The 72,089-nt window shown below is 44.2% G+C and overlaps 2 protein-coding genes across 2 annotated transcripts; one reads left to right on the top strand and one right to left on the bottom strand.

Annotated features, from left to right (window-relative positions):
- The first annotated feature begins 32,763 nt into the window (after positions 1-32,763).
- LOC129838378 (uncharacterized) lies at positions 32,764-33,324 on the top strand. Its single transcript, XM_055905306.1, has one exon. The coding sequence runs from the start codon at positions 32,764-32,766 to the stop codon at positions 33,322-33,324; it is 561 nt and encodes a 186-aa protein (XP_055761281.1).
- A 985-nt stretch (positions 33,325-34,309) lies between these two features.
- LOC129838253 (guanine nucleotide-binding protein G(i) subunit alpha-1-like) lies at positions 34,310-71,069 on the bottom strand. The gene is made up of 9 exons (XM_055905073.1): positions 70,450-71,069; positions 61,165-61,207; positions 48,251-48,392; positions 47,864-48,021; positions 45,216-45,344; positions 40,684-40,813; positions 38,651-38,804; positions 35,747-35,967; positions 34,310-35,226 (listed from the first exon to the last, which is right to left on the bottom strand). Exons 1-8 carry the CDS (start codon positions 70,565-70,567, stop codon positions 35,777-35,779), a joined length of 1,065 nt encoding a protein of 354 aa, XP_055761048.1. The 5' UTR covers positions 70,568-71,069; the 3' UTR covers positions 34,310-35,226; positions 35,747-35,776.
- Positions 71,070-72,089: the final 1,020 nt, after the last annotated feature.

The following is a 72,089-nucleotide window of genomic DNA, read 5'->3' as shown; positions in this document are numbered from 1 at the left end:
TTCACTGTAAGGTTGTATTCGGTGCATGTGACAAATAACATTTGATTTTATTTTGATGTGATTTGATTCATCTGGTCAGTCTATATCATGGAAGAGCATGTTTTGTACACTCAGTGTATATATACATTGCTCGTTCTGATATTTCTTAATATTTTTGAGATTATGTTTGTATTGCTAGGTATTACTGCATTACTGCTATAAATACAAACATTTCGCTGCACCTGTGATAACATCTGCAAATCTGTACACGCGACCAATATTTTGATTTGATTTGTAATATTTCATCATGTGGTCTAGTAGGCAAACAGATCTACAGACAATTCCACCCCATCATCCAGTTTGCAGGCATCTTAAATAATAAACTAACAATTCAACGTGTCTCCGGCAGTTTAAAAACACTGGATAATTGAAATAGCTTCCGACAAACCCTACGATCTTTAATTACTACCACACTGTGATAACGTTAACAAAGAGGGAAACACTAATCAACACACACAGAGTAATGAGGAGATGGACATGTAATTGGAGGCAAACAGCAGAAAACCTGGGTTCAAGTACTGTTTGAAATGCTCCAAATGCTCTTGGAACAGTTGCTTTAGCCTATGTGGAGCACCAGATGGGTGTGGTTTACACTTATGAGACAATTTTTTCGTGGTTCCATTTCGCCAGGCAAGCTCAATCAACAAGAGCTTATGTTGTTGAAATGATTTAAAGTACTATTTGAACCCAGCTCTGAACAGCAGAGGCTTCCAAGAGACCGCCCTCATTTGAGCTATGAAGTGAATTTAAGTATATATAACATAGCAGTGGCTTGAGGTAATAGGGAGAGCCCCCCACTGTTTGCTTGCAAGAATACAGGAGAGGCAGGCACTCAGTGGTGAAGTGGTTTTCTCTTCAGTCAACAACAACAACTGCAGAGCAGGAATACCAATGAGTATTTCATAACTAGGAAGGCTGCCAAAAAAAGAGCTCTCAAAGTGTTGTTGTATAAATGGGTTCTGAAGTCCTCTCTCTCTGTGTTGTCTAAATGGGTTGTGAAGTCCTCTCTCTCTGTGTTGTCTAAATGGGTTGTGAAGTCCTCTCTCTCTGTGTTGTCTAAATGGGTTCTGAATCCCTCTCTGTCTCTGTGTTGTCTAAATGGGTTCTGAATCTCTCTCTCTCTATGTGTTGTCTAAATGGGTTGTGAAGTCCTCTCTCTCTCTGTGTTGTCTAAATGGGTTCTGAAGTCCTCTCTCTCTGTGTTGTCTAAATGGGTTCTGAATCCCTCTCTCTCTATGTGTTGTCTAAATGGGTTGTGAAGTCCTCTCTCTCTCTGTGTTGTCTAAATGGGTTCTGAAGTCCTCTCTCTCTCTCTGTGTTGTCTAAATGGGTTCTGAATCCCTCTCTCTCTGTGTTGTCTAAATGGGTTCTGAATCCCTCTCTCTCTATGTGTTGTCTAAATGGGTTCTGAAGTCCTCTCTCTCTCTGTGTTGTATAAATGGGTTCTGAAGTCCTCTCTCTCTGTGTTGTATAAATGGGTTCTGAAGTCCTCTCTCTCTATGTGTTGTCTCAATGGGTTCTGAAGTCCTCTCTCTATGTGTTGTATAAATGGGTTCTGAAGTCCTCTCTCTCTCTGTGTTGAATAAATGGGTTCTGAAGTCCTCTCTCTCTCTGTGTTGTATAAATGGGTTCTGAAGTCCTCTCTCTCTGTGTTGTATAAATGGGTTCTGAAGTCCTCTCTCTCTCTGTGTTGTCTAAATGGGTTCTGAAGTCCTCTCTCTCTGTGTTGTATAAATGGGTTCTGAAGTCCTCTCTCTCTGTGTTGTCTAAATGGGTTCTGAAGTCCTCTCTCTCTCTGTGTTGTCTAAATGGGTTCTGAAGTCCTCTCTCTCTGTGTTGTCTAAATGGGTTCTGAAGTCCTCTCTCTCTGTGTTGTCTAAATGGGTTCTGAAGTCCTCTCTCTCTGTGTTGTATAAATGGGTCCTAAATCCTCTCTCTCTGTGTTGTATAAATGGGTTCTGAAGTCCTCTCTCTCTGTGTTGTATAAATGGGTTCTGAAGTCCTCTCTCTCTGTGTTGTATAAATGGGTTCTGAAGTCCTCTCTCTCTGTGTTGTCTAAATGGGTTCTGAAGTCCTCTCTCTCTGTGTTGTCTAAATGGGTTCTGAAGTCCTCTCTCTCTGTGTTGTATAAAAGCAGCCAGGATTAAGTGTCGAGCTATGTGGTATTCATTTTCATAGAAGAATCCTGTTTTTTTTAACTATATACGTATGGATGTGAGGGTTAAGTACACATTAGTCTGGGATCAAAGGGAAGATGAGGCTGTGAAGTTACTCTAAATGCTAGCAAGCTGTAAATGTGTACGTCACTTGTAAATCCAGATGATAGAGTCTGGCTGCTGCAGCAGGGTAGTACAAAACACAGGACATCTAATATCAAGATCAGTGTTCCAATGCATTAAACTAACCGTGTAAGTTCCCTGTCATCTTGTAATCCACACGAGTCATACTGCCAAGGGGCCTTGTTGAAAAGATGGTGTGTATGATGCACCCCAGCTGCAGTGAGTCTTCCCACCCTGCGGAGGGCAGTGTCTCAGCGACGGGCTGTTTTCACCACCATCAGTATAACCTCACAATCATGAATCTGTCACAGCCCCTGAATTCTCTGTTATTTTCTCTTCTTTGACACATAAGCATTATGTTGTGGTGTGATGTCTGTCACAAAGCCAGACATGATAGGAGAGTGTTTTAACGTGGAGAACAGCAGCACTTTGCAGGTGTGTCCAGTCGAGCCAGTGAGTATGTGTTAGCTCCAGCTCCAGAGGAACAGCACTCAGACAGGGCGTAACTGGCATTTCAGAAGGATAAAGAGAGAGCGTGATGGAGACAGAGAGAGGGAGAGCGAGAGGAGGAGAGGGAAAGCAGGGTATGGGGTACTGAGCAGTGAGCACTCAACTGGCTGCTTCTTACTTGAGTGGAGTTTCATGGCCCCCTCTCTAAGTACCACCTCTCTCCCACCTGAGTTCCCGCCTCACATGTTCTTTCTCTCCCCCTCTCACCTCTCTCTAGCTTGCTGTGTTTGTCTCCACCATTTCTCACATCTCTCTTCTTCTGTTTCTTCCTCCTATTCATTGTGTAGGGGTGTTTATCAGAGTGAGGCTAAGATAAGAACTGACCGGCATGAATGTTTTGGGTTGTTGTCGGTCCTGAGGTATGCTCTCAAAATACAGTTGATGTTTCTGTCCCTGATGAACTCACTCACCATCATCTGAGTTTATCCCCCTGAACTATTGACAGGAAGAGAGAGGGAGAGAGAGAGAGACGGGGAGATTAAGAGCACGTCAAGGGGTTCTGAGCAGTGCACTCACCGCACCTGCCTCTCACTTGAGTGGCCTTTCATAGGCTCCTCTCCGAGTGCAACTTCTCGCCCACCTCCTTCCATGCCGCAATCTCTCTCTATTTCTCCCTCTTCAGAGCTTGTTGATTTATCCCCACCATTGACCACGTCTCTCCGCCTCCTCTGTTTCTCCATGAAGAGGGGTAAGAGCAGAGCAGAATGAGTGTTGTGGGTTGCTGTCCGCGAATTCAGAATAGTATTGATGTTTCTATCTGTGATTAACTCTCGGTCTCTCTCACCTCAGCTGCTATGGATGTGCTTTATATCAATATCCCTAACCTCAGTGAAAGTGATAGCTCTTTTTTGAGCAATTTGGAGCTAAGTCTATCAGTCTCTTTCTATCGGAAGTGGTTCATTCAAACGGGCCCTCTCGCGAGGCTGATGATGATCTAGCCCCGGCAGAAGGTCAGACTAACAATTTCAGCTCGATGGGTGGAAATGTCATGATATTATCCACACAGCCTGCAAAGGTCACATGGATCTGTGACTCTAAAAGACAGCTGGGAAACACAGAGAAAGGAGAGGAGAGGTTGGTCTGTAGGCCGTCTGCCTGAGTGCCTGTCGCCACTTCAGTCCACTTCTAAAGAGCTCTCTTAGAGCAAAGTGTGCCATCGCCATAACTTCTCCCTCCTCTGCCCTCCTTCAGAGCCATTTCACTCTCATAAACAACAAGGGGCGAGAGTGATGGTCGAGACTAGCCTAGCACCATGCATAAAAGATGAGCTATGAAAGAATGTGTGTGGCTGTAACATAGATAATGATAGAGGCCTCTAGTGGCCAGAAGGCTGTATCAATATGAGCAGTGCCATTGAGGGCGTCCACCATTTCAATGTAGTCAACTGGGTGGGACTTTCAACTTCATTGATTGATCCCTCCTGCTGACCCTGTTGGAGTCATGTCCAACCGGGTCATCAGGAGGGATCAGCCAATCGTGAAGAAGAACATTTACTACTTCAAAATAGAGATTGCCTCAACTCTGTGTCTGAGAGAGAAGAGAGGACAGCATGGACTGCTGAGTGTTGTCTTTCAGGAGTTTCTGAAACGGAAGGTAAAGTACAGACAAGGTGAGGAGAGACAAGGTAAAGTAAACCCTGCAGAATGTGGGACCAAAGGCACTCACACACACAAGGATGACTATGTTTGTGTGTGTATATGCGCGCATGAAAGATTATGCATTCCCCGCCCGGCCACAATCCCCATCTCTCAGGCCCACACAGGAGGAGGGCGGGAGAGAGAGAGGGAGGGAGGGATGACAGATGTCTCTCCCCTTGAGTGTCAGGGCCCTGGTCCCTGTGTGTGCAGATAACACACGCCGGGCTAATTAATTACCCACCGCTGCATACATCGTCCAGCACAAACATTCATAACAGTCACAGAGGCCTTCAGTACTGGGAGAGCCCCACACACACTGCAGTTGCCTCTCAAGAAAAAGTCACCCCACTCCTCCCCTCTGCAACTGGCAGCCTATGTCCCTAAAATGGAGAGGTGCTGAGGTGACATTTCTCTGTTAAATCCTGTTATTTATCAATAGAACAAGCCGATATGAGCCATATAAATTTACTATCTATTTTTCACAAAGATAGCGCTTCACAGGGGTGGAATTCTCTCTCCATCCATCCAGAAAGCACAGTAATGTATAGCTTCAAAGTGTGAATAAATGTTTGCGGCTACACTTGTTATTTACCAAGGCTGCTTGGTTGCTATGCTGTGTCAGTTTGATCTTTCTGTGTGATTGTGTTGGCTCAGCCTCTCCTCCTCCTCTTCCCACTCGTCTAGCAGTGAATCTTCACCATTATATACACTACCATTCAAAAGTTTGGGGTCACTTAGAAATGTCCTTGTTTTTGAAAGAAAAGCACATTACTTTTTGTCCATTAAAATAACATTAAAATGATCAGAAATACAGTGTAGACGTTGTTAAGGTTTTTTATGTAATATCTACATAGGCCCTCAACTAGCAGCTACAAATATCTACAAGTCCTCAACTGGCAACTTCATTAAATAGTACCCGCAAAACCATAGGCGGAAATCCCAGGGGGGACGGGGGGGACACGACCCCCCCATCTTGGGAAAAATATGATTTGTCCCCCCCAATATATCACTGTAAACATAACTATGTAATTTCAATAATATTAATAATACGCAATGAAAGCACTTGTGCTGATTATAGACACTTAATAGCGCATTTAAATTTCAAAAGATTGCGACCCCCCCCGCCCTTTGCCTCACAATGGTTTGATCCACTGCCAGTTCTTTAGCTGGCAAGGTAATAGAGAGTTCGTATCTACTGTCCGAAAGGGACATGTACGTAACTGACGTGAGGTCAATTCAGTCAATCCATAGCAGGTCCATGGCAATGTTATTTATTTATTTTTATGTTGGCAGGGTTCACACACTAGGGGAATTTGCAGAGCTAGCGCGCAAACTAAAGCAAACATTAACTATCAAGCTAGCTAGTACCTATTCCATTTATGTGGCGTCGTCAAAGATGGAATCTTTGCTATCGTCAGTTTATTCCAAGATCAGCATGCAGCTGTAGTGCTTCGACGTCCCTGTGATAAGGTTAGCAATAAACTGAAGTCCAAACTGAACAGAACAGAACTACACTCTCTTCTACCATTGTCTTAAATATATATAATGGTCTCGTTGCAAAAGATTAATTGTCGCTAGTGAACTTTTTTTATTTTATTTTATTTCACCTTTATTTAACCAGGTAGCAAAGATTATAGCAAACACACAGAAACGGAATTGGTGCTCGCTAGCTTTACAAATTCAGCTATTGTTGGAAGCCAGCCAATATGAAACAAACTATTTAAATTACAAAAGGTTGCAGTATGTGTTGTGTAAATGTGTGTGTGTGCAGCTAGGCCAGCCAGCCAGCCAGGTAGAAAAATGGCAGAAAAAAGTAAGAAGACGGACATCAGAGTATTTGTCAGTACACCAAAACGCATAGTAAGAACTCTAGTATCCTAATATCTCAAAGACTAGTTGATAAAATGTTCATAAGAAAGAAGTGAAATGCTAATGGAAATGTTTCACAATGATGTCATTAGGCAGAGCAGGCAACAGATGGCACACAGACAGCAGAGTTGGGGACAGATATGCAGGGACAGATTGGCAGACAGGGAGTCTCAGGTAAGTTTGTTGAGTGTTTGTTTGGCAACATTATGAAAGGTTCTCAATTTTTTTGACTTGTAAAATAGGGACATAATTGGAAAATGCCATGGATACCCCCACTCTCAACTTAAACTGGTGACTAAACTAAGATTTGTTTACGGCAATGGTATTGCTGTTGTGATTAATTGTGTAGTTTTGGGTACCGGTAGTTAGGAGTACGGCAAACACCTTATTTATTTTCTAGGAGACAGACTGAGTCAGTTAGGGTGGTGAAAGGGAAAGAGCCAGGGAGAGAGACTTCAGAGGACAGTGTCACAGCCACGGCAGGACCAAGTGTCACCCTTGTTGCCAGCAGCACCAGTATAGGGGACAGTGGCACAGCATTGTCCAGTTACCACAGTGATGGCACAAAACCATATCAGCCACACCCACAATTTATAGAACCGCAAACTCTTGCCAACAGAGTGTTGACGTTTCAAGAGAGATGGTTTTGCGATTTCCCCTGGCTACATTATAATCCATCAATAAAAGGAGTGTTGTGTTTTCACTGTAGCCAAGGGTTTTCAAGCCAGCCATCTTTTGGCCAAAGAGCTGATGCTGCCTTCATTAGTGCAGGATTTAGGAACTGGAGAAAAGGCATTGAAAAATTCACAGCACATCAAAATTGCCAAACCCACCGCCACTTTGTAATTGTAACAGCACACCAGCTAAATCCAATCAGTGTCCAGTTATGTCCAGCGTGTGGAGTAAACTGCAGGATGACGCAAGGCATTGCTTGATGAAAATTGTTAGTTCGGTGCGGCATGTAGTAAGACAGGGACAAGCCTTTAGAGGCCACACGGATGACAGTGGGAATTTATACCAGATTTTGAAACTTAGGGCAGAAGAGGATGATCCCATTTCACTGAAGTGGTTAACAGAGCGTACCACAATGTACACAGGCCCAAAAGCACAGAATGAAATTCTGAACATCATGGCCAATAGTCATTCGAGGCATTGCAGCTGAGATTAGGTCTCTTCCGATTGTACAATTTTCATTAATTGTTGATGGTACTCAAGATGTCTCTAGTGCTGAACAGGAGAATGTCTGTCTGCGTTATGTTGACCATGACCATGTCCCTCACAAGGAGTTTATTGGGCTATACAGGGTGTCGGAGACAACAGGCGAGGGCATTGCGAAAGTGCCAACTGATGTGTTGTTGAGGAAACCCGCAAACATATGCTCGGTTCTTTTGTTCAGTAGTGTGTATAGCAGTGGTTCTCAACCTTTTTGGGGTACTGGAACCCCTGCATATTTTGAGGCAAGGCAGGCAAGGTTTTGAGCGGTCCTCAGGGACCTCCACCCCCTCTATATTATATGTAAACTTACTGGAAACCTTGTGGTACTGACTACATTCATTACACTTTTTTATTTCACGGACCCCTTGCAATTAGTCCATGGACCCCTGTTTGAGAACCCATGGTGTAATTGATGGTTGTTCTTTTGTTTAGTAGTTTTCAGTACACTTACAAATGATTTATTTCATGTTATTTTATTTAAAATGGCATACTTTGTGCGACATACTTGTCCATAGCTGCTGTTTGAAGAGTTGAGAAACTGAAGGATATTTTGTTTGATTTATTTGGGTTTTTCATTGAAGTAGTTATTTTGCTTTTAGAACTGTACTTATTTTAAGCTTTTTGTTCTTGCAAAGATATTGTAGACTCAGGCCAGGTGCACATATTTAATGACTATATAAATGTATCAGAAAAAGTCAAATTAAAAGGTCAATTCAATACGGAGACCAACTTTGTGATGGTTCTCAATGGAGATTCTTTTAGATGTGATCACACCATGTTCATTGTATTTATGAAAACTACACCCATACAGTGTACAGTACCGTTGTCACCTACTGACCTTTCTTGATATTGCTGGTTGTAAGTACGAATACCTGCATACATACTGGACTGGTAAGGAGCACTGCTATAACTATTATTAGTAGTAGAATTATAATGATTTAAACATTTGAACAAGTTGGGAAAACCCTTCAGTTAACTACTGTACCTATCAATTATCCAGTTGTAGGAATTATGGTTCCTCAATATACATTTAACAACGTATGCTATGTGTTACAGCACTACTTTTGGTGTCCCCCTCAGGAATTGCTCTTGAGAAAATTTAATGTAATTGTCCCCTCCAAGGTTGATCTCAGATTTTCGCCCCTGCGCAAAACACCAGTCTCAACATCAACAGTGAAGAGGCGACTCCGGGATGCTGGCCTTCTAGGTAGAGTTGCAAAGAAAAAGCCATATCTCAGACTGGCCATTAAACAGAAAAGATTAAGATGGGCAAAAGAACACAGACACTGGACAGAGGAACTCCGCCTAGAAGGCCAGCATCCCAGAGTCGCCTCTTCACTGTTGACGTTGAGACTGGTGTTTTGCGGGTACTATTTAATGAAGCTGCCAGTTGAGGACTTGTGAGGCATCTGTTCCTCAAACTAGACACTTGAATGTACTTGTCATCTTACTCAGTTGTGCACCGGGGCCTCCCACTCCTTTTTATATTCTGCTTAGAGCCAGTTTGCGCTGTTCTGTGGAGGGAGTAGTACACAGCGCTGTACGAGATCTTCAGTTTGTGGGCTATACTCGGCCTTGTCTCAGGATTGTAAGTTGGTGGTTGAGGATATCCCTCTAGTGGTGTGGGGGCTGTGCTTTGGCAGAGTGGGTGGGGTTATATCCTTCCTGTTTGGCCCTGTCCGGGGGTTTCTTCGGATGGGGCCACAGTGTCTCCTGACCGCTCCTGTCTCAGCCTCCAGTATTTATGCTGCAGTAGTTTATGTGTCGGGGGGCTAGGGTCAGTTGGTTATACCTGGAGTACTTCTCCTGTCTTATCCAGTGTCCTGTGTGAATTTAAGTATGCTCTCTCTAATTCTCTCGTTCTCTCTGAGAACCTGAGCCCTAGGACCATACGTCAGAACTACCGGGCATGCTGACACCTTGCTGTCCCCAGTCCGCCCGGCCTTGCTGCTATTCCAGTTTCAACTGTTTCTGCCTGCGGTTATGAAACCCCTACCTGTCCCAGACCTGCTGTTTTCAACTCTTAATGATCGGCTATGAAAAGCCAACTGAGATTTATTCCTGATTATTATTTGACCATGCTTGTCATTTATGAACATTTTGAAAATCTTGGCTCTCTCTAATTTTCTCCTTCTCTCTTTCTCTCGGAGGACCTGAGCCCTAGGACCATACGTCGGGACTACCGGCCGTGGTGACTCCTTGCTGCCCCCAGTCCGCCTGGCCTTGCTGCTATTCCAGTTTCAACTCTTCTGCCTGCGGTTATGGAACCCCTACCTGTCCCAGACCTGCTGTTTTCAACTCTTAAGGATCAGCTATGAAAAGCCAACTGAGATTTATTCCTGATTATTATTTGACCATGCTTGTCATTTATGAACATTTTGAAAATCTTGGCTCTCTCTAATTTTCTCCTTCTCTCTTTCTTTCTCTCGGAGGACCTGGGCCCTAGGACCATGCGTCGGGACTGCCGCCCGTGGTGACTCCTTGCTGTCCCCAGTCCGCCTGGCCTTGCTGCTATTCCAGTTTCAGCTGTTCTGCCTGCGGTTATGGAACCGCCACCTGTCCCAGACCTGTTGTTTTTCAACTCTTAATGATCAGCTATGAAAAGCCAACTGAAAATTATTCATGATTATTATTTGACCATGCTTGTCACTTATGAACATTTTTGAACATCTTGGCATAGTTCTGTTATAATCTCCACCCGGCACAGCCAGAAGAGGACTGGCCACCCCTCATAGCCTGGTTCCTCTCTAGGTTTCTTCCTAGGTTTTGGCCTTTCTAGGGAGTTTTTCCTAGCCACCGTGCTTCTACACCTGCATTCTAGCTGTTTGGGGTTTTAGGCTGGGTTTCTGTACAGCACTTCGAGATATTATCTGATGTACGAAGGGCTATATAAAATAAAATTGATTGATTGATTGAGTTTCTTGGCAATTTCTCCCATGGAATAGCCTTCATTTCTCAGAACAAGAATAGACTGACGCGTTTCAGAAGAAAGTTCTTTGTTTCTGGCCCTTTTGAGCCTGTAATCGAACCCACAAATGCTGATGCTCCAGATACTCAACTAGTCTAAAGAAGGACAGTTTTATTGCTTCTTCAATCAGGACCACAGTTTTCAGCTGTGCTAACATAATTGCAAAAGTGTTCTCTAATGATCAACTTGGATTAGCTAACAAAACGTGCCAATTGAACACAGGAGTGATGGTTGCTGATAATGGGCCTCTGTACACCTACGTCGATATTCCATTAATAAAAAATCTGCCATTTCCAGCTACAATAGTCATTTAAAACATTAACATTGTCTACACTGTATTTCTGATCAATTTGATGTTATTTTAATGGACAAAAAATGTGATTCTCTTTCAAAAACAAGGACATTTCTAAGTGACCCCAAATTTTGGAACGGTAGTCCGAGGCTCCAGGCTCAATTTTCCCTTTTCATTATCCAGAAAAATAAATAGATCCCATTTGTTATGTTTGGAATACTTCATCCTGTAGATCTTCACATAATGAGTGAGGCAGATAAGAGGGTGTGTGTGTGTGTGTGTGTGCTATCTTGATGCAAAAACAGACATAATGACCTGAAATTGATGGTTTATCAAGTTCTACAGTATAGGGAGATCAAACAATGTGGAAAACACACATGTAAATGGTAAATGGTTACAGAATGAAAAACACATTACATTGCTGCTCTGTCCTTGGATATTCAACCTGTCCTCATCAGCTCCACTATATCCTAAAGAACACAGGGTCTCTTGCTAAGCATGGACTGACAGCCAGGGCCATGTTTGGACTGTTCCAGGCCCTTAGCTGTGAAATGGCTTTATTCAAGTGCAGGAGTGGGGATCTCTGGGCCACAAAGTCCTGAGGCTCAGTAGTGGGGATCTCTGGGCCACAAAGCCCCGAGGCTCAGTAGTGGGGATCTCTGGGCCACAAAGCCCCGAGGCTCAGTAGTGGGGATCTCTGGGCCACAAAGCCCCGAGGCTCAGTAGTGGGGAAAAGACAGTGCCTTCAGTCAATGTCAGAATTCAGAGAGAGCCCTGTCAAGGTTGCTCCCTCTCAGGGATGTCTGTCTGCCTCTCTCCCCTGTGTAGCCTCACTCACAGAGGTAGATAGACAGGGTCCATGACATGCATCCATAACAACATGAGGTGCAGAGAGGCAGAGCTGTCTCAAAGGTGTGTGTGTATGTGTGTGTGTGTGTGTGCCCACTTTCTACTGGCTTTGCATAGTGATGTGTTATTCAAGTATTTATTCCCCTCCTGATGCCTGTCTACCTCGATCCTTGACTTTCCTCCAGTGAGAGAGAGAGACAGAGAGAGAGAGAGAGAGAGACAGAGGCCGGCAGTCTGAGTCTCAGTGCACTAATCCATTGAGATTAGGAGTGACATAGGGGATCATTAACAGTACAGCCGTACACTGATCCCACAACACTGACCCCAGAACAGTTCCATTATAACCCACACCAACAGGACAAAACAGTGCCAGAGTTTTTCACTGGCATCCATTTTATTTTTATTTTCACCTTCCTCCCTCTTAAATCTCTGCCTCTCCTCCAGAACTCTCATTACAGATCTGCATCTGCCTTGTCTGTGCCGCTGCCAACAAATGGATTCTCACTCCACTGAAATCTGCACTGGCAGGCTCTAAGGACTCTCTCTCCCAGACCCACACACTGCTGTCTCTGTCAAGGAGCTGTGAGGGGTACAGCTGAGGTGTATGTGGGGGTATGCTGGACAGGTAAACCTAGACCTGATTGGTTGAGAGATGGATGGTGCACTGGGATAATTCTAGTCTGCACATCTAAAGTGACCAATCGATCTAGGGAGAGACGGAGGAGAAAAGAGGGAGGGTGGGACAGAGAAGAATTGAGTGTGTGGAAGAGAGTGAGCGAAAGAGGCAAAAAGAGAAGGGCAGTGAGAGGAAGAGAGCAGAGAGAGGAAGAGAGCAGAAAAAGAGAGAGAGAGGAAGAGAGCAGAGAGAGGGAGAGGGAGAGAAAGAGAGCAGAGAGAGAAAGAGAGCAGAGAGACAAAGAGAGCAGAGAGAAGAAGAGAGCAGAGAGAGAGAGGAAGGAAGAGAGCAGAGAGTGAGAGGGAGGAAGAGAGCAGAGAGGCAGAGAGAGAGAGAGAGAGAGAGAATTAGATATTATTGTATACTTGGAGGTACATAGGCCGTTTCACTGCTGCATACTATGCAAATTGCTTTCAGGGAGTAATCCATACTGTTAACACAAGCTGCTCATATTTAACACCATGTCATTACAGCCCGAGGGAGATGATTAGAAAATGAAGCATTACACAGAAGTAACAGTCAGACACATAAAGTGCATACACACAAGCGCATCGATGTCACAAGCCTGCCCTTGTCCCTGTAAGTGTGTCAGGCATGGTGTGGGCTCTACTTCTCTTATCCTCTCTCTGTGTGTGTGCTCACTACTGAACACAACGCATGTTCCCCTCGTGCTCCACTGATCCATGAAACACGTTGGCCACTAGCAGCCAGACTCCTGGCTAAATCAACAGATGCAGCTCTCTCTCGCTCTCTCTCTGCAGGCAGAGCGTTTAACCTTTTCCTTCTCAGAGACAACCTATGAGAACAGAAAACTCAAATGAAAATCCATTCTCTCCTCCTCTGAAGGACCTTGGTCTGTGGTGAAATCTCTCTGAATGGGTGGGTGGAGCACCGATTCATAAAGGAAGGCTGTACTTGAACATTCAAAATATAAAGCAAAGTTAGGCTATCAGTTGGGACATCTGGATCATATTCAACCAAAACCTGCTCTTTGTCTGTTAAATGTTTATGGCTCATAATCTGTATTTATCTACTGTTCAACAGGTACAGTAATCTCATCATGTATATTTGATGATGTGACGGAAGGTATCTATTACAAGCCCTCTCAGTAAGAGGCCAACAGCACACTAGGTGTTGCCTGATGCCCAGCATCACCTTACACATTCAGTCTCTCTCAGGCTGTCACACAGGAAATGTTAGTAGCAAAGCAAATCAGAGCAATTTTCAAGGGATTAGGTTTTCAACTTCTAAAATGTCAATGGCAATTCAAATAGACTTGGCTGAGGGAGTGAAGAGCCCATGCCGCCACCTGGTGGCTAAAATAAGCAGGTAGGCTCTGAAATACTGTGTGCTATACTGTGTGTAATCCTGAAGAACACATCTATGTAACATTGTGACACACCCACGTGCACACGCAAACAAAAAAACACACACTTGTAAACACAGTATGACCCTGAGCGTTCCCCGTACTCCCTGAGGCAGTGGATGAGTGTATCATCGATTCAGCAGCATTTCCACACCGACATTACCAAAACAGACTAGGACGTCTCCTATTGATTTGTGTCCCCTGTACAGCCCCAGCCATGTGACTGGCCTATCACCATGTGATTAAAGATACATTTCATAACCATAATAAGATGTTATCACTGCCTAGAGCCAGCCGCTGCTTAATCCATTTAATATGCTTTCCTAATTACTAAAATGCGGGCAGAGAACATTACATCAGAATGCTATTAATTTTTTAAATGTGACCAGCGCATTGAAACAGCTCACAGGCTGTCCCAAATAGCACCCTACAGTATATCCCTATGGGTCTTGGTCCAAAGTAGTGCAGTATACAGGGAATAGAGTACAATTTGGAACGCACACATATTCCTTTTTGAGATGTGCCCTGCACACTAAAACAACACGTCGTCCATTTCATTCTCAGCCCTGTGTTGCACCTGTGACAGGGTTTTCAATGAGCGTCTGACAGACCAAGGAGGATTTCTCAGAAATGGGATGGTGTTGTGGACTGATTGATAAACTGTAAGACATGATCCCCTTTGTGGGAAACAAGTGGGTATTGTGGAGCTGTAATCAGATCGATAAGGAGGGCTGCGTGAGACAATATACAACATCCCACGTACGGATCAATGGCTGTTTACACCGACTGCACACACACACCGCACCCACACCGACCGCACACACACACACGTGCGCGCACCCACACAAAGACACATGCACACATACTTGATAGGATCAACAGTCACTAGTCACTAGTTGAAACTACAGGTAAGATGAGAACCAGTGATAAATGATTGATTTGAAAACTTTGAGCATTTTATTTTATTTGCTTAACTGGTGCTGCTGATGCACACTGGGTCAAAGCTTCTGTTTGTTGGGATTGTAGGCTACTACACCAATCAGAGTCTATAGTTGGCATAACATTTTTGCTTTGCAGAGATAAACAGATTTTTCTAAGGGTCTGACATCATAACCTGTCAAGTGTTCTTGTGAGCATGAAGTGTAAACTGGTTTACATGACAATCACTGAAATGTTGTTCCTTATTTAATGGACATCTGTTAATTAAGTTTCTCAACTACTTTCCACCAGAATAAACAACCTTGTGAAGAATTCCACTTCAGACCTGTAGCTGGAACACATCTACGGTGATGGAATGAAATGATACTGCAGCAAATGGGTACATTTATTGGTGAACACTGTAGCGAACCATAGCAAACTGTTTCAAAAGTAAAATGAGTTTCTATTGCCAATTCAGGTAGGTCCCTCCCCGTTTGTTTCCATTTGGTTCCAAGTGAATACACTCCTGTTCCCACAGAGGCTGTGGTGTCCAGTTTCCCTCTCCCCTGGGTGCACGTTTTGGTTTTTGCCCTATCACTACACAGCTGATTAAAATAATCAAAGATTGATAGTTGGTCATTTGAATCAGCTGTGTAGTGGCAAAAACAAAAACATGCTTCCAAAGGGGGGGGGGGGGGGGGGGGGGACCAAATTTGGTAAACCCTAGAGTGGAGGACAGTCTGTTTGTTGGCTATTGGTGAGTCTCCCATGAACGTCCTTGGTTGATGTGCCGTTTCCACGGGCAACCAGGGTCCTTACCACATGGAGAGAGGGTTGCTATGCCAGAAAGCCAGAGTGGGCTCAGATAGTTACATTCAAAATATAAAGCAGAGGTAGGCTATCATTTGGGTAATCTGGATCATATTCAACCAATTCTTCCTGTTTGTTTACATGTATTTATGAGCCATGAACATTTATCTCCTTCTCAAGAAGTACAGTAATCTCATCATGTATATTTGATGATGTGAAGGAGGGCATCTATTACAAGCCCAAGCATCACCTTCCACATTCAGTCTCTCTCAGACTGGCACACAGGAAATATTAGAAGCAAGGCAAAACAGAGCACTTTAAGGGATATGTCTTCGATTTCTAAAATGGAAATTCAAAAATACTTGAGGGAGTGAAGAGCCCATACTGCCATCTAGTGGCTAAGATTTAAGCATGAAATACAGTTTACAAACATTAAGAACACCTTCCTAATATTGAGTTGCACTCCCCTTATGCCCTCAAAACAACAACTTGTCAGGGCATGGACTCTACAAGGTGTCAAAAGCGTTCCACAGGGATACTGGCCCATGTTGACTCCAATGCTTCCCACATTTGTGTCAAGTTGGGTGGAGGACAATTTTATTTTTTTATGTAACCCCTTTTTCACCCCAATTTCGTGATCACGATCTTGTCTCATCGCTGCAACTCCACAATGGGCTCGGGAGAGGCGAAGGTCGAGTCATGCGTTCTCCGAAACATGACTCACCAAACCGCGCTTCTTAACACCTGCCCGCTGCACCAATGTGTTGGAGAAAACACAGTTCACCGGATGACCGGGGTCAGCCTGCAAGCGCCCGCCCCACTAGAGCACAACGAGCCAAGTAGAGTGGATTTAACAGGTGACATCAATAAGGAATCATAGCTTTCCCCTGGTCATGGAAAGAGCGGGTCTTCCTAATGTTTTGTACACTATGTAGATCCTATATACTGTGCATGTAATCCTGTGAACAGAATATAATAGGGGAATATATAGTGATTGATAAACAGTAAGACATGATCCCCTTTGTGGGGGTATTGTGGAGCTGTAGTCGATGAGGGCTGTGTGAGAAAAAAAACAACACTCCACATACGGCTGGCTCTCACACACACACACACACACACACACACACACACACACACACACACACACACACACACACACACACACACACTGGGATCAACAGTACACAAACAATAGTCACTTATTGAAACTACAGGTAAGATGAGAACCACTGATGAATAATTGATTTGAAAACATTGAGCGTTTTTCCCCCCAATTTGCGTAACTGGTGCTGCTGATGCACACTGGGTCAAAGCGTCTGTTGGTTGGGATTGTAGGATAATACACAAATCCAAATCTATAGTTGGCATAACATTTTGCCTTGCAGAGATAAACAGATCTTTCAAGTTTTTTCTAAGGGTCTGATATGAAGTGTGAAGTGTAACCATGAAGTGTGAACTGGTGTACATGACAACCACTGAAACTGTGCTCCTTACCAAGTGAAAAGACATCTGTTCATTTTCTCAACCACTTTCCACCACAATAAACAACCTTGTGAAGAATTCCACTTCAGTCCTTCAGCTGGAACACATATGGTGAGGAATTGAAATTGTACTGTGGCAAATGGGTGTATGCATTAATGCTCACTGTAGCAAACCGTAGTAAAGCGTTTAGAAACAGAAACAAGTTTCTATTGGTGAATGAAGGTAGGTCCCACCCTGTTTCGTCCTGTTTACATAGGTTTGGTTCGTAGTAAATAGACACCTGTTCTCACAGAGAGGCTGTGGTGTCCAGTGGAGGACAGTCTGTTTGTTGGCTCCCATGAACGTCCTTGGTTGATGTGCAGTTTCCACTGGCAACAGGGTCCTTATGACATGGAGAGGGCTGCTATGCCATAGAGCCAGAGCGGGCTCAGATAGGAGGCTTTAAATAGCCGTCTGTAGATTACTACTCCGCTCTGGCTGACCAAGACAAGTGTTAACTGCTTAGGGCAATGTGAGCGCCCTGCAAGCAAATAACTCCCTGAAATAACCCTGACTTGCACACCTCTAGCCCTCTCATTGATGCCCAGTTAGGGCCAGAATGGTACGCACATTTCAGTAGCCTGATGGTCTGTTTAGCAGAACGGGCTGAATGTGTTTTTATTGCTTTATTGCCTGTTGACAGATTCTGATGAGATAATACCATATTATGAGTCCTATATCAGAATTATTATTATTTTTACACTTGCTATACTGCTGTGAAGGCCTAGATCACAGTTCCGACTAACTGCAGTTCTATTTGCAACAGGCCACCATAGCTTCGGGGGGGGGGGGGGGGGGGGGGGGGGGGGGGGGGGGGGGCTTGTCTGTCTCTGACATTGGCTTGGTTTCGATTTACATCCTGAAGCTATTTTTAAAACAAGCGTTTTAGTCGTTTCCATTAATTGCATGGAGTCCTTTCCACTCACCACACTGCAGCCCTAGAGACTAATTAATGGTTAGAAGACCCACAGGGTGGACCATTAGTAGATGCTTACCAAGCATTAGCATCTCCTTCTCAATTCCCCCTAAAAGGCTGTTATGTTGTTTGAAGGTTATTTTTGTGTTCAGGATGACAAAAGTTTATAATGAAATCCTATTTGGACGGTGAATTTAAACTTGGATCTGAACCATCATCTTCCTTTGATGTCGTTATCAATCTAATCTCACACACGCCCTTTTCTTCAACCCTCACACTGAAAAACAGCCGACTCGTCAAAAAATGATGAAGACAGAAAGATGGCTTACTGTTAACACATGAATGGGTGCTCTGAATAGCAGGAAGCGTCTCTGCAAACAGAAAACAATTATTCCAAGGTGGTTACAGAAGGTTGAGAGGGATTTAATAAGAGTTTACAGTTCTGATGCGAGTTGCGATAGGAGGAGACGGCCGTGCAGTCTCAATCAACACGCTCATTAGTCAGAGCACATTATAGAACTATTGAAAAGACACAGGAGATATTAATAACCATTCAACACTACTTCACAGACCAGTTGGGTCTGAGATCTCATTGTTTACAAAATATATTCTGTTTTTCTTGAAATATACATATTGTCCACTGAATTAATAGATAATAAAAATGCACTATAAAAATAACTTGAAAAAAAATGAAAAAATACATATTTTGAGGGGGATGACTCAATTATTGGCACTTCATTCTTGGGATTGGTTGAACGCTCCAGTGATAATGCTGCTGATTTGTTATGTTTACAGCAGCATTTATAGGTCAATCCTTTTCTGAGAGAAATCAATGCTGTCATGCTGATGACGATAGCATAGCCGTGCCCTTAATTACATACAGTGAGAAGTTCCATCTCTCGACTCCAGGTGGTGCTATAGTAGTCTGACTCCAGGGGGTGCTATAGCCTATAACCAGATGGTTTGCTGTCGAGTCCACAGCCACTGTTCAAGCCTGTCTAAAACCGTAAAACTGTACTGTTTCACAACAAGTGTGAAAGTGCCTATCTATTTCAATCCATCTCAAACCCTGATTTCAGGCTAAACATTTAGCAATCATTGCACCTCGTTATCAGACTCAGAACATTATGATTACTGTAGTTTTATCTTGGAAAGGACCCAAACCCACCATTAGCAGCAGCCTAAGTGCTAGACACCCTGAGCACTCAGTGAATGGTTTACAATAACACCCCAAACCTCTCTCTTTCACTCCCTCCGACCTCTGCTCAGTTCTACAGACACAGCCTGGTCTCATAGCCTAGACGTACCATAGTAAATGTAAAACTGGTCACTCAAATTAGTATGATCGGTTACGTTTGGCATGGTTACATAAGACAGAAGGTTGAAACCCCCCTAGAGTCGACCAATGCACTGGTGCATCAATCTAAGTTACATAACAAAATAATCCCCATCAAATCAGTCAGTTGAAGCTTGAGGTAGTTGTTTTGCATTGCATGTGTCTCAATCCACCTCATCTTCCAGCGTCGCACTTCTGTATCTGCGGGGAAAGGTGGCAGAGCTAGAGCTGTGTTTTTCAGACAATGAGACATCCTGAAAATTGGTCTTCAAATCAAATGCTATTTGTCACATGCGCCAAATACAACAGGTGTAGAACGTATAGTGAAATGCTTACTTACAAGCCCTTAACCAACAATGCAGTTCAAGAAAGAGTTAATAAAATATTTATTAAATAAACAAAACGTTTTAAAAAAAATCTAATCAATGATTACATAACAATTACAAGGCTATATACAATGGGTACCGGTACCGAGTCAATGTGCGGGGGTACAGGTTAATCGAGGTCATTTGTAAAGTGACTATGGGGGGTAAATAGTCCGGGTGGCCATTTGATTAGTTTAGTTGTTCAGCAGTCTTATGGCTTGGGGGTAGAAGCTGTTAAGGAGCCTTTTGGTCCTAGACTTGGCGCTCCGGTACCTCTTGCCGTGACGAAGCAGGGAGAACAGTCTATGACTTGGGTGACTGGAGTCTGACAATTTTTTAGGCCTTTCTCTGACACCGCCCAGTATATAGGTCCTGGAGGTCAGGAATCTTGGCCCCAGTGATGTACTGGGCCGTGCTCACTATCCTCTGTAGCGCCTTCCAGTCAGATGCCGAGCAGTTGCCATACCAGGCGGTAATTCAACCGGTCAGTCTTCTCAAGTAAATGTATGTAGCGTCTGAACGGTTTGACCTAAAAACTATTATCACCACTCTATGGAAAGAGGAGGTTCTCGTGAGGTGCTCTACGACCTTCACAAGTGTCACGGGACTCGTCTGAAGGTAACCGGTACCGGTTTAAAAAACCGAATGGAAGTATTAAGGTAGTTTTGTGCCTACCACCAAAAAATATACACTGTATACATTTCCTGACATTTAGGACAGACACTTGTTTCTTATGATACATTTTTTTACTCTACTTTTTGGCATTTTTGAATGTTATTCAATGCGTTTCTATGGCCTTTAGTAGTAAAGGCCAAAATTAATATTTTATTAAATAATAGGTTACGATTTTTTGCTTCGTAAATGCTTCGTAAAGCAGGTCCTAAAATTCAAAATCAAATAGCTAAATTATCCATAGTATGGTCATCTTAAAACAACTCCATATTTAAGCGTAGCACCCCCCCCCCCCCCCCCAACATAGACAAACAATTAAGGAAAAAACTAAAAGATAGGATGGTTGGTCGGGTGTATAATGTGAATGTCTGGCAACCCAAATTTTGCGTGTTCAAATCTCAACAACTTTAGCAAGTTTTCAACTTAATACTTTTTAACTACTTATCATGATCGGTACCCCTTCCCCTAACCCTTTAACCTAACTTATATACTTAACCCTAACCCTTAGACTAGCTAACGTTAGCCAGCTAGCTAATGTTAGCGTTAACCACCTAGCTAAAGTTAGTGTTAACCACCTAGCTAAAGTTAGCGTTAACCACCTAGCTAACGTTAGCCACAACCAATTGAAATTTGTAACATATCATACGTTTTTAAATCCGTAATACATTGTACCTTTTGCAAATTTCACAAAGTATCATATGAATTGTAATTCGTATATCATACGAAATGGATGATGGACATCCACAAATTAATACAGACCATAAGAAATGTAACATATCTTAATAAAAGCAGTGTCTTGGATTTACACACAGAATAATACGAAATGCTCTGACACCAGGTTGACAGACAACACTTTCCGGAATAACTACCAAAGAGGCCCGTAAACAATCATGCAATGCCATGAATAATGAAAGCAAATTGCTATAGACATTAAAATAGACGTGGGAGCTGGACAGAGAGGTTGATCATTACTGGCTCTGTGTTATGTAACGGTAGCCTACTGATTTCTGCTTTGCCTTGGGATGATTTTTCCTTTTTTGTAATTAGGCATCAGGTTCCAGTGGCTCTAAATGGCCAATTATCTTCTGCAATATAGATGGGCTTCTCTCTGGCTCCATGCAGCCATTAGGCCCTTTATCTATTCATGATGCATAGAGGATGAATATTAATTAAGGATCTACGTGTTGGAACACATCTGGCTGCATGAGCAATTCCATTATCCTCCTTTACAGTATTGGATGTTTTGAATAATTTACTACATTTGTAAAGCTCTTTTCATTATACAGCATAGTCTCAAAGTGCATAAAATGTCAACGAAACAGAAACAAATGGAAACAACTAGACAGGGTAACCAACGCAAAGACAGCAGATGCTACACGGGACAAGGACACCAAGGAGCACAGCTATCAACAGAAGGCCGTCCTAAAGAGAAAGGTCTCTAGGCCCGTTTTAAAGGAGCCTTCAGGTAGGAGTATTTATTAGGACCCCCAACTAGCAGCTGCCGAGGCAGTGGCTAATCTTCCTGGGGTCCAAACAGGAATCAAACAAATAAAATACATAGCACTACATTTACATTACAATTGAGTCATTTAGCAGATGCTCCCATCCAGAGTGACCCACAGCTAGTGCATTCATCTCAAGACAACCAGGCGAGACAACCACATATCACAGTCGTATCACTACATAATAAAATACACAGTACCCGTCATGTTTTTGAATCTGGTTTTATTGCTAGCTTGAGTTGCCTGGGGTGGCAGAGTTCCATGTAGTCATGACTCTCTTCAATACTGTGCATTTCCCAGCCTCTGTTCTTGACCTGGGGACTGTAAAGAGACCTCTGGTTGCATGTCTTGTGTGGTACCAATGAGTGTCTGAACGGTGTGCCAACTGCTTGAACAGACAGTTCTGTACAATCAACACCTCGCACAAGGCCAATAGTGATGCAGTCAATTTCTCCTCAACTTTGAGCCAACTTTGACATGCATGTTGACATTCGCCCTGCGTGTGCATACGTGCTGCTCTGTTGTGGACCAACTGCAATTTGCATATGTCCTTCTTTGCCACACAACTGGGCAGTAGTCTAGGTGCGACAAAACTAGGGCCTGTGGGACCTGTCTGGTTGATTGAGATGTCAAGAAAGCAGAGCAACGCCTTATGGACAGACCTCTTCCTATTTTAGCAACCCTTGAGTCCATACGTATTGACCATGACAGCTTGCTATCTAGGGTTACACCCAGCAGTTTAGTCTCCTCAACTTGCTCAATGGACACATTATTCAATAATAGATCTAGATGAGGTTTAGGTTTGATTTGTCCCAAATATTATGTTTTTAGTTTGAGCTATTTAGCACCAGCCTATTGTCATGACTGTCCTGTGAGGATCTGAATGGATCAGATCAGCTCGGCAATGGATGGCAATAACCAGTCCCTCTCTCACCCACAGAAGAGGGGAGGAGGGAACTGCTGCATGTTCCACAGCTCACACCCTGTCGTAAATTAAAGGAGAGGGGATCTAGGGTTTTCCCTACCAGTATTAACCAAAGGAATGTCTTTGTTAACAGAGTCGTTCTAACACGTTCTAAAGCGAATACTAGAACAATATTTCTAACATAAGAACATGGGGAATGGTCAGAAATGATCTATAGAAAACTAATATCATATTGGTTTTTATTTTGTGATGTCATTAAAAAAGGTTATAAAGGAAATACTGTAACTTGGAAAGTATATCCCCTTAATCTAACAAGTTTCCATCCTTAACATTGTCTATAAAATAGGACACATTATGAAAGTGTTTTTGTTAAGATAGTATTGTTATTTTAGGAGGTATAAGATAATCAATCTCCTATAAACTGTGCATAGTAAGTAGCCACGCCCCGAATGAGGTCAGAGAGCGAGTCAGACTGATGGAACCATCCCCTTCGGCCAGGATGCATAAAAGTATTGGTAACAGAAATGAACATGAATTTTTTGTTGTGGAGTGTATAGGAAATAAACTCGCCTCCCAGACTAGACCAGAACATCACCGGGCTGCAGCTACGAGTGTAAAGTGGTGCAAACACTATCAACACGAGGTGGAGAGAGGAGAAAACTCCCCTCTCGGACAATCGCTGGTACGGCTGATTAGCTGTCATGAGTCAAATATCTAGAAAAGGGAATCTAAGTGGGACCATCCTACTACTTTACTACTCTTCTCAAATCACCTTAGTACGCTACTCTCATCACCCAGGGGGAACCATTGACATGGCTGGCTAGCTATCTTCCCAGGAGCATCGTCCAGAGTGAACAACAGTAGAAGAGACGGGTCCGGACCCTTTCGGACAATCCGAGCCTTACAAGTGTGACGCTGAAAGGCCAACCCACCCCCCTTCCTAAGGAGGGCTGGTTCCAACAGAGATAAGGCATTCACACGTAAATACATTCATGATTTTTTACTCCAAACGGGCGGCGTAGCGTGTGCAAAGTATATGATTACTGTGAGAATAGTTCTAAAATGAATCAATGATGTGTCTCTTTTCCACCTCTTCATTCTCTTTTTTTATTTATTTTTATTTTTTTATTTTATCCCCTTTTCTCCCCAATTTTCGTGGTATCCAATCGCTAGTAATTACTATCTTGTCTCATCGCTACAACTCCCGTACGGGCTCGGGAGAGACGAAGGTCGAAAGCCATGCGTCCTCCGAAGCACATCCCAACCTAGCCGCACTGCTTCTTTAACACAGCGCGCCTCCAACCCGGAAGCCAGCCGCACCAATGTGTCGGAGGAAACACCGTGTACCTGTCCCCCTTGGTTAGCGCGCACTGCGCCCGGCCCGCCACAGGAGTCGCTGGAGCGCGATGAGACAAGGATATCCCTACCGGCCAAACCCACCCTAACCCGGACGACGCTAGCCCAATTGTGCGTCGCCCCACGGACCTCCCGGTCGCGGCCGGCTGCGACAGAGCCTGGGCGCGAACCCAGAGACTCTGTTGGCGCAGTTAGCACTGCGATGCAGTGCCCTAGACCACTGCGCCACCCGGGAGGCCCCTACCTCTTCATTCTCTGTGTAACAAGCCGCCTTGTGTTGTCGGTCAGTTAGGGACCTATTTCTCATGTATTAAGTTAGTAAATAAATAATTAAACCAATTTGTGTAGTACTGAATCATGAGTGAGGCTGGGTTTTTTGCAGATGCATGAGGTTGACTGTTCAGAATGATATGATAAGAGATAATGATTAATACATTGACTGTTTTATGGATGTGATAGAAAAAGACCTTTAGAGTTTAATTCAGGAGATGGTAACGCTTTAAACAAATGCTCTCGTGGTGCCCCAAATCCTAAGAAGTTAAATGTTACATGATTAATTTAAAATCGGGTAACAATTAAACATAGTTAGTTGATTAAATAAATAACAGTCATCAGATTAATAAAAGTAAAGTCACAACACTATTGCTAGTTACACATTTTAAAACTGACTGTAGCTATATGTTAAAGGTGTTGGTAATTTATTTTACTGTTGTAGCTGACGTGTATACTGTTGAGTTGTCAGCGTACATAGACACACAGGCTTTATTCAAGGTCAGTGGAAGGTTATTAGTAAAAACAGAAAACAATGACCCCTCCCGCCACCCCTTTGTTTTTACACTGCTGCTACTCGCTGTTTATTATCTATGCATATTCACTTTACAAATTAATTCAACTAACCTGTACCGCCGCACATTGACTCGGTACCAGTACCCCCTGTATATAGCCTCGTTATTGTTATGTACATTTATTGTGTTACTTTTTGATTGATTTGATTTCTTTCGTTTATTTAGAAACTATATTAAACTATTTCTTAAACTGCATTGTTGGTTAAGTGCTTGTAAGTAAGCATTTCACTATAAGTTCTACACCTGTTGTATTCGGCACGTGACAAATACAATTTGATTTGAGGCTTCCATAAATTAAAACACTGCTCTATTAGATTGGCAACTCATCCATGATGAGACAGAGGATGGAAATCCATAACCCCTACGTTTTTTCAGCAGTAGGTTATGATCAATGATATCAAAAGCAGTACCGAAGTCTAACAAAACAGCTCCCACTTATACATTTCTTTCAGACAATCATAAGTCATTTGTTTCAGTGCCAAGCATGTTGAGTGCCCTTCCCTATAAGCATGCTGAAAGTCTGTTAATTTTTTTTCTGTAGAATATCATTGTATTTGGTCAAACATGATTTTTTCACAAGCTTGCTAAGCACCGGTAACAGGCTGATTGGTCAAATGTTTGAACCATTAAAAGTATACTTTGCTATTCTTGGGCAGCGGAATGACCTTTGCCTCCCTCCAGGCTTGAGGGTGCACTCTGTCTACTAGGCTTAAATTGAAGATGTGGCAAATAGGAGTCGCAATGTATAACGGACCAAATAATGAAAGACAAGCACTGTAGTTTTAAATTCCGCAAAGTTAGTGTGGAAGAGGTGATAACATTATTGCTATCAATAAGGACAAACCACCTAGTGCCTACAACCTGGATGGTAAATTACTGAGGTTGGTAGTGGAATACATGAATATGAAGGCTCAGCATTTCTTTGCTTGTCAACAAGAAAATAAGTGGTTGCAATATTAAAGGGTTTTGTTATGATCAAGCCATCTGCTCAATGAAGGATGGAGCTAGCTTTAGTTAGCTTTTTTGCCTAGAATTTTATTTAAGGTACTCTAGAGCTTTTTACTATCATTCACCTTTGTTCCATAGTCTAGTTTCTTATTTTTGTAAAGTTATGCGATTTCTCAATTTATAGTATGTTTGCCAATCTGCTGTTTTGCCAGACTTATTTGCTATTCCCTTTGCCTCATCCCTCACAGCCATGGAGTTTTTCAATTCATCATCTATTCATTGGGATTTGGCAGTTCTAACAGTGCATTTCTTGATGGGTGCATGACTATTGTCATGACGTGTCCCAGGTTCTGTTATCTCAGGTCATACATTCCTGGTGGAGACTCTCTCCCCCTGGTCATGCAGAGAGACCACAGAGGTAACAAAGGGTAACCTCATGGAGGGCAGGAAACACACAACTATATCTCTGAATGTGTACATTTCTCAATTATGGGGGTTGCATCTAATTCTTGTATAAAATTAATGAGTAAAGATGAAACTATTTGTGAAATGATGTGATGTTAACCTTTAATTTGAGAGAATTGTATTCCATGTAAAGGTTAACTACTCAACGGCCACGCCCCGTGAGCGCAGACATGATCTGCCGTCATGGAACCGCCCTTTTCCATTGTTACGAATAAAACCCACTCCTGAGGAAATTCACATCAGACCACGCAAACTCCGGTGTAAGCTAAGGTTGCAAGGATGGAATACCAACAACAGCCAAAACATCTATTCTAAGAACAACGCCTGACGTTATTATTACAACAGACAATATCAGGAGCCGCCAATAGATCTACAACCATGAAAGACATTGTGACTTCTGGGGAAGTAACCAGAGACTCTGATGAACTGACTCTACAGCAGACGGACCGAAAATTCCAACAGAGAAGACAACGACATATGGGCATAAATATATTGATTGTAGTTATTCCTGAATGAGCGAGCGTTCATGTGCAAAGGATTAACATTTCAATTAATATAATTATTAGAGGTCGACCGATTAATCGGAATGGCCGATTAAATTAGGGCCGATTTCAAGTTTTCATAACAATCGGTAATCGGTATTTTTGGACACCGATTGTGGCAGATTTAAAAACATTTTTTTTACACCTTTATTTAACTAGGCAAGTCAGTTAAGAACACATTCATATTTTCAATGACGGCCTAGGAACGGTGCCTTGTTCAGGGGCAGAACGTCAGATTTTTACCTTGTCAGCTCGGGGATTCGTTTTTGCAACCTTCCGGTTACTAGTCCAACGCTCTAACCACCTGCCTTACATTGCACTCCACGAGGAGCCTGATTGGCAGGCTGACTACCTGTTACGTGAGGGCAGCAAGAAGCCAAGGTAAGTTGCTAGCTAGCATTAAACATCTTTTAAAACAACAATCAATCTTAACATAATCACTAGTTAACTACACATGGTTGATGATATTACTAGTTTATCTAGCGTGTCCTGCGTTGCATATAATCGATGCGGTGCCTGTTAATTTATCATCGAATCACAGCCTACTTCTCCAAACGGGTGATGATTTAACAAGCGCATTCGCGAAAAAAGCACTGTCGTTGCACCAATGTGTACTAACCATAAACATCAATGCCTTTCTTTAAAATCAATACACAAGTATATATTTTTAAACCTGCATATTAAGTTAATATTGCCTGCTAACATGAATTTCTTTTGACTAGGGAAATTGTGTCACTTCTCTTGCGTTCCGTGCAAGCAGTCAGGGTATATGCAGCAGTTTGGGGCGCCTGGCTCTTTGCGAACTGTGTGAAGTCCATTTATTCCTAACAAAGACCGTAATTAATTTGCCAGAGTTGTACATAATTATGACATAACATTGAAGGTTGTACAATGTAACTGCAATATTTAGACCTAGGGATGCCACCCGTTAGATAAAATACGGAACCGTTCTGTATTTCACTTAAAGAATAAACGTTTTGTTTTCGAAATGATCGTTTTCGGATTTGACCATATTAATGACCAAAGGCTCGTATTTCTGTGTGTTATTATGTTATAATTAAGTCTATGATTTGATAGAGCAGTCTGACTGAGCGATGGTAGGCAGCAGCAGGCTTGTAAGCATTAATTCAAACAGCACTTTCGTGCGTTTGCCAGTAGCTCTTTGCTGTGCTTCAAGCATTGAGCTGTTTATGACTTCAAGCCTATCAACTCCCGAGATTAGGCTGGTGTAACCGATGTGAAATGGCTAGCTAGTTAGCAGGGTGCGCGCTAATAGCATTTCAATCGTTGACGTCACTCGCTCTGAGACCTTGAAGTAGTTCTTCCCTTTGCTCTGCAAGGGCCGCGGCTTTTGTGGAGCGATGGGTAACGATGCTTCGAGGGTGGCTGTTGTCGGTGTGTTCCTGGTTCGAGCCCAGGTAGTGGCGAGGAGAGGAACGGAAGCTATACTGTTACACTGGCAATACCAAAAGTGCCTATAAGAACATCCAACAGTCAAAGGTATATTAAATACAAATGATATAGAGAGAAATAGTCCTATAATTCCTATAATAACAACTACAACCTAAAACTTCTTACCTGGGAATATTGAAGACTCCTGTTAAAAGGAACCACCAGCTTTCATATGTTCTCATATTCTGAGCAAGGAACTTAAACGTTAGCTTTCTTACATGGCACATATTGCACGTTCACTTTCTTCTCCAACACTTTGTTTTTGCATTATTTAAACCAAATTGAACATGTTTCATTATTTATTTCAGGCTAAATTGATTTTATTGATGTATTATATTAAGTTAAAATAAGTGTTCATTCAGTATTATTGTCATTATTACAAATAAAATAAAAATCGGTATCGGCGTTGAACAATCATAAATCAGTCGACCTATAATAATTATCCACTGTGTGTAGTGATCCATTTAGTCTTTCCCACTATCGGTCCACACCCCCTTTTCTTTGTATACCAAGCATTAATATCGGTTAAGCCCACTAGGGGATCTTCCCTATCATTGTTAGTAACCAATATCTACTGTCTGTTTGTTATGCATTTCTGTTATTATTTAGTTAGTTAGTAAATAAATGACTAAGCCAATTGGTGTATGAATGATTCATGGTTTAGGCTGAGTTCGGTCAGATAACCAAGAATTCTACTACGTTTGAAATGAGACTGACGTAAGGTAAAGAATAATTCATTAATAGAAGACTAATTGATCAGATATTAAAATATCTGAAGAGTTATATTCTGAAATGTAATCTTTGTAATCTGAAGATTTTCCATGGTGCCCCGACTTCCTAGTTAATACATATACATGATTAGTTTAATCATGTAATAATAATTACAGAGAATTGATTTGATAAAAAAACAGTCTTCACCTTTAATGATATGTAAGACATGACATTATTAGTAACTGGAAGAAGCAATTTCAGAATCAATGTTCCGAGAAGGAATTCCACATTATATGTACATTGGGCTATTAGGCTACTTAGCTTGGCTGAAGTAGGTGCTCTGGTCGGAGTACAACCCATCCCTCTGTCTGAAAGGAGAAACCTGAGTCCAAAGGGCTTCCAGTAGCCTACAGCCTGAGAGTTACAAAATGGCCAGTTTGGTTTCTATGAGGATAGTACACAAACAAATACATGACATCACCATTGCCCCCATTTTCCCAAAGTAGGACAAAACAAGTATATGAGCCATAATCTTTTGCATAATGAATGATTCATTCACAGGAAAGCAGCAGAGGCCCGCCCACAGAAAGAAAGACAGCGGGAGCTTGAGAACTCTTCAGCAGTGGCCCAGTGAGCAGCAATAGTGGTAAGCCTATCTACACCGCCTGGCTCCGGACTTCATCTCCCATAAGGCTTTGCAGCAGCCTCGTGGGCACAAACTCCTGTCCGGAAGTGGGTAACCCTTCAACCCTCCATGACCACCACCCTACCCCAGCCAGCTCATGTGACTGGACCCAGGCAGTGGGCACACAGGAATGTTAAGAGTCTGCAAAGGCTGTTTAATCCCAGGCATTTCACATCAAGGCACAGAGAGAGCTAACTCTCTGTGCCTTGTTCAGGCTGCAGAAAGGAGTGGATGGGATGTTTGAGCTGTAAGAGCTGTAACTGTTCCTAACACATCTGGATCCCTGGGTTCTCCCTGCACCCAGGACTGTGAAGAAGATGGGTTCTTCACCCCACCCCCCCCCCCCCCCCCCCCACACGTTGTGCTATGGATTTGATGTGGGTGGTGGTGGCGGCATAGTGTAGTACACACTTGTTACTATATTTAGGCACACTGCAGTGGAGAAGTGATCAGTGAATCTGTTGGTGTGTCTGTGTCAAACTAAATTAAGCATTATGACAGAGCAGTCAAGGACAGGAAAGAATGAATGACAGAACTATAAAAAGAACTGGAAAAGAAAAGCAGAATTAAAAAGCTGGAAATGATAACATTGCTCAATGCAGTTGTGACGATTACGTGAAGCACTTTTCTTGGCTCAATGCATGCACTCTACTTGAGGAGACGTGTTGGCATTGATAATATTATTATATATATATTTTTTGAACTAAATCTTGGGTCGGCGTCATTCTTCAATTGGCCCCGTAGAGTCACATGGACGCCTCGTCACAAAGACCCAATGTTCCATTGGCAGAAAACAGCTTGGTGATGAAAGATGGCGTTTTACATCCCATCATTGTCTAACACATAGAAACATCAGGAGCTATTTATAACACGTCTGTTCTCCACTGAGCTGAAGGTAATGCCTGTCTAAAGGAATATCTCTGCCTGTTGCCATGGAGCCCAGCGCCGATGACATCACGGGGAGAGGACGAAGATGAAAGCGAGTCACGGGGACTGAACAAGAGCAACAAAGATCAGGTAACGTGTTGTGGGGGGGGGGGGGGGGGGGGGGGGGCTGGGGAGAAAAAGATAGAAGCAAGGAGCGTAACCACAGGCGTATAGTTACACACAAATACAGTAGTAGATTGAGATCACACAAACATTTGTTTAACTATCCTTGTGGGGACCAAACTATTGATTCATTCAAAATCATTTTTGTGGGGTGGAGAAATGCTTTCAGTTTTAAAGCTAATTCACTGCAATTCTACACATTATGCCATGACTAATGCCATGTTGTTGATATCCGAATGAGAGTGACTAACAAAATCTGGAGGTCAGGGCCCCTGGGCACGTGCCCTGCATGCCTGGATGGTAATCGGCCATGATTACTACAAAATTAGATAGCTGGCTAGACTAACTTCCCAATCAACATTTATTTTGCTGACATGGCTAATTTATTGACTTTCACGCTAACTATGCCACATCTGTTGAAAAACAAAACTCCTTCAGGGAAACATTGTCTCACACACGCACACAGAAAAAGAGAACATCCATACACAATATCAACAGGTCCTCTGATTGGTAATAACAGGAGAACTGGTAAGACCAGGGTTGGTCAGCTGTGGACAGTTTCCAGGCGTTGGAAAGTGACATTGATCAATTTCTCCTTCTCATGTCACAGCTTCAGTGGTGTATCGTATAGAATTGCTAATACCGACACTGATGCTGTGCACTGACTATAGTCTCCAATCAGCTGTGCCCCTTATTGCATACAGAAGTTTGTGTTGGTGCTCCCTGGGGTTATAATACAAACAAAGTGTGTGTGTGTGTGTGTGTGGGGGGGGGGGGGGGGGTTGAGTCCTTCCATGAAGGAAAGAGTCTACACCGGTGGACTGAAAGGAAACATTGCAGATTGTGTGTATGTGCGTACGTGCGAGTGAATACAGCACCCCATGATGACTTGGAGGTGGCAGCCAGACAGACAAAGTGTGGCTAGTTTAACTATGTGGCCGGTCCAACACAGCCACCACCAGGCCCAGATCCCACCGATAAGCCTGTCTTCTCCCTCCAACGGCCGGCTGCTTCATACAGAGATACCAGACACAGTAAACAAAGAGTCAACGCTGTACAGTTCCAGGCAGCACAGGAATAATGTGTCCATTGTTCTCACACACCACAACCTCCCTCTGTTCTTCAGCGTTAACCATTCATTAACAGTGTCACTATTGTTTGTCAGTATTTCACACTGCCGCAGCCCGCCACCCATGCTCTCAGAGTTTTTTTTGTTCTCATATTTTCGGGGTGCTAAAAATATACCTCCCCCAACCGTGGCGCCCATGGGAGCCAAATCCCTGAGCCCCGCTTCACATAAATACATCTTCCTCCCTCCCTCCATCCGTCCGTCACACATCTGTCTCTCCCTCCTTCTCTGTCATATTGTAATGACAGCTAAACTATGCAAATGTAGCTTCCCTGCACAGACACGCTGCCACAGGGATGTGCACACATCTATAGATGCAAATCAGCGTGTCAATCATGTGCACACATTATGCAAAATATGGTGCCCAACCCAGTCCTTAGAAAGTTCTTAGAGAATGGAGATCCCCAGGTGGAAGACAATCTGGCCAGGGATGGAAGGACAGAAGAAGTAGTGAACGCTCCACAGTGTTGAAGGGTTGTGTGGCTGCTAAGGGTCATCTGTGCCAGTTCAATACCTGGCCAGATCTGAGGTGAGGTGGCCCAGATCTGACTTGGGTATGGGAACTCACAAGAGTGTGCCACAGAAGTGGACAGTAGTGGTCTATGCCTATGGAAAGTGCCAACTCATTTACATTGCAAACAGTATATCTGGGATAACATCTATGACCAATACAAATATGTATCAGATAATCTGAACAAGCTCACACGATATGGGAACTGAATAGGGGTCTCACACACGTCAATTCAATGTCTATTCCATGTTGGTTCAACGTAACTTCATTGAAATGACGTTGGAAACATTGATTCCACCAGTGTGTCCCCAGTGGGAGTTTACTGAGGAGATTCACCATAGAAAACCTTGTCTCTCATGACAGGCTGTTCTGAGTTGTAAGGTTATAAAGAACCTGTCAACTGCATGAAAGGTTATAAAGAACCTGTCAACTGCATGAAAGGTTATAAAGAACCTGTCAACTGCATGAAAGGTTATAAAGAACCTGTCAACTGCATGAAAGGTTATAAAGAACCTGTCAACTGCATGAAAGGTTATAAAGAACCTGTCAACTGCATGAAAGGTTATAAAGAACCTGTCAACTGCATGAAAGGTTATAAAGAACCTGTCAACTGCATGAAAGGTTATAAAGAACCTGTCAACTGCATGAAAGGTTATAAAGAACCTGTCAACTGCATGAAAGGTTATAAAGAACCTGTCAACTGCATGAAAGGTTATAAAGAACCTGTCAACTGCATGAAAGGTTATAAAGAACCTGTCAACTACATGAAAGGTTATAAAGAACCTGTCAACTACATGAAAGGTTATAAAGAACCTGTCAACTACATGAAAGGTTATAAAGAACCTGTCAACTACATGAAAGGTTATAAAGAACCTGTCAACTGCATGAAAGCGTTTCACTTCCCCCAAAAACCCAAACCAACAATAGTTCTGCAGGGTAATCTGGCTAATGAGATGAGAGATTAGAGATAATGGAATAGTGATTTTTTTTATGTCATTATGACCAAACATGTCACCATGGCCACTGACCAGACTCTGCCTCTCCTCAAGTCACCCACAACCCAATGACAATCATTCAACACCCAACAGCAGTGCCACACTCCAGACAGCTGTATATTCAAACAAACAGGGAAATGCCACCGGAGGAGAATAATCTAGAGACAAGGAGAATTGTCTCCAGTTTGCCAGTTTCATTGATCACACACACTATGATCTGATGTGTTTTGTATGCGTTTGTGCCAAACACTCAAGAAACACTTGAATTTCAAAAATGTAACGCTACGTTAAAGTAAAACAAATTAAGGAACAAAGACACTGGGAATTAGCATGGTGGGAAAATCACTCCCATTATACAACTATTTCACAGTGAAGTGTGTCACACCGTGTGAAGTAAAACAAAAGTTAAACAGAAGGATACATTTTGGGGTTTCCCCCAGCAAGCTGGGCATGGCAGCCAGTAAGCATGTGACATCAGTGTGACATCAACATGGCATAAAGAAACAGGATGGTAAAACATAAAAATGATGACTATATAAGGATGAATAGATGAGGGTGACTACATGACATAAGGATGAATAGATGAGGGTGACTACATGACATAAGGATGAATAGATGAGGGTGACTACATGACATAAGGATGAATAGATGAGGGTGACTACATGACATAAGGATGAATAGATGAGGGTGACTACATGACATAAGGATGAATAGATGAGGGTGACTACATGACATAAGGATGAATAGATGAGGGTGACTACATGACATAAGGATGAATAGATAAGGGTGACTACATGACATAAGGATGAATAGATGAGGGTGACTACATGACATAAGGATGAATAGATGAGGGTGACGAGAGGAAATTCTCAAACTCACCTGCAGTAAAAGTTGACTCCCTCCCCCTTTTCACCAACTAACTCAGGAGAGCACTGAAGACGCCAGGTTTACTGAATGGTTTGTAAAGGGTTTTATTAGCAAAATAAGGGAATGAGTGTACAAAGGCTCCCCGTCTGTTGGAGAACCCACAAACAGCTGTGGCTGGTTACAGACCATAACCATGTGTTTGTTCCCCATCCATTTTTACTTTGCTTTACAATTGTGATTCTGCAGTGATCGCAGAGACCAAGTCCCCGAAATCTCCTTAAATAAATCTTAAAATATACAGTAAAATATGACTCCGGTTTAGCTGTTCTTTAATTCCACAGCATAACGTAAGCTTCTTGACCTAGCTAGGGTTCATATTGGATACACATTGGATTTGGTGTACTGTTAAAAACCACATCCCTTTGTCAGTATGGGACAGCCTGTGGGCGGGGCTGTGTTGGTCACCATCGAGAGACACACACACACACACACACCTTTGGACCACGGGAAATTCCGCCACTAAATTGGTTGGGAATGTGCACAAAAGATTGTTAATATCCCTCAGGAAACGTTTCACCTTTTATGTTGCAACAATTTTAGCAGGCAAAAAAACTAGCATTTTGGTCAGTGACCGCAGAGAAAAGGACATGCAAAGGCACAGTATCAACAAACTGAGCTCAAATCAAATCCTTTTCCCCTAACAATTGGGGAGGGAGAAAAGGAGTATTTCCACCAAAAGCCAAGCTTCCTTTTCCAGAGGGCATAAAAAAGGAACAAACTAAATAAAACAAGCTTCTTCTTCCATAAAATAAGTGTGAAAATGATTTTACAATGATAAACATCAAACACAAATGTTTAAATGCAAATTCAAAATGTTAAGACAAAAACATAAATAAATCCATTAAAAGTGGAATATAGTACAGCAATGGTCCATAATTGATTCTCCCCACTCAGATTCTCCTGATCTTCTCCCCGAAAATGCACATTATGCTGTCTTTTCACCGCCTAGAGAGAGAAATAGAGAAAGAGACACCATTAGATCGTATTATATGCTTGGCAGTACAAAAGGCCGTTCCATTCAAATATCCTGAAAATATTGTTTGACCATGCCATGATCACCCCCCAAACATATTAATAGAGCAGAACATTTAATTAGACTCCCGAATAAAGAACCAGCTTGAACCAGTGATCCTCTTCGCAACACACGTGACCTCCCACATTGACAACGTACCAACCATTTGAGCTACCGAACTGGTGGCTGCGACATTTCAAGCTTGCTGTGGAGTGAGCATATGGTATGTTTGTAAGTCCTCAACACTGGCACTGTGAGCACTCATGGCAGCCACCAGTCAGACATGTGCCCTCAACCATGTAGCACCAACATTGATCCCCCAGCACTCTACACATAGACACAAGTTCACAAGTCCGCATTGCGTGGGCAGGGCTATGTTGCACAAGGAGAAGCGATGAGAATGGAGAGACAGAGTGAAAGACTGATGAAAAAAATGAAAAAAAGTGGGCTCACCAGAAAACTTCCATCGATCAAATCCAGGTCTTAGAAGAGTCCACAGTCCTTCAGGTTGTTCTTGATGATGACGTCAGTGACGGCGTCGAAGACAAACTGCACGTTCTTGGTGTCGGTGGCGCAGGTGAAGTGGGTGTAGATCTCCTTGGTGTCCTTCCTCTTGTTCAGGTCCTCAAACTGACACTGGATGTAGGCCGCAGCTTCCTCGTATGTGTTGGAGCCTGGCCAAAAGACAAGAAGAAAACCCCCACATTTGTAATGGTGTTCCTCATAAGGGGGGAATCCCAACCTCTACTTCAGTCATTCTCACTATGTCATGAATTGATGTCAATAGGAGACTAAGTGAGAATTGAAGAGCAAGTTAGAATTCATCCCATAGTAAGGACAGTACATACAGTTGAAGTCGGAAGTTTACATAAACTAGTTTTAATGACTCCAACCGAAGTGTTTCAACCACTCCACAAATTTCTTGTTAACAAACTATAGTTTTGGCAAGTCGGATAGGACATCTACTTTGTGCATGACACAAGGATTCTTTCCAACAATTGCTTACAGACGGATTATTTCACTGTATGAGAATTCCAGTGGGTCAGACATTTACATAATGTGTCTTTACACAGCTTGGAAAATTCCAGAAAATTATTTCATGGCTTTAGAAGCTTCTGAAAGGCTAATTGACATCATTTGAGTCAATTGGCGGTGTATCTGTGGATGTATTTCAAGGCATACATTCAAACTCAGTGCCTCTTTGCTTGACATCATGGGAGAATCAAAAGAAATCAGCCAAGACTTCAGAAAAAAAATTGTAGACATCCACAAGTCTGGTTCATCCTTGGGAGAAATTTCCAAATGCCTAAAGGTACCACGTTCATCTGTACAAACAATAGTATGCAAGTATAAACACCATGGGACCATGCCGCCGTCATGCCGCTCAGGAAGGAGACGCATTATGTCTTCTAGAGATAAATGTACTTTAGTGCGAAAAGTTATGTTTGGAGGAAAAAGGGGGAGGCTTGCAAGCCGAAGAACACCATCCCATCCGTGAAGCACGGGGGTGGAAGCATCATGTTGTGGGGGTGCTTTGCTGCAGGAGGGACTGGTGCACTTCACAAAATAGATGGCATCATGAGGATGGAAATGATGTGGATATATTGAAGCAACATCTCAAGACATCAATCAGGAAGTTAAAGCTTGGACGCAAATGGGTCTTTCAGCCAAGACTTCAGAAACCTCCACAAGTCTGGTTCGTCCTTGGGAGCAATTTCCAAACGCCTGAAGGTAACACATTCATCTGTACAAACAATAGTACGCAAGTATAAATACCATGGGACCACGCAGCCGTCATACGTTCTGTCTCCTAGAGATAAACGTACTTGGGTGCGAAAAGTGCAAATCACTCCCAGAACAACAGCAAAGGACCTTGTGAAGATGCTGGAGGATACAGGTACAAATAGTATCTATATCCACAGTAAAACGAGCCCTATATTGACATAACCTGAAAGGCTGCTCAGCAAGGAAGAAGCAACTGCTCCAAAACCGCCATAAAAAAGCCAGACGACGGTTTGCAACTGCACATGGGGACAAAGATCGTACTTTTTGGAGAAATGTCCTCTGGTCTGATGAAACAAAAATATTACTTTTTGGCCATAATGACCATCATTATGTTTGGAGTAAAAAGGGGGAGGCTTGCAAGCCGAAGAACACCATCCCAACCGTGAAACATGGGTGTGGTAGCATCATGTTGTGGGGGTGCTTTGCTGCAGGAGGGACTGGTGCACTTCACAAAATGGCATCATGAGGTCGGAAAATGATGTGGATATATTGAAGCAACATCTCAAGACATCAGTCAGGAAGTTAAAGCTTGGTCGCAAATGGGTCTTCCAAATGGACAATGACCCCAAGCATACTTCCCAAAGTTGTGGCAAAATGGCTTAAGGACAACAAAGTCAAGGTATTGGAGTGGCCATTACCAAGCCCTGACCTCAATCCTATAGAAAATGTGTTGGCAGAACTGAAAAAGCATGTGTGAGCAAGGAGGCCTAAAACCAGACTCAGTTGCACCAGCTCTGTCAGGAGGAATGGGCCAAAATTCACCCAACTTATTGTGGGAAGCTTATTGAAGGATACCGAAACATTTGACCCAAGTTAAACAATTTAAAGGCAATGCTACCAAATACTAATTGAGTGTATGTAAACTTCTGACCCACTGGGAATGTGATGAAATAAATAAAAGCTAAAATAAAATCACTCTACCATGTATTCTGACATTTCACATTCTTAAAATAAAGTGGTGATCCTAACTGACCTAAAACAGGGATTTTTTACTAGGATTAAATGTCAGGAATTTGGCTAAGGTGTTTGTGAAGTTCCGACTTCAACTGTTTACAACAAGCATATGTCATCCATACAAAATAAAATAATAAACCAACCATGAAACAAAAGATCAACATGTGTTATACTCCCCAGTATAGACAACACAATTACACAGGAAGTGACCACATGGGAATTTTGTTGAAATGGGATATCCTCCCTGTGGTGTTATGGAGGAACAGGTGATAGAGAAACACTATGTCCTGCCTCCTGGCTTTCCGCTATTTGTTTTGTTCTCGTTGGTCTCTTTAAAAGGTAGAAGTGACTAATGTCTGTTGAACGTCTCCTGTCACACCACTGATGCTGTGGAACATACCATCTGCATAGGTTCAGTAACTACACTATATTACCAGCGCTATATGTTTATATGAGATCCTCTTTCCACTCATGGAGACATTCAATTATATTTGTTCAGTTGTGCAAATGACAAAGAAATCATAGAAAATGTACAGACAACTCCAGTGATAAGTCACACATTTATCACCTATCATTCAATAGACAGTCTATCATGGCTGGTTGGCTTTGTTACTGTACCTGCGTATTCTGGGTAACAGATAGTTAGAGGACTCTTTTTGATCTTCTCCTCGAACAGGTCTTTCTTGTTAAGGAAGAGGATGATGGAGGTGTCTGTGAACCACTTGTTGTTGCAGATGGAGTCAAACAGCTTCATGCTCTCATGCATCCGGTTCTGGGGAGAGAAAACAGAAACATTGGACAAGGCTTTTTGTGGGGATTCGAGCTACAGGCCTTCATCTGCACTGATGTGGAAAAACGGGACAGGTGAAAGCAAACGCCTGCTAGGACGTCCACCATATAGCTTTATCCTATGTTTTCAGATCAGTGCAGATGAAGGAAAGGAGTTGAGGAGAGAAAGCCTCAGACTATCGAGATATACTCAGAAACATGTTTGGACTCGTAGAGACAGTTTCACAGACCCAGAATGAAACTTAGTCCAGCACTAAAATGCATGTTCAACGTAAATATTATATTGGTAACGATTGTTTGTTCAGGACGTGGCTGGTTTCATACAGATATACAGTACCAGTCAAATGTTTGGACACACCTACACATTCCAGAGTTTTCTTTATAAAATAATAGCGAAGACATCAAAACTATGAAATAACACATATGGAATCACGTAGTAACCAAAACAGTGTTAAACAAATCAAAACATATTTTATATTTGATATTCTTCAAAGTAGGCACCCTTTGCTTTGATAGCTTTGCACATTCTTTTTTTTTTTTTGTTGCTTTGCACATTCTTGGCATTCTCTCAACCAGCTTCATGGGGTATTCACCTGGAATGCATTTCAATTAACAGGTGTGGCTTGTTAAAAGTTAATTTGTGGATTTTCTTTCCTTCTTAATGTGTTTGAGCCAATCAGTTGTGTTGTGACAAGGTAGGGGTGGTGGCAAGAACAGCTAAAATAAGCAAAGAGAAACGATAGACCATCTTTATTTTAAGACATAAAGGTCAGTCAATCCGTAAAAGTTCAAGAACTTCGAAAGTTTCTTTAAGTGCAGTCGCAAAAACCATCAAAACGCTATGATGAAACTGCCACAGGAAAGGAAGACCCAGAGTTAGCTCTGCTGCAGAGGATAAGTTCATTAGAGTTATCAGCCTCAGAAATTGCAGTCCAAATAAATGCTTCACAGAGTTCAAGTAACAGACATCTCAACATCAACTGTTCAAAGGAGACTGTGTGAAATCAGGCCTTCATGGTCAAATTGCTGCAAAGAAACCACTACTAAAGGACACCAATAAGAAGACACTTGCTTGGGCCAAGAGACACGAGCAATGGACATTAGACCGGTAGAAATCTGTCCTTTGGTCTGATGAGTCCAAATTTGAAATGTTTGGTTCCAACCGCCGTGTCTTTGTGAGACGTAGAGTAGGTGAACGGATGATCTCCGCATGTGTGGTTTCCACCGTGAAGCATTGAGGAAGAGATGTGATGTGTGCTGGTGCTTTTCTGGTGACACTGTCAGTGATTTATTTAGAATTCAAGGCACACTTAACCAGCATGGCTTCCAGAGCATTCTGCAGCGATACGCCATCCCATCTGGTTTGGGCTTAGTGGGACTATCATTTGTTTTTCAACAGGACAATGACCCAACACCTCCAAGCTGGGCTATTTGACTAAGAAGGAGAGTGATGGAATGCTGCATCAGATCACCCGACCTCAACCCAATTGAGATGGTTTGGGATGAGTTGGACCGCAGAGTGAAGGAAAAGCAGCCAACACATATGCTCAGCATATGTGGGAACTCCTTAAAGACTGTTGGAAAATCATTCCAAGTGAAGCTGGTTGAGAGAATGCCAAGAGCGTACAAAGCTGTCATCAAGGCAAAGGGTGGCTACATTGAAGTATCTAAAATATATTTAGATTTGTTTAACACTTTTTTGGTTACTACATGATTCCATAGTTTTGATGTCTTCACTGGTATTCTACAATGTAGAAAATAGTAAAAATAAAGAAACCCTTGAATGAGTAGGTGTTTCCAAACTTTTGACTGGTACTGTACATGTACACTTATTTAATGTCCATGGTTGGACAGGAACTCACCATCTCCTCATCCTCAGCCAGCACCAGGTCATAGTCGCTGAGCGCCACACAGAAGATGATGGCAGTGACACCCTCGAAGCAGTGGATCCACTTCTTCCTCTCTGACCTCTGACCTCCAACATCAAACATCCTGAGGAGGAAGTGGTGGATAATGCACCAAACAATGTAAACGGAGTATGTTTCCAGGCATGTCGCACACAAGACAAACAACTTTATTGGCCATTGGCCACTAGGGAAAACATGGGTTTAAGTGTTAGTTGGTTAAACAGGCCACCAGGTGGAAATGACAGAGAATACATACATTTTCTTTTTGGGGCTTTTCTGTGTTGTGGAGAGATGGTATACAGTAGAAATGCTCAACACAGAATACAATATTTAGAAGGGGAGGGTATCATTTTTTTATATTTTTTTGTGGGGTATAAATGTATAAACTTTGTTAAATGTAATGTTTTTGTATTTTAAATAACATTCTTGTTTATACCCTTACAAATTTTCACTTTGAGCTGTATAACACATTAACGCAACCCAAGGGAACAAGCCATAATAATGTCACCAGCTTTGTGAGCCAGTTTCCACCCATTGGCACACAGACGGCTGTGGGGCTCTAATGTACTTAGATATGGTTTGCATTGGAATGGCTCCACATAGTTCTCTCTGCTGAGTTGCACTGAATGGCTTGGCTGAACAAACTGCTGAGAAAGAGCATTTTTAAAGGGCTTGATATACGATTGGACGTGGAGTGGGGGACAGACAACTAAATATGCAGTGTTGGGGAAGCTACTCTGAAAATATAGTTTACCAAGCTCCCAATTACTTCACACTATAATTTTCTTAACTAAAGTTACTTTTAATATGTAATTTAGCCTATTTAACACAAAAAACTGTTTCAAGTGACAATTAGGCAGGTATTATCTTTATTTTTTGCAAAAGAAGTAGTGTGTAGTTCCAGTAGTTAGCTACACCACTACATGGTAAAGAAGTAGTGTGTAGTTCCAGTAGTTATCTACACCGCTACATGGTAAAGAAGTAGTGTGTAGTTCCAGTAGTTATCTACACCGCTACATGGTAAAGAAGTAGTGTGTAGTTCCAGTAGTTATCTACACCGCTACATGGTAAAGAAGTAGTGTGTAGTTCCAGTAGTTATCTACACCGCTACATGGTAAAGAAGTAGTGTGTAGTTCCAGTAGTTAGCTACACCACTACATGGTAAAGAAGTGGTGTGTAGTTCCAGTAGTCAGCTACACCACTACATGGTAAAGAAGTAGTGTGTAGTTCCAGTAGTTAGGTACACCACTACATGGTAAAGAAGTAGTGTGTAGTTCCAGTCGTTAGCTACACCACTACATGGTAAAGAAGTAGTGTGTAGTTACAGTAGTTAGCTACACCACTACATGGTAAAGAAGTGGTGTGTAGTTCCAGTAGTCAGCTACACCACTACATGGTAAAGAAGTGGTGTGTAGTTCCAGTAGTCAGCTACACCAATACATGGTAAAGAAGTAGTGTGTAGTTCCAGTAGTTAGCTACACCACTACATGGTAAAGAAGTAGTGTGTAGTTCCAGTAGTCAGCTACACCACTACATGGTAAAGAAGTAGTGTGTAGTTCCAGTAGTTAGCTACACCACTACATGGTAAATAAGTAGTGTGTAGTTCCTGTAGTTAGCTACACCACTACATGGTAAAGAAGTAGTGTGTAGTTCCAGTAGTTAGCTACACCACTACATGGTAAAGAAGTAGTGTGTAGTTCCAGTCGTTAGCTACACCACTACATGGTAAAGTAGTGTGTAGTTCCAGTAGTTAGCTACACCAATACATGGTAAAGAAGTAGTGTGTGGTTCCAGTAGTTAGCTACAAAGCTACATGGTAAAGAAGTAGTGTGTAGATCCAGTAGTTAGCTACACCACTACATGGTAAAGAAGTAGTGTGTAGTTCCAGTAGTTAGCTACACCAATACATGGTAAAGAAGTAGTGTGTAGTTCCAGTAGTTAGCTACACCACTATATGGTAAAGAAGTAGTGTGTAGTTTCAGTAGTTAGCTACACCACTATATGGTAAAGAAGTAGTGTGTAGTTCCAGTAGTTAGCTACACCACTATATGGTAAAGAAGTAGTGTGTAGTTTCAGTAGTTAGCTACACCACTATATGGTAAAGAAGTAGTGTGTAGTTCCAGTAGTTAGCTACACCACTATATGGTAAATAAGTAGTGTGTAGTTCTAGTAGTTAGCTACACCAATACATGGTAAAGAAGTAGTGTGTAGATCCAGTAGTTAGCTACATCACTACATGGTAAAGAAGTAGTGTGTAGTTCCAGTAGTTAGCTACACCACTACATGGTAAAGAAGTAGTGTGTAGTTCCAGTAGTTAGCTACACCAATACATGGTAAAGAACTAGTGTGTAGATCCAGTAGTTAGCTACACCAATACATGGTAAAGAAGTAGTGTGTAGTTCCAGTAGTTAGCTACACCACTACATGGTAAAGAAGTAGTGTGTAGTTCCAGTAGTTAGCTACAACACTACATGGTAAAGAAGTAGTGTATAGTTCCAGTAGTTAGCTACACCACTACATGGTAAAGAAGTAGTGTGTAGTTCCAGTAGTTAGCTACACCAATAAATGGTAAAGAAGTAGTGTGTAGTTCCAGTAGTTAGCTACACCACTACATGGTAAAGAAGTAGTGTGTAGTTCCAGTAGATAGCTACACCACTACATGGTAAAGAACTAGTGTTAGTTCCAGTAGTTAGCTACACCACTACATGGTAAAGAACTAGTGTTAGTTCCAGTAGTTAGCTACACCACTACATGGTAAAGAAGTAGTGTGTAGTTCCAGTAGTCAGCTACACCACTACATGGTAAAGAAGTAGTGTGTAGTTCCAGTCGTTAGCTACACCAATACATGGAAAAGAAGTAGTGTGTAGTTCCAGTAGTTAGCTACACCACTACATGGTAAAGAAGTAGTGTGTAGTTCCAGTCGTTAGCTACACCAATACATGGTAAAGAAGTAGTGTATAGTTCCAGTAGTTAGCTACACCACTACATGGTAAAGAAGTAGTGTGTAGTTCCAGTAGTTAGCTACACCAATAAATGGTAAAGAAGTAGTGTGTAGTTCCAGTAGTTAGCTACACCACTACATGGTAAAGAAGTAGTGTGTAGTTCCAGTAGATAGCTACACCGTTACATGGTAAATAAGTAATGTGTAGTTCCAGTAGTTAGCTACACCACTACATGGTAAAGAAGTAGTGTGTAGTTCCAGTCGTTAGCTACACCAATACATGGAAAAGAAGTAGTGTGTAGTTTCAGTCGTTAGCTACACCACTACATGGTAAAGAACTAGTGTTAGTTCCAGTCGTTAGCTACACCACTACATGGTAAAGAACTAGTGTTAGTTCCAGTAGTTAGCTACACCACTACATGGTAAAGAAGTAGTGTGTAGTTCCAGTAGTCAGCTACACCACTACATGGTAAAGAAGTAGTGTGTAGTTCCAGTAGTTAGCTACACCACTACATGGTAAAGAAGTAGTGTGTAGTTCCAGTAGTTAGCTACACCACTACATGGTAAAGAAGTAGTGTGTAGTTCCAGTAGTTAGCTACACCACTACATGGTAAAGAAGTAGTGTGTAGTTCCAGTAGTTAGCTACACCAATACATGGTAAAGAAGTAGTGTGTAGTTCCAGTAGTTAGCTACACCAATACATGGTAAAGACGTAGTGTGTAGTTTCAGTAGTTAGCTACACCAATACATGGAAAAGAAGTAGTGTGTAGTTTCAGTAGTTAGCTACACCAATACATGGTAAAGAAGTAGTGTGTAGTTTCAGTAGTTAGCTACACCAATACATGGTAAAGAAGTAGTGTGTAGTTTCAGTAGTTAGCTACACCAATACATGGTAAAGTAGTGTGTAGTTCCAGTCGTTAGCTACACCACTACATGGTAAAGAACTAGTGTTAGTTCCAGTAGTTAGCTACACCACTACATGGTAAAGAAGTAGTGTGTAGTTCCAGTAGTTAGCTACACCACTACATGGTAAAGAAGTAGTGTGTAGTTCCAGTCGTTAGCTACACCACTACATGGTAAAGAACTAGTGTTAGTTCCAGTCGTTAGCTACACCACTACATGGTAAAGAAGTAGTGTGTAGTTACAGTCGTTAGCTACACCACTACATAGTAAAAAAGTTAACTACAAAAAACACGACCTAGATTTGAATTTCGTTGAACTACCACCAAGCTACTGTAAAATGCAGTTCAATTACTAGTTGAACTACATGTACTGGAAATATGGGTATTGACCAGTGAGCCAACCATTGAGCCAACCGTTCCCCTTTCCTCTCTGGCATCAGGAAATGGAACACTAGAACAGATATGATTCACTGCTGATGTGGTATGGTCAGCTCTGTCATCCAGTCACAATGAAACCACTGGACTAAGGACACGTCTATGGGTTTGAGAGATTCAATATGCACAGTAGGGAAGTAGATTGACTTATCCTATTTAAAGTAGGGAATATGACTACACTTAAAAAGGGATTTGGAGGAAGTGCTCACTTAAAGTGGAGGTCCTTGAAGGTGAAATGTGTCTCCACAATGCCTGTGGTTTTGACTCTGGTCCTCAGGACATCCTGCTGGGTCGGGATATAGGTGGCTTTGGATATCCTGTCCAAATCGTTTAAGTAACTGAAGAAGGGAGGGGGAGAGAGAGAATGTTTAGATGGGAGTCAATGCATCCAATACACATAGTTCAATGGAACAATAAGCTATTCAAATAATAAACAGATCTTGTTTGGCCATGAACCATGTCGGCTTCTATATCTTGAACTGGGAAAAACAAGTGACATTTTGAATGGTCTCTATAAGCCAATATTTTCAAAAATAGTCCACATAGGGCTCAGTTCTGGACTTGTCGCACACACCTGCCCCCTCAACAGTAAATCTACAGTAGAACCCCCCCCCCCCAGCTCAAACAATCTACACCAGGGGTGTCAAACTCATTTCGCATCGTGGGCCACATACGGCCTAGGGAGATGTCAAGTGGGCCGGACCATTAAAATTATTATTATTATTATTATTATTACTATTAATTGCAATACAATGCCTCCTGGTGCAAAATACAGTGAAATGTCCAGAAACGATCTCCTCCATTAAGGGCTTGTACTTTGTCTTTGAACTTTGTCGCGACACCTGCTTTCTTTCCGACCATGGATGGCGCGCCGTCTGTAGCCAGGCTGACAGCGCGGGACCAGTCCACTCCAACTCTGTCCAATGCAGCAACGACAGAGCCGAAAATGTCCTCGGCTGTTGTGGTGTCCATCATTGGCACCAACTCAAGAAACTCTTCAGTAACAGTCAATGTCTCATCAACTCCTCGAATAAATATGGCCAGTTGGGCCACGTCTGTGATGTCAGTGCTCTCGTCAATTGCCACGGAAAATGCAATAAATGACTTGACTCTCTGTTTCAATTGACTGTCTAAATCTGCCGATAGTTCCGAAATCCTCTCTGCTATAGTATTCCTCGTCAGGCTAATATTGGCAAAAGCTTGTCGCTTCTCGGGACATACAAGTTCAGCCGCCTTCATCATGCATCGTTTAACAAAGTCACCGTCGGAATACGGCTTCGATGCTAATGCTATTTCGCTAGCAATTAGGTAGCTGGCTTTTACCGCTGCTTCACTGACTTCTCGGCTCTGGATGAAAGTTGACTGCTGTTTCCTCAGACCCGCCAGCAATTCGTTAATCTTATCTCTTCTCAGTTGTCCTTGCAAGCCGTCATATTTTTCGCTGTGATGAGTCTCGTAGTGGCGTCGAATATTATATTCCTTCAATACCGAAACTTGTTGCAAACACACCAAGCACGAAGGTTTTCCGTGCATCTCTGTAAATAAATAGGACGTGGTCCATTTTTCTTTGAAAATTCTACACTCCTTATCTACTTTTCTCCGTTTGGATAACGACATTTTGGCTAATGAGGGTGTAGCGGAGAGGTAGAGACCAAGGTATTAACAACGTCGTAACAAGCAGCAGATGGCGCATTGATACCGTCTGCTGTTTTCAGTCTGTCTCAGTGATGCGGCTTGTCTTCTACTCTGATGGAAAGAGTGCGCCCCTTAGCGGATAATCCATGAATTGCAGCGAATTAAAAATATTAATTCCATGTCTTTTATGCATTTTTTCCACTTTCAAATTATCCTGCGGGCCTGATCGAACCTCCTTGGGGGCCGGTTCCGGCCCGCGGGCCGTATGTTTGACACCCCTGATCTACACTGTATTACTCTTCCAAAAGATAAGGGCAGCAGTAATTACACACGACTCAGTAGCACAGGTGTTTCAACCCAAACAAACAGCAGGGATTGGGGTCAGCAGCCTCGCTGTAGAGGCCAGTCAGCAGGCTACGTGACGCTGGTCTGTGGGTGTGTGTGTGTGGTAGCCCTGGCCAAAAGGATTCTGGGTATTGATTTGGAAATGGCCAGCAGCTGCGGCACCAGAGAGCCAATCGATGACGTCTGTTCCGTTCCAAAACAAGGTGGTGGGGTTTCTCATGACACACCGCAGGGGCCGCCCCTCTGGTGACTTCATTGGCTAATGGAAAGGCTGTGGCACAATGCGGACGAAAAAAGAACAACCACTTCAGGAAAAAAAACAACTGAACCGAGGGAGTTGAGCTCAAAAGCTGCCCACTGACAGAGGGATTTGGACATGTTTTCTAGCTCTGCTGTCTGTGGTGTTTTGCTACCAGGGTTTGGTAAACACAACAGCCCTGGGCAATCTGCCGTTTGACAGCTACATGAGATAAATGCTAAGATTAAGGAATCAGCAGACACGCTGCAGCCTGCGTGTTACAGTCCTGCTACAGGGGTGACACCCCCACACAAAACAAATATTGACAGTCTCACTCAAGGTTGAAACACCAAGCGGTCTGGACTGTAGGCAGTAGAGATGTCTGCCAGAGAGTGGGCGGGCATCTGTAATAAATGGACTGCTCAAGGCCTTTGGTTATTGCAGAAGAGAATTAGAGAGAAGGAGGAACTGCAGGAGCTGTGTGTGTGTGTGTGTGTCAGACCAAGCTGAGCAGACTGTGTGAGCAGGACAAGGTGGTGTGTGTGTGTGTGTGTGTGTGTGTGTGTGTGTGTGTGTGTGTGTGTGTGTGTGTGTGTGTGTGTGTGTGTGTGTGTGTGTGTGTGTGTGTGTGTGACCCACTATGCTGCAGAGTCGTTGAGCTGGTACTCTCGTGAGCGGCTGAAGCAGGCCTGTACTCCTCCGTCCTTCCACAGGCGCTTGATGACCCCGGCCAGCTCCGCCGTCATGAAGCCTTCCTCTGCCGACCCCGCCAGCACAAACAGCTGTCTCGCATCATCCTGGGAGAGAGCAGTCCGTCAGCACAACCATCACTATTACCATCAAACCGTCACCATCAGTTCCACTGTGAAAATCATCCCTACCATCATAACCATCAATAGCATTAATAATACTGCCAAGGCATCAGTGTTGGGCATGGGATTGGGTGTGTTAGGTGATAATAGTTTTAGTCAGAAGGCTTTGATAAATGCAATCCATCATCATAATCATCATGTCTAGCCCACTCACGGCTCTGGCGGCGTCTCCAAAGTTGATCTTGAGTCGTCCCATGGCTCTGATGACAGCGATGATGGACTGGATGGTGTTGCTGTAGACCACAGCCCTGTACTGTTTACACTCCTCCTCCGAGTAGCCTGCCTCGTGGATGATCCTGACACACGGGACGGAGGACACAACTACAGTCAGTCACCATGAGGAACATGGAGCAACACAACTACAGTCAGTCACCATGAGGAACACGGAGCAACACAACTACAGTCAGTCACCATGAGGAACACGGAGCAACACAACTACAGTCAGTCACCATGAGGAACACGGAGCAACACAACTACAGTCAGTCACCATGAGGAACACGGAGCAACACAACTACAGTCAGTCAGCCACCATGAGGAACACGGAGCAACACAACTACAGTCAGTCAGCCACCATGAGGAACACGGAGCAACACAACTACAGTCAGTCAGCCACCATGAGGAACACGGAGCAACACAACTACAGTCAGCCACCATGAGGAACACGGAGCAACACAACTACAGTCAGCCACCATGAGGAACACGGAGCAACACAACTACAGTCAGTCAGCCACTATGAGGAACACGGAGCAACACAACTACAGTCAGTCAGTCACCATGAGGAACACGGAGCAACACAACTACAGTCAGTCACCATGAGGAACATGGAGCAACACAACTACAGTCAGTCAGCCACCATGAGGAACACGGAGCAACACAACTACAGTCAGTCAGCCACCATGAGGAACACGGAGCAACACAACTACAGTCAGTCAGCCACCATGAGGAACACGGAGCAACACAACTACAGTCAGTCAGTCACCATGAGGAACACGGAGCAACACAACTACAGTCAGTCACCATGAGGAACATGGAGCAACACAACTACAGTCAGCCACCATGAGGAACACGGAGCAACACAACTACAGTCAGTCAGCCACTATGAGGAACATGGAGCAACACAACTACAGTCAGTCAGCCACCATGAGGAACACGGAGCAACACAACTACAGTCAGTCACCATGAGGAACACGGAGCAACACAACTACAGTCAGTCACCATGAGGAACACGGAGCAACACAACTACAGTCAGTCACCATGAGGAACACGGAGCAACTACAGTCAGCCACCATGAGGAACACGGAGCAACACAACTACAGTCAGCCACCATGAGGAACACGGAGCAACACAACTACAGTCAGTCACCATGAGGAACACGGAGCAACACAACTACAGTCAGTCACCATGAGGAACATGGAGCAACACAACTACAGTCAGTCAGCCACCATGAGGAACACGGAGCAACACAACTACAGTCAGCCACCATGAGGAACACGGAGCAACACAACTACAGTCAGTCAGCCACCATGAGGAACACGGAGCAACACAACTACAGTCAGTCAGCCACCATGAGGAGCACGGAGCAACACAACTACAGTCAGTCACCATGAGGAACACGGAGCAACACAACTACAGTCAGTCACCATGATGAACACGGAGCAACACAACCACAGTCAGTCACCATGATGAACACGGAGCAACACAACTACAGTCAGTCAGCCGCCATGAGGAACACGGAGCAACACAACTACAGTCAGCCACCATGAGGAACACGGAGCAACACAACTACAGTCAGTCAGCCACCATGAGGAACACGGAGCAACACAACTACAGTCAGTCAGCCACCATGAGGAACACGGAGCAACACAACTACAGTCAGTCAGCCACCATGAGGAACACGGAGCAACACAACTACAGTCAGTCAGCCACCATGAGGAACACGGAGCAACACAACTACAGTCAGTCAGCCACCATGAGGAACACGGAGCAACACAACTACAGTCAGTCAGCCACCATGAGGAACACGGAGCAACACAACTACAGTCAGTCAGCCACCATGAGGAACACGGAGCAACACAACTACAGTCAGTCAGCCACCATGAGGAACACGGAGCAACACAACTACAGTCAGTCAGCCACCATGAGGAACACGGAGCAACACAACTACAGTCAGTCAGCCACCATGAGGAACACGGAGCAACACAACTACAGTCAGTCAGCCACCATGAGGAACACGGAGCAACACAACTACAGTCAGTCAGCCACCATGAGGAACACGGAGCAACACAACTACAGTCAGTCAGCCACCATGAGGAACACGGAGCAACACAACTACAGTCAGTCAGCCACCATGAGGAACACGGAGCAACACAACTACAGTCAGTCAGTCACCATGAGGAACACGGAGCAACACAACTACAGTCAGTCAGTCACCATGAGGAACACGGAGCAACACAACTACAGTCAGTCAGTCACCATGAGGAACACGGAGCAACACAACTACAGTCAGTCACCATGAGGAACACGGAGCAACACAACTACAGTCAGTCAGCCACTATGAGGAACACGGAGCAACACAACTACAGTCAGTCAGCCACCATGAGGAACACGGAGCAACACAACTACAGTCAGTCAGCCACCATGAGGAACACAGAGAAAAAAAACTACAGTCAGCCACCATGAGCAACACAACTACTGTCAGTCACCATGAAGAACATGGAGCAACACGACACAGTCAGCCACCATGAGGAACATGGAGCAACACGACACAGTCAGCCACCATGAGGCACATGGAGCAACACGACACAGTCAGCCACCATGAGGAACATGGAGCAACACGACACAGTCAGCCACCATGAGGAACATGGAGCAACACGACACAGTCAGCCACCATGAGGAACATGGAGCAACACGACACAGTCAGCCACCATGAGGAACATGGAGCAACACGACACAGTCAGCCACCATGAGGAACATGGAGCAACACGACACAGTCAGCCACCATGAGGAACATGGAGCAACACGACACAGTCAGCCACCATGAGGAACATGGAGCAACACGACACAGTCAGCCACCATGAGGAACATGGAGCAACACGACACAGTCAGCCACCATGAGGAACATGGAGCAACACGACACAGTCAGCCACCATGAGGAACATGGAGCAACACGACACAGTCAGCCACCATGAGGAACATGGAGCAACACGACACAGTCAGCCACCATGAGGAACACGGAGCAACACGACACAGTCAGCCACCATGAGGAACACGGAGCAACACGACACAGTCAGCCACCATGAGGAACACGGAGCAACACGACACAGTCAGCCACCATGAGGAACACGGAGCAACACGACACAGTCAGCCACCATGAGGAACACGGAGCAACACGACTACAGTCAGTCACCATGAGGAACATGGAGCAACACAACACAGTCAACCACCATGAGGAACATGGAGCAACACGACACAGTCAACCACCATGAGGAACATGGAGCAACACAACACAGTCAGTCACCATGAGGAACATGGAGCAACACAACTACAGTCAGTCACCATGAGGAACATGGAGCAACACGACTACAGTCAGTCACCATGAGGAACATGGAGCAACACGACTACAGTCAGTCACCATGAGGAACACGGAGCAACACAACACAGTCAACCACCATGAGGAACACGGAGCAACACAACACAGTCAGCCACCATGAGGAACACGGAGCAACACAACTACAGTCAGTCAGCCACCATGAGGAACACGGAGCAACACAACTACAGTCAGCCACCATGAGGAACACGGAGCAACACAACTACAGTCAGCCACCATGAGGAACACGGAGCAACACAACTACAGTCAGTCAGCCACCATGAGGAACACGGAGCAACACAACTACAGTCAGTCAGCCACCATGAGGAACACGGAGCAACACAACTACAGTCAGTCAGCCACCATGAGGAACATGGAGCAACACAACTAGTCAACCACCATGAGGAACATGGAGCAGCACAACTAGTCAACCACCATGAGGAACATGGAGCAGCACAACTAGTCAACCATCCTGAGGAACATGGAGCAACACAACTAGTCAACCATCCTGAGGAACATGGAGCAACACAACTAGTCAACCACCATGAGGAACATGGAGCAACACGACTAGTCAACCACCATGAGGAACATGGAGCAACACAACTACAGTCAGTCACCATGAGGAACATGGAGCAACACAACTAGTCAACCACCATGAGGAACATGGAGCAACACAACTACAGTCAGTCACCATGAGGAACATGGAGCAACACAACTAGTCAACCACCATGAGGAACATGGAGCAACACAACTAGTCAACCACCATGAGGAACATGGAGCAACACAACTAGTCAACCACCATGAGGAACATGGAGCAACACAACTACAGTCAGTCACCATGAGGAACATGGAGCAACACAACTAGTCAACCACCATGAGGAACATGGAGCAACACAACTACAGTCAGTCACCATGAGGAACATGGAGCAACACAACTACAGTCAGTCACCATGAGGAACATGGAGCAACACAACTACAGTCAACCACCATGAGGAACATGGAGCAACACAACTAGTCAACCACCATGAGGAACATGGAGCAACACAACTAGTCAACCACCATGAGGAACATGGAGCAACACAACTACAGTCAGTCACCATGAGGAACATGGAGCAACACAACTAGTCAACCACCATGAGGAACATGGAGCAACACAACTACAGTCAGTCACCATGAGGAACATGGAGCAACACAACTAGTCAACCACCATGAGGAACATGGAGCAACACAACTAGTCAACCACCATGAGGAACATGGAGCAACACAACTAGTCAACCACCATGAGGAACATGGAGCAACACAACTAGTCAACCACCATGAGGAACATGGAGCAACACAACTACAGTCAGTCACCATGAGGAACATGGAGCAACACAACTAGTCAACCACCATGAGGAACATGGAGCAACACAACTACAGTCAGTCACCATGAGGAACATGGAGCAACACAACTAGTCAACCCCCATGAGGAACATGGAGCAACACAACTAGTCAACCACCATGAGGAACATGGAGCAACACAACTAGTCAACCACCATGAGGAACATGGAGCAACACAACTAGTCAACCACCATGAGGAACATGGAGCAACACAACTAGTCAACCACCATGAGGAACATGGAGCAACACAACTAGTCAACCACCATGAGGAACATGGAGCAACACAACTAGTCAACCACCATGAGGAACATGGAGCAACACAACTAGTCAACCACCATGAGGAACATGGAGCAACACAACTAGTCAGTCACCATGAGGAACATGGAGCAACACAACTACAGTCAGTCACCATGAGGAACATGGAGCAACACAACTAGTCAACCACCATGAGGAACATGGAGCAACACAACTACAGTCAGTCACCATGAGGAACATGGAGCAACACAACTAGTCAGTCACCATGAGGAACATGGAGCAACACAACTACAGTCAGTCACCATGAGGAACATGGAGCAACACAACTAGTCAACCACCATGAGGAACATGGAGCAACACAACTACAGTCAGTCACCATGAGGAACATGGAGCAACACAACTAGTCAACCACCATGAGGAACATGGAGCAACACAACTAGTCAACCACCATGAGGAACATGGAGCAACACAACTAGTCAACCACCATGAGGAACATGGAGCAACACAACTAGTCAACCACCATGAGGAACATGGAGCAACACAACTAGTCAACCACCATGAGGAACATGGAGCAACACAACTAGTCAACCACCATGAGGAACATGGAGCAACACAACTAGTCAACCACCATGAGGAGCATGGAGCAACACAACTAGTCAACCACCATGAGGAACATGGAGCAACACAACTAGTCAACCACCATGAGGAACATGGAGCAACACAACTAGTCAACCACCATGAGGAACATGGAGCAACACAACTAGTCAACCACCATGAGGAACATGGAGCAACACAACTAGTCAACCACCATGAGGAACATGGAGCAACACAACTAGTCAACCACCATGAGGAACATGGAGCAACACAACTAGTCAACCACCATGAGGAACATGGAGCAACACAACTAGTCAACCACCATGAGGAACATGGAGCAACACAACTAGTCAACCACCATGAGGAACATGGAGCAACACAACTACAGTCAGTCACCATGAGGAACATGGAGCAACACAACTAGTCAACCACCATGAGGAACATGGAGCAACACAACTAGTCAACCACCATGAGGAACATGGAGCAACACAACTAGTCAACCACCATGAGGAACATGGAGCAACACAACTACAGTCAGTCACCATGAGGAACATGGAGCAACACAACTAGTCAACCACCATGAGGAACATGGAGCAACACAACTAGTCAACCACCATGAGGAACATGGAGCAACACAACTAGTCAACCACCATGAGGAACATGGAGCAACACAACTAGTCAGCCACCATGAGGAACATGGAGCAACACAACTACAGTCAGTCACCATGAGGAACATGGAGCAACACAACTAGTCAACCACCATGAGGAACATGGAGCAACACAACTAGTCAACCACCATGAGGAACATGGAGCAACACAACTAGTCAACCACCATGAGGAACATGGAGCAACACAACTAGTCAACCACCATGAGGAACATGGAGCAACACAACTAGTCAACCACCATGAGGAACATGGAGCAACACAACTAGTCAACCACCATGAGGAACATGGAGCAACACAACTAGTCAGCCACCATGAGGAACATGGAGCAACACAACTACAGTCAGTCACCATGAGGAACATGGAGCAACACAACTAGTCAACCACCATGAGGAACATGGAGCAACACAACTAGTCAACCACCATGAGGAACATGGAGCAACACAACTAGTCAACCACCATGAGGAACATGGAGCAACACAACTAGTCAGCCACCATGAGGAACATGGAGCAACACAACTACAGTCAGTCACCATGAGGAACATGGAGCAACACAACTACAGTCAACCACCATGAGGAACATGGAGCAACACAACTAGTCAACCACCATGAGGAACATGGAGCAACACAACTAGTCAACCACCATGAGGAACATGGAGCAACACAACTAGTCAACCACCATGAGGAACATGGAGCAACACAACTAGTCAACCACCATGAGGAACATGGAGCAACACAACTAGTCAGCCACCATGAGGAACATGGAGCAACACAACTACAGTCAGTCACCATGAGGAACATGGAGCAACACAACTAGTCAACCACCATGAGGAACATGGAGCAACACAACTAGTCAGCCACCATGAGGAACATGGAGCAACACAACTACAGTCAGTCACCATGAGGAACATGGAGCAACACAACTAGTCAACCACCATGAGGAACATGGAGCAACACAACTAGTCAACCACCATGAGGAACATGGAGCAACACAACTAGTCAACCACCATGAGGAACATGGAGCAACACAACTAGTCAGTCACCATGAGGAACACGGAGCAACACAACTAGTCAGCCACCATGAGGAACACGGAGCAACACAACTAGTCAGCCACCATGAGGAACACGGAGCAACACAACTACAGTCAGTCAGCCACCATGAGGAACACGGAGCAACACAACTACAGTCAGTCAGTCACCATGAGGAACACGGAGCAACACAACTACAGTCAGTCAGTCACCATGAGGAACACGGAGCAACACAACTACAGTCAGTCAGTCACCATGAGGAACACGGAGCAACACAACTACAGTCAGTCACCATGAGGAACACGGAGCAACACAACTACAGTCAGTCAGCCACTATGAGGAACACGGAGCAACACAACTACAGTCAGTCAGCCACCATGAGGAACACGGAGCAACACAACTACAGTCAGTCAGCCACCATGAGGAACACAGAGAAAAAAAACTACAGTCAGCCACCATGAGCAACACAACTACTGTCAGTCACCATGAAGAACATGGAGCAACACGACACAGTCAGCCACCATGAGGAACATGGAGCAACACGACACAGTCAGCCACCATGAGGCACATGGAGCAACACGACACAGTCAGCCACCATGAGGAACATGGAGCAACACGACACAGTCAGCCACCATGAGGAACATGGAGCAACACGACACAGTCAGCCACCATGAGGAACATGGAGCAACACGACACAGTCAGCCACCATGAGGAACATGGAGCAACACGACACAGTCAGCCACCATGAGGAACATGGAGCAACACGACACAGTCAGCCACCATGAGGAACATGGAGCAACACGACACAGTCAGCCACCATGAGGAACATGGAGCAACACGACACAGTCAGCCACCATGAGGAACATGGAGCAACACGACACAGTCAGCCACCATGAGGAACATGGAGCAACACGACACAGTCAGCCACCATGAGGAACATGGAGCAACACGACACAGTCAGCCACCATGAGGAACATGGAGCAACACGACACAGTCAGCCACCATGAGGAACACGGAGCAACACGACACAGTCAGCCACCATGAGGAACACGGAGCAACACGACACAGTCAGCCACCATGAGGAACACGGAGCAACACGACACAGTCAGCCACCATGAGGAACATGGAGCAACACGACTACAGTCAGTCACCATGAGGAACATGGAGCAACACAACACAGTCAACCACCATGAGGAACATGGAGCAACACGACACAGTCAACCACCATGAGGAACATGGAGCAACACAACACAGTCAGTCACCATGAGGAACATGGAGCAACACAACTACAGTCAGTCACCATGAGGAACATGGAGCAACACGACTACAGTCAGTCACCATGAGGAACATGGAGCAACACAACTACAGTCAGCCACCATGAGGAACACGGAGCAACACAACTACAGTCAGTCAGCCACCATGAGGAACACGGAGCAACACAACTACAGTCAGCCACCATGAGGAACACGGAGCAACACAACTACAGTCAGCCACCATGAGGAACACGGAGCAACACAACTACAGTCAGTCAGCCACCATGAGGAACACGGAGCAACACAACTACAGTCAGTCAGCCACCATGAGGAACACGGAGCAACACAACTACAGTCAGTCAGCCACCATGAGGAACATGGAGCAACACAACTAGTCAACCACCATGAGGAACATGGAGCAGCACAACTAGTCAACCACCATGAGGAACATGGAGCAGCACAACTAGTCAACCATCCTGAGGAACATGGAGCAACACAACTAGTCAACCATCCTGAGGAACATGGAGCAACACAACTAGTCAACCACCATGAGGAACATGGAGCAACACGACTAGTCAACCACCATGAGGAACATGGAGCAACACAACTACAGTCAGTCACCATGAGGAACATGGAGCAACACAACTAGTCAACCACCATGAGGAACATGGAGCAACACAACTACAGTCAGTCACCATGAGGAACATGGAGCAACACAACTAGTCAACCACCATGAGGAACATGGAGCAACACAACTAGTCAACCACCATGAGGAACATGGAGCAACACAACTAGTCAACCACCATGAGGAACATGGAGCAACACAACTACAGTCAGTCACCATGAGGAACATGGAGCAACACAACTAGTCAACCACCATGAGGAACATGGAGCAACACAACTACAGTCAGTCACCATGAGGAACATGGAGCAACACAACTACAGTCAGTCACCATGAGGAACATGGAGCAACACAACTACAGTCAGTCACCATGAGGAACATGGAGCAACACAACTACAGTCAACCACCATGAGGAACATGGAGCAACACAACTAGTCAACCACCATGAGGAACATGGAGCAACACAACTAGTCAACCACCATGAGGAACATGGAGCAACACAACTACAGTCAGTCACCATGAGGAACATGGAGCAACACAACTAGTCAACCACCATGAGGAACATGGAGCAACACAACTACAGTCAGTCACCATGAGGAACATGGAGCAACACAACTAGTCAACCACCATGAGGAACATGGAGCAACACAACTAGTCAACCACCATGAGGAACATGGAGCAACACAACTAGTCAACCACCATGAGGAACATGGAGCAACACAACTAGTCAACCACCATGAGGAACATGGAGCAACACAACTAGTCAACCACCATGAGGAACATGGAGCAACACAACTACAGTCAGTCACCATGAGGAACATGGAGCAACACAACTAGTCAACCACCATGAGGAACATGGAGCAACACAACTACAGTCAGTCACCATGAGGAACATGGAGCAACACAACTAGTCAACCCCCATGAGGAACATGGAGCAACACAACTAGTCAACCACCATGAGGAACATGGAGCAACACAACTAGTCAACCACCATGAGGAACATGGAGCAACACAACTAGTCAACCACCATGAGGAACATGGAGCAACACAACTAGTCAACCACCATGAGGAACATGGAGCAACACAACTAGTCAACCACCATGAGGAACATGGAGCAACACAACTAGTCAACCACCATGAGGAACATGGAGCAACACAACTAGTCAACCACCATGAGGAACATGGAGCAACACAACTAGTCAGTCACCATGAGGAACATGGAGCAACACAACTACAGTCAGTCACCATGAGGAACATGGAGCAACACAACTAGTCAACCACCATGAGGAACATGGAGCAACACAACTACAGTCAGTCACCATGAGGAACATGGAGCAACACAACTAGTCAACCACCATGAGGAACATGGAGCAACACAACTAGTCAACCACCATGAGGAACATGGAGCAACACAACTAGTCAACCACCATGAGGAACATGGAGCAACACAACTAGTCAACCACCATGAGGAACATGGAGCAACACAACTAGTCAACCACCATGAGGAACATGGAGCAACACAACTAGTCAACCACCATGAGGAACATGGAGCAACACAACTAGTCAACCACCATGAGGAGCATGGAGCAACACAACTAGTCAACCACCATGAGGAACATGGAGCAACACAACTAGTCAACCACCATGAGGAACATGGAGCAACACAACTAGTCAACCACCATGAGGAACATGGAGCAACACAACTAGTCAACCACCATGAGGAACATGGAGCAACACAACTAGTCAACCACCATGAGGAACATGGAGCAACACAACTAGTCAACCACCATGAGGAACATGGAGCAACACAACTAGTCAACCACCATGAGGAACATGGAGCAACACAACTAGTCAACCACCATGAGGAACATGGAGCAACACAACTAGTCAACCACCATGAGGAACATGGAGCAACACAACTACAGTCAGTCACCATGAGGAACATGGAGCAACACAACTAGTCAACCACCATGAGGAACATGGAGCAACACAACTAGTCAACCACCATGAGGAACATGGAGCAACACAACTAGTCAACCACCATGAGGAACATGGAGCAACACAACTACAGTCAGTCACCATGAGGAACATGGAGCAACACAACTAGTCAACCACCATGAGGAACATGGAGCAACACAACTAGTCAACCACCATGAGGAACATGGAGCAACACAACTAGTCAACCACCATGAGGAACATGGAGCAACACAACTAGTCAGCCACCATGAGGAACATGGAGCAACACAACTACAGTCAGTCACCATGAGGAACATGGAGCAACACAACTAGTCAACCACCATGAGGAACATGGAGCAACACAACTAGTCAACCACCATGAGGAACATGGAGCAACACAACTAGTCAACCACCATGAGGAACATGGAGCAACACAACTAGTCAACCACCATGAGGAACATGGAGCAACACAACTAGTCAACCACCATGAGGAACATGGAGCAACACAACTAGTCAACCACCATGAGGAACATGGAGCAACACAACTAGTCAGCCACCATGAGGAACATGGAGCAACACAACTACAGTCAGTCACCATGAGGAACATGGAGCAACACAACTAGTCAACCACCATGAGGAACATGGAGCAACACAACTAGTCAACCACCATGAGGAACATGGAGCAACACAACTAGTCAACCACCATGAGGAACATGGAGCAACACAACTAGTCAGCCACCATGAGGAACATGGAGCAACACAACTACAGTCAGTCACCATGAGGAACATGGAGCAACACAACTACAGTCAACCACCATGAGGAACATGGAGCAACACAACTAGTCAACCACCATGAGGAACATGGAGCAACACAACTAGTCAACCACCATGAGGAACATGGAGCAACACAACTAGTCAACCACCATGAGGAACATGGAGCAACACAACTAGTCAACCACCATGAGGAACATGGAGCAACACAACTAGTCAGCCACCATGAGGAACATGGAGCAACACAACTACAGTCAGTCACCATGAGGAACATGGAGCAACACAACTAGTCAACCACCATGAGGAACATGGAGCAACACAACTAGTCAGCCACCATGAGGAACATGGAGCAACACAACTACAGTCAGTCACCATGAGGAACATGGAGCAACACAACTAGTCAACCACCATGAGGAACATGGAGCAACACAACTAGTCAACCACCATGAGGAACATGGAGCAACACAACTAGTCAACCACCATGAGGAACATGGAGCAACACAACTAGTCAGTCACCATGAGGAACATGGAGCAACACAACTAGTCAGCCACCATGAGGAACACGGAGCAACACAACTAGTCAACCACCATGAGGAACATGGAGCAACACAACTAGTCAACCACCATGAGGAACACGGAGCAACACAACACTTTCTGTTTTTGAGAACATGTTATGTTCATTTTTATTAACAGCAACAAAATAAGACAGAAAAATAGCAGACCAATAACCCCCAACACAATGGCAACCTTTCCATCATAACATGACAGGGGGGAAAAAACGAACATTGATAACAACACTATCCAGGTAACAATGTTTACAGCATCTGAATTGAATGGGGCACGAGGACAATAACAATTACTCATTTCTGAATACTGTCCCCACAGAAAGGCAGAAACAATGCTTTGTTTTGATTGTGTGGCAGATATGGCATCTGGAAGAATGGAAGGAACATACTCACTTCATCTGCTTGACTATTGTGCTCTTCCCCGACTCACCAGCACCTGAGAGAGAGAACACATTTACCAAACCAGTCAAAGCCTATAATTGAACTAATTGCAATTATACGATAAGAGCGATGTGTTCCGAATCTGCAGTGGAATTTCAAGCCAACACTGACCATAATGTTGATTGCCTGGTATGGGATTACACTGACAAACAAACTGACAAAGAAAAGTCCAATTGTAAAGAGCTACTCATTACAGGCCATTATCCAACCCCATTTTAATTGGAGCGTAGTGTAGAACCCAGAGGTGGTCAAACACACTGATCATTTCCCTTCCTGTGTTTCTGTATTGACATCTGACCCACAGCGTTGCTCTGCAGCCGTCCGGTCGATACAGACCCTCCCCACCTCTCCCTTTATGAGCACATTTCGACAGCAGCACTAACACAGCATTATGGAACTACCTACTGCAGCAGGAACCAACGACGCATCCCAGGCAGCGTCGCAAGACTCACTGAATGAGCAGCACCATAGCAAAACACAGTAACATTCAGAGAGTGCAGAGTGATGAGTGTGTGCGTTGGGATGGGAGTACAAAATCACAGGCAGTACAGTCCCCATCATCTACATTAACAGCAGTGAAGCATGCAGCCTGCAGTAGTTTCCAGAAACCACTAACACACCATCAACACAACGCTGCTATCAGCCAGTTAATATCTGGTCATTGGGTCTTTGTACATTACATGAGTTAGTTGTCAGCTCTGATATACCACCAGTTGTAACCAGTGTTTTCCTTAAAGGGCCTATGAGCACATATTGTGTTACTTCAAGATGGTACAAGCCTTCTATATTGAAATTACACATTACTGACTGATAGGCTGTGTAAACCACTCACACGTGGACAAGAGCCGGGAGGGTGGACACTAAGCTAGCAGCCAATGAGTGCGAGGCGGAGAGGTGATTGACATGGCAATACTCCTATGAGAGAGGCAGGGAACACAGAACAAGTGTTGCTTGGGCCTGGCTGCTGCTCAGGGCTCCGTACCTCCGTCACACTGCCATGGCAACCGGGTCCGGTACCAAAGCGCTCGCCACACGGTCACCCGAGGAGGGTTTGTGGAGGTTGTGTAGCCATGGCTCATCTCCATAGTCAGGGCATGTATTATTGATAGGCAAATGTCCCCAAAATGCACGCAATGTCCCCATAACGCATAAGTAGAGGCTGTGTCATGGAGATTGACTAAGGCAGGCCCCTCCCCCTTGACATAAAACCCACCGGTGGACATTTCCACTCAGGGAGAGTCAGACCACTGGGAAATATGTGTTGCCCCTGTAAACACACTCATGTTTACACTCGTTTCGTGGGCTTGCTAAGTCCCTTCCCATAGGGGTTGCTCAGCTCGGACACAAACACAGTCAGAAAAAAGGGGAACTATAGCCATGTCAGTCTAAACTTTACTCATTAGTATTACTTTGCAATTCTATAGAAGTTCAGTAGTGGAATAAGACAGTCCCAACTCATGTGGTGTAATTACAAATGCCATTGCTATGCAATAAAATGCAATTACCAAAGTAGTATATAACATTTTAATACAATGTTGTTGTTACTAGTGTGATTAAAGTTCTTTACTGTTTATTCAGAACACCAATCTGAGTTGCCAGGAGGAAGCTAGTTCTGTAACACCCAACCTTCCCATCTCACAAGACCCAGCTAGTATTGCAATACAGCAAGACAATGAGCACATGCACGCCACACACACACACACACACACGCCAGGGCTTCTCGTTGTGGCAAGTGAAACTTAGGGGCCTGGAACATTCCCTAACGCAGAAGAGAACGTGAAACCAACATGTAGAAGTGAATTCCTGTGGACAAGCCTTTCTCCAGAGCCTTAGAGCATGCTGATACAGAGTGAGTGTGTGAGAATGTGTGTGTTTTAACAGTGTGCACCCCAGGCAGGTACCTCCTACTGTTCAGCCTAATGGAATGGCTTTCACCGGAGGACAAATTGATTTAATTACACGTCACTGCTGTGGTTCTGGCCCCAGAGAGGAGGACTAACACGTCTCATTGCTCCGGAGCCAAACACTAAGAACCCCAGAGGGACGACGAGACAGCAGACACACGTGCACTGTAACACACATAAAAACACACATGCGCGCACACAGACACACAGCATTGGCAGCAGGTAAAGTCACCTCCCTCCTTCTGCTAAGGGCCTCAGTGCCAAGGCAGCGACACAACACAGCATTCCACTCCCTACCACACACTGGCTGGCTGCCTCTCAATCTAGAATAAACATACCCTCTTTACAGGCCGTTGTGTGTTCACTGAACCCTCCCTCTAGATATGTTTTACTGTCTGACCCGACACACACGTGATTTGTCAATATATGGAACACAAAACCCTGCATAGGGTCAACAAAATGTACGCTAGCAAGTCATAGGAATAATTATTAGATGATATCGCCATGGTCCTGTTCCCTTACGACATTTCTTTAAGTCAGTCTAGACTGGAGCGTTTGTTTGCCTAACTGACCTTGCCCTGTCCTTCAACTCTAGTGATGTCATAGGGGTGTGGCCCCACCCCAGTAACTTTAAAGTCTAAATGGCCCTGATTTGAGCCACATGGCCATTAGAGAAAGCAACGGCAGAAAAGTGGACATCGTGGGCTGGGACAGACAGAGTCATGTTACCCACCCACAATTTGATACACCCATCAAAGAGCCAGACCAAAACCACAGCGAGGCAGCTGCTTTCTGGCGGTTGGGAAACGACTGTATTTTAAGAAAAATTGTTGAGGCCTGCAAACAAAATGGACGTTTATAGAACAGTACTACTAAAGCCCACCAACCATCCAATCCATCTCTCCTAGAACTTCCCCCAAGGTGGTTTTCCACAGAGTAAAAAGAGGACATGAATGGAATGCATGTCAACAATGAAGGAACGTTTTTCAAAGTGCTGTGGTGGGATTGGCTACAATCAGGTCTTGATTCCAAATGACAGCTCTGTTGTATTTTAATCTTAAATGATGATTTAGTTGGAGCTTTTATTTAACACTAGGGTGGGGAGAATAGCTTTTGGAGTTCCTCCCACTCTCTCTCTCCCTTGCTCTCTCTCAGAGCTCAGTCTCTCTGCCTGTCACGGAGTTGAGGAGAGCTTTCAGATCAATTGAGCCGAGGGGTTATCGGTCTGGGTCACTAGAAGAAACCAGGGCCTGTCCTGCCTGGGTTTCAGTTAGGCTGGCCAGGGCATACAGTCCTCTGGCCAGGCTGTCCTGGTAAACAGGGAGCGAAGGACACGGCTGAGGGGGAGCGAGGGACACGGCTGAGGGGGAGCGAGGGACACGGCTGAGGGGGAGCGAGGGACACGGCTGAGGGGGAGCGAGGGACACGGCTGAGGGGGAGCAAGGGACACGGCTGAGGGACAGGGGACAGAGCTGAACGGCTTATGGCTAGGCCTGACTCACTCTCCAGGAACCACATTAGCGACATGAGCTGGCACCATCCCCCTCTCTTTTCCTTGTTACCTTCGGGAGCTGTTGAGCCTGTGATTGACTCACAAGTTACAGTAACATTAATTAACCAATCAGGGAGTCATGTAGCTAAATCAGCTGGATTCATCTGCCCACATCCAAATCAATGGATAATAGAATGTTTCCTCAAACTCCATGCGGGCCGATACTTTACTGGAAGAGACCAGTAGCAGATCTAACGGGACGGTGCTGGAGGAATGGAAGCTTGTGAATTCCTCATAAGCACTTCAGTTTACAGTAGACCTACTTAAATCCCCAGATGGGATGACTGACATGGTAAAATAGCAGATAGTGATAAACAAGCAATTCCTAGGTTATTTGAGAGTTATTGCTACAAATGTGGTAACAGGTTATTACCATGTGTTGAACTATTTCAAGTTCAAGAAAGACACACAATTTCCTATGAAACATCAGGGAAATACAAGTGGAAGCATTAGTACTGTAAAATAAAGTACTACCCATAATGCTTTACATAGAACACCTACAGAATCCTCTTGACACCAACGTGGTTGGGTCTAGTCGGCCTAATATAGACAAGATATTGCTTGTACAGACTTGACAGCATACACCCAAACATTCATAGCACTCCTCATACAAATGATTGTTCCTCTGACAGCAGGATGCCGGTATACTCCGCTGACAGATTGCTCATTATGCTGTGTGTGTATTATTAGTCGTATGTACAGGATACACATGGCATACACTGGCCAATGAAATGCTTACATGCATCTGGACAATGCAACAATTGTCTTATGTGTGCGTGCTTCTTACAGTATGCCACCCCCCATGAAGTCCACAGCACAGACATGGACAGGGTCAGCCCATCAACGCCTACCAATGTAAAACATGGATGTTTGATGGTTGGTGTCCTTGAATTGATTTAGTAGTCAATATTCACCACCATTTCTGAGGTGCTGCCTGTGCCGATGTATGCACCATCAGCGTCACTGATATGGTTGTGACCTCTTGACCAGGATGTAATTAAACAAAGTATGTTTAGTGGGGCGGCTAGGAGGCAGATGAGAGGAATTGAGACTTTTGTGATAGAAGCATAGTAACTGAAAAGACTAATAGGTAAACAAACATCTTATTCCTCTCCATGAGTACACCTTCTCAATTCATAATGAATGTTAGGGTTTAGACCTGATCTAGAACATTCTTTCCTGTTGCTCCTCTATTAGCATATCTCACGGTCATCTGACGAGGCTGGGTGTGTTACCTGGTTACCAACCTGAACGGCTGACACAGGAAGCATGTCAGGGTGCCAACGCGCAAAAAAGTTTCAATGTCACGCGCACAAGTACAGTGAAATGCCCTTCTTGCAAACTCTAACAAGCTGACCTTGCGTTGCAAAATAAATTGACACATACATATTAGTCAATCATTTCATCTAAACTTCTCACGCGCGTAAACAAACATCTGCACAGCCAGACGCTAAAATAGAACTTGGTTCGATTTTTGACGTGCTGCAAGTCCCACCTCTCCTCATTGATTTTTAGGAGCATATAGCCACGTGGGTTATTGAAAGAGGAACTGCAGTCCACACTGCAGTCAGTGGTGGTAATACACCTTAAAGTTGGTTGCCAACCGACAAAGTCCGACGACCACCATCACATTACTATTAGGATTAATAGTTGGTGTCAGACTTGATGCACCGGTACCGCTTGCCGTGCGGAAGCAGAGAGAACAGTCTGTGGCTGGTTTTCCGGGCCTTCCATTCATACCGCCAGCTATAGAGATTCTGGATGGCAGAGAGCTTGGTCCCTGTGATGTACTGGGCTGTCTGCAACACCCTCTGTAGCTCCATGCGATCGAGGGCAGTGCTATTGCCATACCCAAGCAGTGACACAGCCAGTCAAGATGCGCTCAATGGTGCAGCTGTAGAACTTTGAGGAGCTATGCCAAACCTTTTCAACTTCCTGACGTTGAGGGAGAGGTTGTTGTCCCCTTACACCACACTGCCAGGTCACTGACCTCCTACCTGTAGGCGGTCTCCTCATCACCGGTGATCAGGCCTACCACAGTCATGTCATCTGCAAACTTGGTGTTGGAGTCATGCGTGGCCACGCAGTCGTGGGTGAACAGGGACTACAGGAGGGGACTAAACACAGTCCACTGCGGGGCCCACGTGTTGAGGGTGAGCGTGGTAGCCTGGGGTCAGGAAGTCAGGAAGTCCAGGATCCAGTTACAGAGGGAGGTGTTTAGTCTCAGGGTCTTAAGCTTGGTGATGAGCTTTGAGGGGACGATGGTGTTGAACGCTGAGCTGTAGTCAATGAACAGCATTCTTACGTTGGCATTCCTCTTATCTAGGTGGGTGAGGGCAGTATGGAGTGCAATTGATATTGCGTCATCTCCAGATCTGTTTGAGTGGTATGCAAATTGGAGTGGGTCTAGGGTGTCTGGAATGATGGAGTTGATGTGTGCCATAACCAGCCTTTCAACGCACTTCATGATTACAGAATGATGGAAGTCATCTTAAAATGTGGGGATAAAAGACTTGAACAAGAAGAAGTTGAAAATGATGCCTGCCAGCTGATCTGCACATTCCCTGAAAACGAGCCCTGGAATACTCTCCGGACCCACGGCCTTGCCTTCGTTTCCCTGATTAAAGACCTTACTCACGTCGGCCTCGGAGAGCGTGATCATCAAAGCAACAGCATGTACATAGCACCTATTTGTATAGGTATGTATGATATTGGCAGAGACCATTTATTTTTATTATTAATACATTGAACAAAAATAAAAATGCAACAATTTCTAAGATTTCACTGAGTTACAATTAATATGAGGAAATCAGTCCATTGAAATAAATAAATTAGGCTCAAATCTATGGATTTCACATGACTGGGAATACAGATATGCATCTGTTGGTCACAGCTATCTTTAAAATAAAGATATGGGCGTGGATCAGAAAACCAGTCAGTATCTGGTATGACCACCATTGGCCTCATACAGCATGACACATCTCTTTCACATAGAGTTGATCAGGCTGTTGATTGTGGCCTTTGGAATGTTGTCCCACTCCTCTTCAATAGCTGTGTGAAGTTGCTGGATATTGTCGGAACTGGAACACTTGGTCGTCCGTACACGTCAATCCAGTGCATACCAAACATGCTCAATGGGTGATGTGTCTGGTGAGTATGCAGTCCATGGTAAAACTGGGACATTTTCAGCTTCCAGGAATTGTGTACAGATCCTTACGACATGGGTCTGTGTATTATCATGCTGAAACATGAGGTGATGGTGGCAGATGAATGACACAACAATGGGCCGCTGGATCTCATCACAGTTTCTCTGTGCATTCAAATTGTCATAGATAAAAGGTAATTGTGTTCGTTGTCCGTAAGCTTATGCCTGCCCATACCATAACCCCACCACCCTCTGTTCACAACATTGCCACAACATTGCCATTGCTCACCCACACAATGCTATACACGCTGTCTGCCATCTGCCCGGTACAGTTGAAACTGGGATTCATCCATGAAGAGCACACTTCTCCAGCGTGCCAGTGGCCATAAAATGTGAGCATTTGGCCACTGAAGTCAGTTACGACGCCAAACTGCAGTCAGGTCAAGTGGTGAGGATGACGAGCATGCAGAGGAGTTCCCCTGAGACGGTTTCTGACAGTTTGGGCAGAATCTTTTGTGTTGTACAAACCCACAGTTTCATCAGCTGTCCAGGTGGCTGATCTCAGACGATCCCGCAGGTGAAGAAGCCAGATGTGGAGGGCCTGGGCTGCAATGGTTACACATGGCCTGCAGTTGTGAGTCCGGTTGGATATACTGCCAAATTATCTAAAACTATGTTGGAGGCAGTTTATGGTAGAGAAATTAACATTCAATTCTCTGGCAACAGCTCAGGTGGACATTCCTGCAGTCAAGCATACCAATTGCACACTCCCTCAAAAGTTGAGACATCTGTGACATTGTGTTGTGTGACAAAACTGTACATTTTAGAGTGTCCTTTTATTGTCCCCTGCACAAGGTGTACCGGTGTAGTGATAATGTTGTTTAATACAGTTTATTAATATGCCACACCTGTCAGATGGATGGATTATCTTGGCAAAGGAGAAATGCTCACTAACAGAGATGTAAGCAAATTTGTGCACAACATTTTAGAGAAACGCTTTTTGTGCGCATGGAAAATGTCACTTTACATGTTGCGTTTATATTTTTGTTCTGTATATGATATTGGGAGAGACCATTTTCAAAAGAGTTCAAAATATTGGACGTCACAGGTCTGGTATTGACTTTACAAACTTTATAATTTCACTCAGAGGAATAGTTGGAGACCTCAGTCGCAGCCTGCAGCCATAGTACTTGACCCGACTTGCTTCGAATCAGTTTCATCATTCATAGCAAGACAGATGAACGTAGCCTAGGCTCTCAATAACAAGGAAGACGTTTATACCATATGACCATACACACCTCCGAAGTGCCTTATTGCTATTATAAACTGATTTCCAACGTAATTAGAACGGTAAAAATAAAATGTTTTGTCATACCCGTGGTCAGCCAATCAGCATTCAGTGGTCTAACCACCCAGTTTATAAATGGTAAATATCAACATGTAAAACCAGAAGAAAATAGCAGAACAACAGAACAGGGACAATGTCCTCACCAAAAGCTTTCATAGCCATCTACTGACAGGCCTACAGTTATACAGGCATTTCAGGACAGCCGTTCTTGCTCATGGCATCAGTGAAGAATAGCCTTATTTATAGAGAAGACACATCCAGTCCTTGTGACCCATACTCAACATGAAAATATTATATGACATGCGTGTCAACTCTAGAGATCTCTTCCCCAATGGAATGGATGGTAGAGCAGTATTTCAAAAACAATCACTCGTTTCTGTCCAGGGAATGGGATTGTTTGTTTGTCAATGGAATTTCCACGGTTTTAATTGATTTTAGGTAAAACATATTGTGCAGTAGGCTAAGCTCGGGGATAAGTCCATCCACTATTGCACCAACCAATGAGGGTAGTGGTAAGAAAGAGCCTCAAGTTTAATTTAGACCTATGTTTATCTAAGCAATGGCGGAATCATAAACAGTCTACATCTATGCCTGAAGTAGCAAAAAAGGTGATGAAGTCTCAAACAAATGTTTTGAACATAGTAGTATAGTTATTGCAATTCTTTATTCCAACAGTTTCTGGGCCAATTACCAAATTGGAAACATCATATTCACTCAGCTGGACATAGCATTCAAACACAATGCTGCAGACAGGCGACAAGGTGCTAAATAATGGGAGGATTAAGCCAATGAATATGGCCCAGAGAAACCATTTGTGTTGCTGGACAAGCGTAACAAAGGGGGCTACTTTGTTGCAACTGCCTGCATGGGTGGTTACACACCGAAGGCTGGAACTGATGAGCCAGCGTGGACAACGACCATTGTTCTGCCTATAGGCTAAATCAGAAATTATTCTTAAATTTTTGTTAATTAGGCAATCCACTGTAGCCAATGTGCTTTGTGATTTCAAGGTAGTCTATGCAAAAGTTGACAATGTTTTAAATTTGATGACGACAGCTTGTGTGCTATGCGGAATTGTATGAAATCGTGCAAGAATTCTCAATACAAATTGTTGCCATTATATGTATGCAGACCAATTCTATATCACTGTAAATAGTGCGTTTGACATTTAGTTACAATGTCGCAATCCTCAGATAATATTACAGTTAGTGAAGTTCACGGATAACCATTGTTTCGTTCCCCAATGTATCACGTTGCGGGACGAAGCAAGGACAACCACTTCCCTTACCGAGGAGCAGTAGCTTGACCTCTCTTGCGGCTTTCTCCCCGTCGTCCCGCAAATTCCTGTCGATCATTTTACTGCGCTCCACCGCCGCCTTATCGTCCGTGCTCAGGGTACACCCCATCCTCAAGCAAATCCTCCGGACCCAAGTGATGCAAAAATATCAAATATATACAGTAACAACATGCAAGGGATAAAAAGCGAGCCAGTGCTCCCCGAGACCCACACACGCCCTTGTGTGAAAGCTATCGGGTCGCTTGGATTGACACTTTTATTAAAGATTTTTTTTAAAGGACCAGGAGTGTGCTTCTCCAGTCCACTATATTCCTATGCTTTCTGTCAGTGTAAGCTATTTCTCTTGTCGTGGCATAAATAGTTTTAAATTAAAACAGTTCCACGGCGAATTGCTCTCTCTGTCTCAGCGCGTCCGTCTTTCACTGCCACAGTGAGCTCTTCTCATTCAACTACAATTACCATCAGCTGGCTACACGAATACTTCCTGTTTCAGTTTTTTTTCTGTCAAAATACCAGATTGACTGTTGAGTCAATATATTGTGGTCTTTGGAAATGCCTAATACTGCAAGTGACATTTGATATCACATGAGAAAACAATGTACTGTACTTTACTGCTTTCTTGTCTGTGTAGAAAATATTATAGGGTACACTGGGGCCATCCCACTTCTGACACAGATATAGCTAAACCAAGGAAAACACGCTAATCACGCCCACGAGAGACCTCAAGCGTTATAGCATACGGTTCCGGGAGATTATTAGGCTACTAGGGTGTTATAATATATTTTCATCATCAAGCCATGAGGGTTGTTATAGGATACGTGATTTCTTATTCCACGGCCTTATTCTGTGATTCTAGTAGCCTACTCCAAAAGTTAATATACAAGTTACAGTACAAATATAATGAATTAAAACGTTTTTAGTTCCCAGAATAAAACAATATCAAAAGGGTATGCAACACCTGAGTTGTAGTTGCATTTCTGCCACCTGGTGGTTTTATAGAGAAAAGACTGATCTCCATGGACAGACCCCTTCTCCACCTTCTGATAGAGATACCATGTGAATAGTCTGCATCACAGGAGACTGCTGAGGGGAGGATGACTCATAACAATGGTGGGAATGGAGTGAATGTAATGCACGTTTGATACCATTCTATTTCTTTCCAGCCAGGCATGCAGGGAACATTTCCAGCATATCTTTTACATAACATTTTACTTTCAAATGGGGATGTTTAGGAGTACATGCAAAATAATGGTGGTGACCCCTGCTATTCTAATGGTTTCCTATAAACAGATTTCCCTTTGTGACCACAGATACAGGCCAGGTGCTGAGGAGAGTAGAAGAGGTAGATACACAATTGTAACGTGGTATGAGACAGCTCCATACAGCGTTACAGCTTGGCTAATGGAAAGCCACAGCACCCATTTTTCAACCAATCTGTTCTTGGTGATACTTTCTTCGTTCTCGAATGTCCGTGCCCAGTTGGAGGTGGTTCCCCACTTGTGGTCTGTCTGTCTGTCTTACAGAAAAGCCAGGAAGATGTGGTGAAGGAGATGGTAAGCCTGGCCAGAGAGACCATCGGACCAGAGGCTGCTTTCAGGAAGGTGCTGATTGTCAGACGGCTCCCCAAGACA

The sequence above is a fragment of the Salvelinus fontinalis genome, chromosome 39 (assembly GCF_029448725.1).
Source record: "Salvelinus fontinalis isolate EN_2023a chromosome 39, ASM2944872v1, whole genome shotgun sequence".
NCBI lineage: Eukaryota > Metazoa > Chordata > Actinopteri > Salmoniformes > Salmonidae > Salvelinus > Salvelinus fontinalis.
This window is presented reverse-complemented; position numbering and strand designations above follow the sequence as displayed.

Excerpts from the sequence above, each read along its gene's own strand:
- LOC129838378 (XM_055905306.1), top strand. The coding sequence starts at position 32,764 with ATGAAAGGTTATAAAGAACCTGTCAACTGCATGAAAGGTTATAAAGAA.
- LOC129838253 (XM_055905073.1), bottom strand. The coding sequence starts at position 70,567 with ATGGGGTGTACCCTGAGCACGGACGATAAGGCGGCGGTGGAGCGCAGT. Across the intron at positions 40,814-45,215 it reads TTCAAGGACCTCCACTTTAA|GATGTTTGATGTTGGAGGTC; the intron begins GTGAGCACTTCC and ends CTTCCTCCTCAG. Across the intron at positions 38,805-40,683 it reads TGGCTGAGGATGAGGAGATG|AACCGGATGCATGAGAGCAT; the intron begins GTGAGTTCCTGT and ends TTCTCTCCCCAG.